Raw genomic sequence first — 72,089 nt, 5'->3', positions numbered from 1 at the left:
TATCCTATCATCCCATCACGGTGCCCCAGGCAAGCCTAGCAGCTACCTGTGTCAGCCTGGTTTCCCTGAACAGCTCCCCAGCAACTGCCTCCCCACTGGAAAGAATCTCTTTTAATCCAGCCAGAGTATCTTTGTTTGTGTCTGTTCCTGGACTTTACCCAAACCAGTTTGCTATCTTTGCAGGATGCTGAGCTAGTCTCCTCGGAGCCAGTGGCTCTGGCCATTATCCTGAACCAACCCTCGAGTGTTTGCAAAGGAGTGGCTCATCTTGAGCTATTTTTCTTCCATTCCTGCTTTTTCTCCTTATAGCCCCCTATATTAAACTAATGCAATCCTACAATAGGCATACCAATAACCAGGTGATAAATAGAGCAGCCCCATGTCCCTCACAAATGTCTCAACTGCAAGCTACATGGACCTCTTCTAGGGTGACAGGGAAGTTCATTCTCCTTGTCCACTCAATCCTTTGTCTTCACTAATGAGATGCCACTTGTATTAATAGCATGAGTGTGTTAAACACTTGCCCTCTAAACCAGTGAACAACCTTCAGGCTATAACAACAAGGGTTGCCGATCCTCCAGGATTGTCCTGGAGTCTCCAGGAGTTGAAGATTAGTCTTTAATTAAAGATTGTCATATGACGAAACCTCCAGGAATACGTCCAACCAAAATTGGCAACCCTAGTAACAACCTGAGTTTGGATCCAAACCAACGACTGAGCAAAAAGCTCAATGTTCCATTATCATTCTCTCCAAGCCATCTAGTTGAGTTAGCACATTCTGCTTCACTGACTGTTGAAGCTGCCTTGGGTACACAACTGCCCTTGCTTCCTCAGCATCTGTAATATGAACAAGTTTAGGAGCATTAGCATCCATTTAATTTTCAGCACTTAGACTTCATAATTCTTCTCATTTTGTCACTCTTAATATTTATAAGACATCTGGCGAGTGATTGATTTTCCTTAGGACCCCTTGGTCATTCACATGTGCTTATCTCCAGCACATAGGGGGCAATCAATGGATTTATAGCAGCCAATAAAAGTTGTTACCAAAAGTACAGTTTCTTTTTTCTGTGCGCTAATTTCTAATAACTCTTATGCATGATAGCAATTACTGACAAAAGTCAGCCTCTGTTAATAGAGTTTATCTCAGTTCATCATATATCCTTTGTCTGTGGAAGCATTTTGACAAGCCTGGGGTTAATTAAAACCAAGAAGACAATAAAATACACCTAATCAAACATTACAGGTACAGAAATCAATTAGCAGATTTATGGCACTTCGGAGCATTCTATAATGTGCAGAATTCAAAGAAACTGTCAGTTCCATCTCCCCAAGACACTGTAATTGAATTTCTAATTGAAACTATTTTTCAATAGGTAACACAATCCAGCAAAGTTTCATTTGCATAAAAGTGGTGTCTGTAGAGGCCAGAGGAGTCTTCAAAAAAAAAACACATGAAGAAATCCCAAACTGGTTCCATTGTTACAGTAAATTATTATTATTATTATTTGCATATTCAAAATGTCCTAAAGTCATTTAGAATCGATAAAATGGCCGGCACTGGGCTGAGATGAAACTGGGATATGGCAGATTCCAGCAGAGAGATTTGAACTAGACTCTTCTAAAATAATCATGGTTTGGATCTCATTGCCCCAACAGGTTTACAGCAGGCCCGGAGGGAATCCTTGTAGCAGGGCTGTCTTGGGGCCCAGAATAGGGTGCTAGAGTTCAGGACTGATGTCTGTTGGCACTGCTGGATAGGGGATTTTTGTCCCATATCTGCATTGACCATGTCAAGATGCTGGTAAATGCTACTAGCCCCTTGGCTTCATAAGCACAGGAGTAAGTTCATTCAAGCTGGAAGGAGAGGTTAACAGTGTGAAGAATGTGATGCATCCACTGTCCAGGACTCAAAGCCTCTATTTGCCTCCTAAAAATCAAAACCACTTCCTGCACTTTCCCAAGTACCCACAGCCTCTCCTATCCATGTCTCCAACTTCCCCCCCAGCATGATCATGACTTCCCAATACAGAAAATGCACAGCATCCTGAAAACTTGGAGACAGGATACAATAAACAAACAGAAATAACTCGAACAACAGTCTACCAACCATGCTTTATTTTCATATTCATGGACTCTGTAGCAGAATTTCCCATTTGCTGCACCAAAGTGCCTAAGAAATCAAGATGTCTAGTGTTAGAGCTAAACAAATATTTAAAAAAAACCCAAACTCTTGTTTAAAAAATGGTCTTTATTTTAAAAAAAAATTGACTGTTTCTGTTCCACAAAATTAATTTTTTCTCTGAAACTTTTCAATAATAGTTTTGATTAAAGTTTCTAATTAAAAATAGGGAAACGTTTTGGGGAAAGGGATCATTCCAAGCTCAGAAAAAAAGGCAACAACTTCAAAAATGTTGAAGTTACTCTCCAGATGATGGCTAAGCCTCTGACTGCCAGATGCTGGGACACAGGATGGATCACTCGATAATTGCCCCATTCTGTTCATTCACCCTGAAGCATCTGGCATTGGCCACTGTCAGAAGACAGGATACTGAGCTAGATGGACCACTGGTCCAAGCCAATATGGTCAATCTTTTACATTTCTTACATTAATTTTTTCAATCAGCACTACCTGTTGAGGTTCATGGATTATTTAAATGTTAGCTTTGAACCCCACAGCTAGTATTTTAGGATTCTGTTCAAGAGTTATAGGCTTAACTCTCAGTACATATGATGTTCAATCCTTCTATCTTTTTGACCTAAATATGCATAAAAATTGCAACTTAAAAAACGAGCTTTGTCCCTCAGCCCTTTTCTTGGATAATTGGATGTTAATGATATCACAACCAAATTTCTCTCAGTTACTTACAAAGGTTCCAGTAGTGATGAGTCAATTCCCCCAAACACAGTAACCAAGAGAAAACAGTAGAAGGGGAAAATCAAAAATGGATGCCCCTTTTAGATCCATTATTGGGTGGTAGATGATCATTCTCAAATTCAGACAAGGGTCATGGATCTTTACTTTTAGTAGGCAGGGTCTGTGGTCAATCAGGGATCCAGTTGGAAAGGCTAGATTGGAGGTGAAGTGCCATTACTGAATGAAGTTCCCACAAGGGCAGGATTTGGTGGAGACAAATAGATTCCAAGGCCAGAAGGGACCATTGTGATCCTCCACTCTGATCTAGCACAGGCCCTGGAACTTCTCCAAAACAATTCCTTCAGCAGATCTTTTAGAAGAAACATCCAATCTGGATTTAAAAATTACAAGTGATGGAGAATCCACCATGACTCTTGTTCCAGATACCATCAGATGACCAGGCACACCGAAACCTGGGACTGGCTAGGGTATCCTGGTAAAATGCATGGCTGTGATTGATAGAAAACTACTAGTCTGGTCAGTTTTCCTGTAGTCTTTTAGCCCAAATGATTTTTACACACACATAATGCATCCCTGGGCAGTCTCAAGATATATCAACAGGAGCATAGGTCTTGGAACCAAGGTCAAACAAGTTTCCCAGCATGTAGGATTGAGAAAAAAACCTAGAAAAAAAAAAGAGAGAGAGAGTCCTCTAACCAAAAGTCTAGAATTCATAGTGCATATTTCAAAGGTCTCCAATCTGTTGCACTCTCTCTCCTAAAGGCAGATCATGTTGCTTAATCTCAATATGCCTTGCAAAAATCATACATAAATAACTGTATGGACTATTGCACTGTGTAGTTATACACAACAACTATATATATAGTTTATCATTTAAGTTGAATACTCGTTATAGATCTATGTTGATTTGCACATTTCTTCTGTTGCATATAAGGTATCAATAGCTAACCATTATCTCTAATTTAAGGGAGGATGAACTGAAATATAAAACAAAAAAGAGCCACAAGAAATGGAAATTCAAGAGCAGTGTAGAACTAGATTTTTGTTTGCAAAACCTGGTATGAATAGAAATGTTATCAGTGTGTTTTAAAGTTGACTGAAAACAGTTTTTAATTAAAACCTTCCTTTGTGGTGCTGGGAACCCAAACTGAACAGCCTTGGGCTACTGCATGAGAAGCAGGAAGTGAAACTGACTAGGAAAGTCAAACAAGCCTAGTTTCCGCCTTTAGAAATGCAAAAAAGGAGATCAATAGTGAAAAGTAAAATGAGATTTTGAAAATTCTTCAAATTTTAGGAAGTAACCAAAGAATTTTTAAAATCAAAATAAAATTCCAGCTCTACTATGTCTACTTGAAAATTATATGGATGTACATTTTAAACTGTATACTTTTTTATAAATATAAACTTTTCAAGTACAAGAATAAAAATTTTATACATACAGATTTAAACTCTTATAGTTTGCACCGAAAAAACTGAGGTTGTGTACGTGGGACAGTTGGATGGAGGGGACGAAAAAGAGTTTTAACGGCTTGTCTACACAGCAAATTACTGCCCAGCAAGACAGGTTGTGAATTTACTGCCCAATACACCAAGTTGCACTCCAGATCTTTCTTTGTGCTATAACAGTGTCCACAAGAGAGGTTACTGTGTGGCAAGTTAGTGCACTGTAAACAAACACCCTGGCTTGCCACACAGTAAGTTATGTAGAAAAGCCCTAAGTTTTAAATACATGAGACACTATTATCTCTGACCTGCTCCTCCGCCCCGTTCTGCAGCTAACCACTCTATCCAGCCCTCAGTCCAATATTAGGAAATTCCCAAACAAAGAACTTTGTGAACTTAGAGTTAAGGTTCTTCACGTGCATTTCTTCAAAATGAAACACTAATAGCCAAGAAATCAGAAGTTAATTTATGCCCAACTCAATGCCAATCTCAAAATATTAGCCTATTATCACAACATTACCACGCTCACACTAATACCTCTTTAAACATTTTCAGTTCTACAATACTATCTTCTTTAGTAAGAGAACGCCCTGCACATACATAGGTTGTTAACAGCATCACTTCCAGTATTATCTCCCTTGTTTGCATCCCTTTCTTATGCAGGATTACTCTTGTTGCTTGTTTTATGAATTTCACTGACAGCTCAGCAATACTGGAAGGCTGGAAGGAATGAGTATACAAAGAGCGTCGAAAGTATCTATGTCAGCTAGATTGCATGAAGAGAGATTACAGAATGCAGTAGAGAAATAGAAACTAGGCAGCTTGACTGCCTGGCAGGCTGGTCAACAAAGGAGAGCCAGATGCTTAGGTAAATTCCATTTGTTTTCTCACCATGATCTCCTCCCTGGGGCAAATTTCCCATTCCTTAGAGAACCAGTTTGTGGGAGATGTGGGTTTATTACCGCAGAACAGGGAACTGTCCATCCAAATACTACCATACTTGAGATGAAATGCTGGTGGAGTCAGGACACTGTCCACAGCGAGAGGGATTAATTCTGTTAGTAGAGCTGTGGTCAGTCACACGTTATTTCTAATATCACTGGGGGAGTGGCCATGACTCCACAGTTCAGAGTGCAATGGTGTTTCACATTAGAGGTGAATGCTCTAATACTTTCATGCATACACTGATGGCCTTAGAAATTGCTGTGCAACATCAGGGCAAGGCCTTAACTCTGCCTCTTGAGAGATCACAGTTCCGTACCCCTCCCTGAGCCTGTCAGCCAGCAGTGAGTAGCCCTCAGAGCAATGGTGCCGGACAGAGCACAATCAGGGTCCATCGGACTGCATGAGCAGGGATGCTGGGCACAGAAAATGCCAGGTTTGGTCAGGGAGAGGTAAAGTATTATTATAGTTTTCATTCCTGCCGCCATCACCACAGGGGAAGAGTAAAGCCGTGTGGGAAGAGTCACCTTTATCCTGCGTTCCCTGGTTTTCCACTGCTTGCATCTAGGGTAGGCGTGTGTGGGCAGCAGCACCATGACTGCATTTCCTGGGTTTGTAAGTCTGCAGGTGCTTTTTTCCCCCAATGCTGGTAACATTATTTAAGGGAACAAACTGGGGTGCAGGGAGGTGGGATCTTAACTCCGATTCTAACGTTTCAGTTTGGGGTTTAAGTGCTACACTCCACCAGGGCCCAGGGAAGGTTTCCTGATAAGTGATCTTTCCTGTTCTGTTGTCCCTAAAGTGACTGAGCCTGTGACTAGATCCCGTGCATAGGATTGAGATACCAATGCAACAGTGCCCCGAAATTTATTAGCCCTGATTACAGGCCTCTCTGTACAACAGTGGAGCTCAAACATTTTCATACTGCGAGCCACTTACAACCCCTCCTCCCCCTGCTGTGATCTCACACTTTCTCTGAGCAATTGTAGTGCTTGGTAGGTCATTGTAGAGTTGTAGGAAACACACAAGAGGGAAGTAAGCTCATTTTGATGTGATGGGTACAGGTGCTTGGTTATGGTCCTTTCCTTCTGCAAACTTTGCTGTTTACATCCCCTCCCTGCAATCTGAACTCACATTGGTGGCTTTGAGATTATTAATCCCACACTTACTATGATGTGATCCAAATCAGAATCTGGCCACCTATATGGGGGGTTTTAAAGTTCTTAGGACTATGCCCCCTTCATTGCCTCCAATCCCTCTCTCCCACCAACCCAATCTCTGTGATCACTTTGCAGCTTGATTTAGGCTTCTTGTGTTTGCATGCCCTCCAATTTTGATGTCACATACACATTTAATCGCAATTCAATTCAGATCCCCTATATGCATAAAAGATATGATGCAGCTACATAGGGGAAAACAGCTGATTGATTTAAAAAATTTGTTTACCAAAAAGCTCCCCAGAGCCCAATAGTTCTGGATAGAGCCAGTTGTGCCATGCTGACAAAATTTCACTAAAATTTCTAATTTTGAAGGAAAAAAACTAGTCAAAATGGTGGACAGAAATTTTTGTGAACTTTTTTTTTTAAACCAGCTCTGGCTCTAGACTGGAACTAGTAGGTTTGAAAACTCATCAGGTTCAGCCTTGCATGGGAAGCAACTGTACAGACTTCTCAGATGTGCTCTGTCAACAGACCACAGTTTGAGGGCTGACTCTTTACAGGACACAGAATTATACAAACCAAATTCTGATCTAAGCACCGAGATGAACTTTTTGCTTGGATTTTGAACAGAACCCACATCAATGCATTTTGCATGTTTAAAAGTGTTTTCTTCACCTTGCTGCTACCTCGTGCCCTGAGTGGAATTGCTGGAATCCTGTGATATGGGCTGTTCTGGCTGGGATCCTGACCCATCCTAAAGAAATAATAGAAATCACAGAAAACCTGCGCTGGTAAGTTTGATAGCCTAATTTTGCAATCACAAGAACGTCAGAAAGTTCAGATAAGCTTAGGATAAGCACTTGAACCTAGTGTCTGAATCTACCAAGATGCGCCCATTGCTAATTACAGATGATCTAATAGGTACATACTTCTCACACTGCCAAGGCCCAGATGTGGGATGTAACATATGACAAAGATCTAAAATGAGGGACATGGAAAAAAAAAATCCATGCAGGAAACTGAAAATAACTTCAGCACTACTCCTTTCAGGGTAAATGGCCTTCTGTAGTCTCAGTTTGTGGCTATGTTTTGTACTTGTTTTTAAATCTTTTCTGTTGGAATTTTTTTTACAGCAATCACAAGGGGAGGAGCCACCAAATTTGTGTGGAACACAGGGAATTTGGGGACTAATGAGTAATGCCTCTCACAATAACTGACACAGGAGGAATGTGTGGGAAATTAACTAGCCGCTGGGTAGAAGCCATCTGTGAATTGTCCCATGTCTAGATGTTTGAGGTACTCATTAGGGGGAACTGATTGTGCCAGAGACAAGGAAGGATTTTCTGGCCACTGAGAGGTGAAGCCAGTCTAGAATCTCAACAGCAGCTGGAATAGGAACCTTCTTCTTCCCCGAGCCAGCACCAAACGCAAATCCAGTTCCTGACCCCGCCCTCATACCAGGAGTTGGCTGGTGTTGAGGCTGAACTATTAAGAGGGGAGGGGTATCAGGGAGCCCAGGCCTGTGGGGTAAATGCCATCCCTGCAGGGATGGCGGGGATCTACCCTACATGCAGCTGAGAGGCCTGTCCCAGCCGTGACTCTCCCTGACTTCCAGACCTATTGACAGTAGGGGCTTTATCCCTGACTCTGCTCCTACCTCCTGGCTCTTGGCTTGGTGGATCACTCCAGGCTACCCCTCCCATACCTTTTCTCATGCAATCAATGGCAGGTACCCAGCCTGAGTGGTGCTGTGCCCCCATGTGCCAGGTTGCAATGCCATTCACTCACATTCAGCCGGGCTGTCTCTCTGTCCTTGTGGGGGTCCTCTCAAACAGGGAGCCCAGAGCACACTGCCCCTTGGTTCCTCCCCCGGGGTGAGTTGGGACCAGGGGATGGATGGAGACAAGGAAGCCATTAGTCCATTACAGGTTGGGGAACAGTGTGATCCAGGGGCAAGAGGGGATCTGGAGTGGGGCCTAGTTTTGTTGATGGAGGAAGCTGGGAAGTGCAGGGCTGGGGTTCTGAAGAAAGACCCCTGCAGTAGTTTAAAGGATTAAACTTACTGGCCTGCATTTTTAAACTTGGATGCCCAGTGGCCCCTAAATCCATGCTAAATCAGTGGCCTGATGCTGAGAGGTGTTGAGCAACCACATCTCCCATTAGCCTGTATTTACCATCTACATAGCATGAAGCACACTCAAAGGAAGGGGCCTCTCGCGACCTCTCCTCCTATCCATCTCCCAGGCTGGCCCATTCCCCTCCCTGGCAGCAGGAGCAGGAAAGGCAATACATTGCCTGACCTGCCATCTCAGCAACTTCATGGCCTCACAAACCCTGAGCCCACACCAACTCCCAATCTCATGAACTTCAGATCAGCAGCTAGGTGCAACACAACCAAAGCACAGGCAGAATGGCAAAGCCTAACACTTTGGGACAATTCCAGGGAACTGGGGTGGAGCCAAGAGCTCCAGACTCTGGCTAGCCAAGCCATCCTCGCTGAGGCAGGGCAGGAAGGCTCATGAGGACTTGGGGGAACTTGCATTCCAGCACATTCACAGCTTCGCTAAAACAGAGTAAGGTGCCCCAAACCCTATGCTATACAAAGGATAACCCCACCCCTCCAGACTATGCCCTCTTGTGGTCATGATGTGCTAACATGCAGTCTAGCTTCTCCCACCGCCTAACAATCATGACAGAGTTCTGTCCAGCTGTTGCAGGGAAAACTCTCCCACAACCTCTTTCTTCAGTAGTGCTCTCATGCAACACATGATAGGAGCTTGCCCTTCGTTCTCTTTTACCAGGGGGACAAAGGGAGCATGGAAGAAAATACAAAAAGCCCAGCTTCAAAAATCAAATCTCTCTCCAATGCTAAAGTGCTTCCTTTTAAAAGTTTGCATCCTTTGACATCTTTTGCAATTTTTTCATGTTCCCATTGCTGTTTCTTGGCAATAGATAAAAAAACTTCCAAACCTTGCTCTGTGCTGGCAATAATGAGATTCAAAAGAAAAGATTTTTTCCTATCTTTCTGCACAAAAAAACCCTATGAATCAGAGCCCAGCAGTTCACAAATATTACTCATGTCATCAGCACTAAGAAAAGGGAAGCTGTGAATAAAAAATGTTAAAAATGAACACAAGGAGCATTGTTTGCATATCAGAAAAATTAATCTACATAGAAAAGTGTAAAAGCCTGCAATTCAGAAAGCAAAGAATTAGGACAGCCCAGCTGAGAATAATTTTCTAGCCAGTTAATTTAATTGCATAAATCATTCCTTTGTTAGCAATAAAGAGATATAATTAAAATGAGATTGCTTCTCATTCCTATTCTCTAGAAACCAAAGGAATTGATTTTGGGGAAAGCATTCTTCCAAATACCAGATCGGCAAATTACATTTACCTTTTTAGAAACGCTAAATTATTTTACACTAATATCATGGAGGGTTTAATTAATTATAGATCTGCCATATGATCTTAAAGAAATAATTTACTTAATGCCCATAGAACAGAAGTTTGCCAGTGTGCGTGTGTGCGCGTATCACTTTAATAGATGGTGTGCAGATTTTTGCAAACAGGTCAGAAGTTGAACAAGTAGCTGTCAGGAGAAATATGAGGAAATATAATAAATGTTTAAGGGTGGGGGAGAGCTGCATTAAGATTGCCTCATTTAAAGGACTGCTGCTTATTTGGTATTATACACTTTGGGGGTTTTTCCTGAATTCATGGCTTTATTCTAAATGATAATTATTTCTGTGTACAAATATTTGAGACCCACTAAACTGACCAGTAATAGAGGAACAATCAGATCAAAAAACAAAGAAAAGTTTTTAAAAACAGGCTGGACAAACACCAGTCAGGGATGGTCTAGGTTTATGTGGTCCTGCCTCAGGATGGGGCTGGACTTGATGACCTCAAGAGGTCCTGTCCAACCTTACGCTTTATGATTCTGTATGAACCACCTATCAGAAAACAGAAGATCGCTTATGCATCTGCTGAACGTGAGAGACATTAGTCAGGTTTACAATCCCCATAGTTTCCCCTAGCATCACTGTAGCACACCCTGCATCTAAAACACAAATTTCTCTCAATTGCACCTTCATCATACCATACCCAGCCTTTCCCCAGGGTTAACCTGGACTGAAACTGAATCAAGGCAGCTTTAACTGTATTATGAGCATGTGGACAGAGGTCACTGCCGTGTGAAAACATTTGAGGCAATTAGTCCTCTTCTCACCACTTGAAGCAGCTCACACCTTCCCCTTTCCAGGACCTTCAGGAGGTTGCCCAAAGCTGATCCAGCCTGTCGTAACTAGGATGCTTTACTCCCTTTGAACTGTCCTATGTATGGCCTTCCCTCAGCCTCCTATGTTGCAAAAATCATCTTCATTATCGGCTACCCAGATTTGTCCAGGCCAAAATAGGACAGTAAAGGAAAGGACAAATTTGTCCAAAGATTGGCCAGCTGAAAGTCAGGGCACAGCTTACCATGGTGGATGTTGCTATCATCATCATGGCAAATTCCAAACTGCTGTAGCCTCCTTGCAGACTAAGTGCCATCTGGATCAATTTCCTGCTAGGTCCTTAAGACCGTCTGGCGGGTTGTTCAGTCTGAGTCCATCATTGGTGAGCTTATTGCACCACTGAAGCTCTTGGTGACCATGTGACCTCTCCTATTGGTTGTGGGCAAATCCTGGAGCTGGAGGATTTGGAATTTGAGAGTTAAACAACAGACACATTTGATCTATTCCTTTGAAATTCCCAGGAAAAGTATTGCGTTGCTATGGAAACTCACCATAATCTGGGTTTTTCATCTTTTTCTTTGCAGGGTCATCATCTTCTACAGTCTCTGACCTCATCTCAGACTGCTCCTGCTCCTCCCAAGGGGGTGGGGGGGCATGGTTCCTGTGAGGAGACTAAAATGAACTTCTCTCCTCTGCTTCTGCCAGTTGCTATATTCTTCCATCTACATTTCTGCCCCTCTCTAACATACCAGTCTCAGCCTGCAAGCTCTAAGGGTTCCTTCTTTGGCAAGTCATCTGGCTTGACTTTTGTTTCCCTCTGCCAGCCTCAGCTGTTACAACTCCTGTGCTTTTTCCTTATGGGAAGAAAAAGAGCTGAAATGTGAATCAAACAGTACACTTGGTCTTCGTTCAGGAAGACACCCACTGCACTCTTCCCCTGTTGGATTACCTTGAGCCTTCCATATCTATCCATTGCCTACCCCGTTGCACTGTTACTCGGATAGTCTTTCTGCTCGTCAGGAGCAATCGCAGTCCAGACAGTTCAGCCTTTCCTTCCCAGGAATTCCACCAGTTCTCCCCTGAAAACATGCATAAAAAAATAAGACCAAACACAGAAGGCAGGATCCGTGAAACAGCTGGCAAGGAGAAGAAACAGATTCAGAATCTGTAACAGGCAAGCGTGTGATTAGAGCAGTTGCATTAAATCATAACAAGGGAGGTGTGAGGAAAGCGGACCCAGTGGTTAAGGCAGAGATTTAGGAGACCTGGGCTTTATTCCCTCAGTGACCTTGGACAAGTCACTTAGGCCTGGATTTTTCAAGGTCATTAGATGTTGTTGTGCCACACCTAAATGATTTGGGAGCCTAAACCTCATGTCCAAAAGTGATTTGGGCACTATGGAGCCAAAATCCCATTGACAGTCACTCAGATTTAGACTGCTAAGTGCCTATAGCACTTTTGAAAATGATATTTAGGGTCCTAAATCAGATAGGTATTACACTGCTGAGTGCAGCAGCCCCCAGCTACCTTTAAAAATCTGGGCCTTTGTCTCTCTGGGCTTCAGTTCCTCATCTGTGCAATGGGAGAATAACCAGGCCCTACCATACAGGAATGTTGTGCAGATAAACGCATTCAGGATTCTGCGATGCTCAGATGCTATGGGTGACCAGAGGGAGAGGGGGCGGATAAGTACCTTACACAGAACATGACATCCCATGAAACCTTGTCTCTTCTCTAGCCCATGCCTTTCTGGTAGCAACATGACCAGCTTGAGAATGGCTAGGTAGGTGGGGAGCTGTGATCACTGCTGTCAGGCTAAGAACTGTGCACATGGTGTTATATTTATTACCCTGCCTCCCACTCAGCAAACCTATTTGCCTCATCCACCTGGTACCTCATATTTTGACTGCAAGATATTTGGGGCAGGGACTGTCACACGCTATGTTTGCACAGCACCTAGTGCAGCCTGATTGTGGCCATTAGGCATTACTGCCATATTAATGATAAATATGGACTAATACTGAATGAGCCTAGAGCCAAGCCCACCATGGACAGTTCTTGCACCAGACTGAAGACACTTTCTTGTGTTATATGTGAACACCAGCACAGCTTCTGGGAGCTGTCACTGGATCCTATCATTTTGGTGGGTCTGCCCTAAGTGCTCCTACCAGTGAGAATACCAGAGCACAAAGAAAGAGCCAGGAGAGAGACGGAACCTTTCATGGAAAGCCACTGGCAGAGGAGAACAAAAGATACATACAGGACAATTCAGAGATCATACACTCATGCATCCACCTGTATGTGAATATTCTTCCAAATACTGGTAGTAGACTCCACAATTGGTGCCTCGTAAATACCCATAGAAGTACCCTACAATCACAGAAATTAGAAATGGAGAGGCCCTTGAGAGCCACAGAGGGAATATGCTATCTAAGTGCCATGAAGTGACCTAGTCTGTCCCACCGCCCTGCTACAGTAAAATTCATCTTTCCAGTGCTTTGTGCAGTCTAACTGAGCAATGGGGCTTCCACCACTTCCCGTGGGAAAGTAAGACATTCTGCAGCCTAGTAGATCATCCATGTCCAGCTTAATTTTTCCTTAATTACTTCCCACTATTATGTGTCAGTTTACTATCCTAGTTATAGACCTTGGCCCACCTTCCTGATTTCTGTCTTTTAATCTCTCGCCATGGGTCAGTTCCTCCAGCCCATCAAAACAAACATATGCATGGGTGCATACACAGCACCAGGCATCCCTCACCAATGAAACCAATTGTAGACCTTTGTACCTTCCTCTGCGGCATCTAGTACTGGCCAGAAAGAGGACACTGCACTAGATGGACATTGGGTTTGATCCCGCCTGGCTATTCCTAAGTAAGGTATATTAGTGTAATGCAGGAGACCAGAGATCAGTATCTAAGCTCAGACCCCTCCTGCCCTGGATCCCAAGGGCTGGAAGTATCATGGAGTCATTATGTCAATTAATCCTACATTAAGAAACATACGCATACCGGTGAGTGTCATAAAATCCTGCTTGGCCATAACATGGTAGCCAACTGCAGGTGAGGAGGAAACATGAGGAAAATGAAGAATTATCCTGTGGGTGGGGTCGAACAGAAAATTGAGGGACTTTCCTCCCCAGGGAACCCATTCCTCTGCCTGTGACGTTTCAACATAGACACATGTCTGTCTGTCATAGTCTACGGGCATGAAGTCACAGTGATCAGAATAGCTTCTCCCTCTGAGGAGAAGTCACATCAGGCACAGCCCGAGCTTGGGCAGACACTGCAGAGATGCAATGCAGCACAGCCCATCAGCACGTGCCCAGCCATCCATTCTCACATCTGGCATGATCACTGATGGAAACAGACACCAGGAGACTGACCTATCCCATATTTGCATGAGATTTATGCTTTCCATATAAATCATTACCTCATTCATATAAAGGACCAGATGCTTAGCCGTTGTCATTCAGTGTAGCTTCATTGAAATCAATGGAGCTACACTGATCTATGCTAGCACAAGACCTGGTCCCAAAGCTATATCCCTCTTCCCTTGGCTAGCCACCATCCTCATTGTACCTGGTCCGTACAGAGAGGACTGCAGGTTCCAGGGCTCTCAAGCTAAAGGCAGGTCAGGGCTTAGGCCAAATGAGAAGGAATTTTGATATGTTATCCTGTTGCAATGCAAAGATTTTTCAAGGATCATAAAAGCTAATTTGTGATGTGAAAATTATGTCTCCTCCAAAACATGAAAACTATTCTGTCAAAATAACAATGATCCCAGAAAATCTAGATGCCTTTTCCCAGCCTTTTGGGGTAGTCTGCTCTCACCAGTGCTCAAGGCCTCTCTTATATGGAAGTGCTTTTAATGCACCTGGTAGAACACAAATGTTTTAGATTATATATAATTTTTGTTTTGTGTCAAAATATTTCAAAATTCAAACAATTTTGATCCACTTTCCTAGACAGCCTCTCTTTAGAGAGACATACAAGCCTGAAACTGCAAAGTCTTATTCCAGGGGCTGCAGATTCAGCAGAGATCCTCTATGCATTAGCAGATCGGTGGGTAGAAACAAAGATTAGTTCAGACTGGGATTGTATATTTTCCCTGGGACAACAGTACCACCAAGTGGCCAAATGTATACTTGTATCTTTCCTATGCCACCTTCTCTCTTTCAAGATCAGACATTGGTCCAATAAAAGATATTCCCTCATCCACCTGGTCTCTCATATACCCTGGGACCAACATGGGTACAACACCGCTGCAAACATTCTCCTTTTTCTCTCATAATGTACAGTGAAGATAACTAAAAGTGTCCTACAGTAACTCCTCACTTAACGTCCTCCCACTTAACGTTGTTTCAAAGTTACGTCGCTGTCCATTAGGGAACATACTCATTTAAAGTTGTGCAATGCTCCCTTATAACATTGTTTGGCTGACTTTACAAGGGAGCATTGCACAAGTTCCTTTTCTCCGCCTCCTCCCCCTCCCTTCCTCCTGGCTCTTCCCCTGCCGCCAAACCAGTGCTTAGGACTTTCTGGGAGAGAGGGAGGGAGCAAGCGAGCAGGTGGGGAAGCTGCCTCACCTCCCCAGCAGGCAGGGCCGCCCGGAACGCAGAGGCTTTAGGGGCTGCAGAGCCCTGGGCTAAGAGGGCCCCGGGGCCCTGGCCTGCAGCTCTAAAGGCCCCTTCGGAATGCAGCCCTGCAAGCACTGGCCGGAGGACTCAGGAGGAGCAGCGGCAGCCGCGCAGCCAGTGGCTGGAGAGAAGCAGCACTTTCACCTTCAAAGCCCTGCTTCTCTCCGGCAGCTGGCTGCATGGCTGTCCGTGCTCCTCTGGCCCGTGCTTGCAGAGTTGCATTCTGAAAGGGGCTTTAGAGCTGCAGACCAGGGCCCCCTTAGCCCAGGACCCTGCAGCCCCTAAAGCCCCTGCGTTCCAGGTGGCCCTGCCTGCCAGGTGGGGGAGGACAGCTCCCAGAATCACGGCTCCCATAATTGAAGCCATGGGGGCGGTGCCACGCTGCGCAGAGTCACCTGCACACCCCCTGCACCAAACAGGAGCAGCCCCTGGTAAATGCTCAGCATTTCCTGCCTGACCCAGCCCCAAGCCTCCTCCCACACCCCCACCCTAACTCCCTCCCAGACCCCATACCCCACCCTGAGCGCCCTCCCACACCCTAACTCCCTCCCAGACCCTGCACCCCAAGCCCTGAGCCCAAGGGGTAAGCCGGGGGCACCTCCCCACCACAGAACAGTACTGTACAGTATATGCCTTTTGTCTGCCCCTCGAAAAATTCCTTGGAACCTAACCCCCCGCATTTACATTAAATCTTATGGGAAAATTGGATTACTTTAACATTGTTTCATTTAAAGTTGCATTTTTCAGGAACATAAACTACATTAAGTGAGGAGTTACTGTATTTAGAACAGCTTAAAAATCCCTCTCCTCAAACCCAAGTTAGCCCTTACCATTTTGATTGGACATACCATGTCCCAAATGAGTCTCCTGGAGCTGTGTTTGACAACCACTTTTTGAGCAAGGCATCATTCTAGACAGGTCCAAAGGGGTGCATTCCTTCCTGGAAGGTGAAAATCTGCAAATCCCTCCCTATGGGAAAGTAGTGGAGTGAAGGCAAAGATGGGGGGTGCACAGCCTCTTAATCCTTAGATCATGTTGCTCCTGTTTACACATGCCAAATGGCTGCTCTAAGAGTATATTGCAGGGCACCCATTTTGCACACGGTTGTAGCTTGCCAGGATCCACAAGGCTGTTTCAGTTCTGCATAAAAATGGAGATTGTTGACTCCCTTTAATGTGGAGACAACATATCCCACTGTTCACGGCTGTCTTCCCTTTCAATAGATATTTTAAATTGTATTAATTCAGTGCCAGTGAAAGGTACCACACTGACAGGTCTAGAAATGGGGAATCCCCTCTTACTTAAATAGCATTCCTCATGTGAGTAAAGTTACACAGGTGCCTACATGTTTGCAGGATTGGGGCCTACAATCTTTGGCCCAGCTACTGCCAACACTTAGGCACAAGTTTATGCAATGCATATAAAGTTAAAGTTCCTACAGACATATTTGTAGGATCAGATTTATTAATCCTACCCTGCTGTTTCCTGTTTATTTTAACTATTGCCATTTGCTGTGTCACCCTGGGTTTTCTGTATTGCTTTTCATATTTAAGCCTTGCCTTTTTCTTTGTTTATGTTACTTTAACTCTTACCCTCTTTTATTAGAACCATGGCCATTTTTAATCAGTAAAATAACTTGCTATTTTTAACCTTATTTTATTTCTGGTATTCTTATATGTATTTCTTACTTCATTATTTTACCCTGCGCCTATTTTGACTGGTGAGAAAGCATGTGAACAACCTGCAGCAGCACAGCAATAGTCATTGCTGAAGGTGTCTGGAGGCCTGGGGAAGATGTTGAATTTGGCAGAAATCAAACAATGATCTCAAAAGGACAGAACAGCTGAAATTTGAAGCTGAACCTTCAAGGGAAGCAAGGGCTTCCAAGCCCAGGCCCCCACAGCAGCAGGCAGTAAGGAGGGGCTACTGATGTGATCCAATACCATCACCCAGTTGTTAAATTTTCAAACAGGTACCTTCATGATTTCTCTCAGGCTTGGAGGGAACTTTCTGTAAACACCCACAAAGTTCCTCGTTACCCATTAAAACACTCACCTTTGCCATGATGCCCACAAAAAACATGATGATTAGATCACTGTGTCCTGACACCACAGCTTATCATGCTGACCAATAGCATCTCCTTTCCTTGTACACCCCTCTACCCCCTGCCATCTGTCTGTATCCATCTGTTATCTCATTTTTTTTAAGCGGTAGGGACAGGGACAACCTTTTTGTTCAGTCTTTGTATAGCACCTAGCACAATAGGTTCCTGGGTCCATAACTACAGCACCTAGCTGCTACAGTAATCAAATAAATAATACTAATCTGGTGGAAAAGTTTGCCAGCCTGTCAGGCAGCAGAAACAGTATCTTGGTTACAAGTCACAATCGCACATCATTGGTCAGGAAGTAGTTAAAGTTTGTGAACTCAAGCTGTTCATTGAATAGTGATTTAAATTTGAAAATCAAAGTCTGCTCACGTGATTTGTGAGCAGGAAAACCTGCTAACTGGGGAAAATATAATTTTTAATTAGTACATTGATCAGCTCTGCCAAGTAATTCAAAGATTAACTATCCAAGTATCACTTTTCACACCTACATCACCTTAACACTGTATGAACAGCTTGTTACAAATTGCATGCACTTAGCATTGATGAGTGCAACCACAACACAACTGATTACGCCATTGTGCCTAGGGTATTTATAGCCTTATTCTTCCTGTCAGTCTGAACAGAGTCCTTTTACTTACCAGAAGTGCTCAATACAAAACCATCACAGCTAGCATTTGTGAAAGCCTAATGCTAGAACCCCAATAGCACTTGCCTCCTTGCTAGAGGTACACAGAATACAGCACTAAATATTTTACCACACATCTCAGTGCCTCTCTGAAGTAGGCTTGGCTCCTCTATTAGCTACCTCATTTTGAAACTGGAGTAAACACATCAGTTAGGCAGTACCTAAAACATGAGATTGTTCAGAGCTGCAGGTAGCCTTTTGCAATGCCTAACAATTTTATTGACTCTACAAACCTAGGAACAATGCTACATATCCTTGTGTGCCAGTGGTTGCCTGATTTGTTTATTAGGTATCCTTTAGAGTCTCCAGTTTAAGATACTGTGGTCTGGCAGGATTCAGCTGCCTCTAGATTGACATAGAATTATTAGAATGTAGACTCCAGTGCACATGAGAGAGGTACTCACACTTTTTGAACTGCAATAGTTTTATTAGATCAGCAAAATCAAACTCTACAGCACAGTAGATAGAGTTAATTCAAAATGTCCACCACTTGCATATTCACATAATCCTTTGTGGAGAACTGAAGCTGATAAGATATCAACAGCAAAATAATTGGCTACACACCTTATCTTCATACACAACACACATGCATATGTTGCTTTCATGTAGAGTTCCTGTAACAATCCTGATGTAGAGGGCCTCGAAATTCATTTGTAAATAGTGATTTGTTCCACTTAAACAAACCCTCTCAGGAGCCACATGGACAAGCAAGAGATATTCTGAGGTACTCTGATCAAGTGATCAGGCATACAACTCATCTTGAACAGACTGGTCACATCTTCCAGAGAAGCCAAAAGTTGTCTCACACTATGAGAATCCTTGAGATTGAGAGAAAATCTCCTGTTCATCTCCTTCACCAGGGACTACTTGTGCAGGTCTATTACTAGCTAGCTAATGTGGTCTGATTGCTTACTCCTTCTCCACTAGTGAGTCATGGGTGGAAGTGTTCAATTTTACACCCCAATGTCCTAACACAGGAGTTAAGCTCTTTTTCCCCATTATGATGGGCTTGATAATTAAAAAGGCACTGATCGCAGAATTAAAAGTTAATGGTAATTTAGGTACAAGTGATGATTTGATCACGTTTATGATGTGCAAACACAGAATAAAGTCCAGACTAGTGATCATATACTGGGTGCTTTAAAAGGGCAATTTCACACTTCTGAAAATGATTATGAGCCAAATTAGCTGTGAGGAAGAATTTTACCAGAAAAATCTGACTAATCATTGAGAATTATTTAAAAACACTTTACTAGATGCCAAAAAAGCCACAAATCGAGGAAGGAGATCGTATTGGTTAAAAATCAACCTGGTTTAGAGGCCAAGCAAAGGCAGTTATACATTTTAGTTTTTATAACAATGGAAGAAAGGGGGAGTGGAGAGTAATGAATATAAATCAAAAGCTAGGAATTGTAGAAAATTGATAAGGGAAGCTAAGGGACACAAGGGAACTCTATGGCCAGCAAAGTTAAGGACAATACAAAATGTAAGTACATTAGTAAGAAAAAGAATCTTAATGCTATTGGTCTATTACTAGATGAACATGATAGAGTAATCAATAATGCAGAAAAGGCAGAAGTGTTTAATTATTTCTGTTCTGTATTTAGGAAGAACATGATTAGTCAAATATGACAACTCTTTCCATTCCAGTAGAGTTTCAGCAGAATGTTAAATAGCAATTACTAAAGTTAGATATTAAAATCAGCAGGTTGGAATAACTTGTATCCAAGGGCTTTAAAAGAGCTTACTACATAACTTGCTGGACCGTTAATGCTGATTTTCACTAAGTCTTAGAACAGGAGGAAAGCCCTAGAAGACTGGAAGAAAGCCAATATTATGCCAATATTTAAAAAGGGTAAACCAGAGGAACTCTGTAATTATAGGCCTCACAATATGACATCAATCACAGACGAGATAATGGAGTGGCTGACACAGGAATTGATTCATAAAGAATTAAAGGAAGGTAATATAATTAATGTCAATTAGCATGGGTTTATGGAAGATAGAGCCTATCTAACTTTATATCTTTTTGTGATGAGATTACAAGTCTGGCTGATAAAGGTAACAGAGTTGATGTAATATACTTAGACTTCTGTCAGGCATTTGATTTGGTACCACATGACATTTTGATTAAAAAACTAGAAAGAAAATTAACATGGCACACATTAAATGTATTAAAAGAGCTGGCTAACTGATAGATATCAAAATGTAATTGTAAAGGTGGAATCAAACAGGTGCATTTCTAGTGGGTCCTACAGGGATCAGTTCTTGGCCCTACACTATTTAACATCAATGACCTGGGAGAAAATGAAATCACTGATAAAGTTTGCAGATCACACAAAAACTGTGGGAGAAGTATAATAGAGAACAGGTCACTGATAGAGTGATATGGATCGCTTGGTGAGCTGGGCTCAGGCAAATAATATGCATTTTAAATATGGCCAAATGTAAATGTATACAACTAGGAACAAATAAAGGATGTAACACATACTTACACAATGGGAGATTATCCTGAGATGCTGCAATTCAAAGAGATTTGGGGGTTGTGTTAGATTATCAGAAGAACATGAGCTCCCAGTGCCATGGTGTGGCCAAAAGGGCTAATGAAATCCTTGGATGCATTAATATGGGAAGATATACCTATCTCATAGAACTGGCAGGGACCCTGAAAGGCTATTGAGTCCAGACTCCTGCCTTCACTAGCAGGATCAAGTACTGATTTTGCCCCAAATCCCTAAGTGGCCTCCTCAAAGATTGAACTCAACCCCGGGTTTAGGAGGCCAATGCTCAAACCACTGAGCTATCTCTCCCCCCAACCTCAAGTAGGAGCAGAGCAGTTATTTTATCTCTGTATATAGTACTGGTGTGACTGCTACTGGAATACTATCCCCATTTCTGATGTTCACAATTCAAGAAGGATGTTGATAAATTGGGGAGGATTCAGAGAAGAGCCACAAGAATGATTAAAGGATTAGAAAACATGCCTTATATAGTGATAGACTGAGCTTCTTGAGTATATTTAGCTTAGCCAACAAGGTTAAGGAGGAACTGGAGTACGGTCTGTAACTACGTACATGGGGAGCAAATATTTGATAATGGGCTCTTCAATCCAGCAAAGAAAGATATAGCACAATCCAATTGTTGGAAGCTGAAGCTAGACAAATTCAGGCTGGAAATAAAGGTGTAAATTTTTAACAGTGAGAGTAATTAACAACTGGAACAATTTACTGAGGGTTGTGGTGGATTCTGAATTTTTAAATCAAGGTTTGGATGTTTTACTAAAAGATCTGTTCTAGGAATTATTTGGGGGATGTTTTATGGCCAGTCTTATACAGGAGGTCAGACTAAATGATTACAATGGGCTCTTCTGGCCTTGAATCTATGATGGCTGTGTTGCAGACTGTCTTTAGGACAGCAGCTAACTACCCAAGTAACCTCATCTCCAAAATGTGTCTGTTGAAGATGGCCCTTCAGGTAATTTTTCCATGGACTAATGATTACAGAATCCTGGCAATGAGACTGACCCCTGCAGAGGTACTATTTTTGATCAACTGATCGAAGGGGTATGACAAGGGATATGCAAGCCCACCTGCTCTGCAGACACACCGATATGGCATAAATGAGATCTTAGACAACGGTATAAATGAACAGTGTTCCCTCCTCAGGTATTGGAGATTCACATGCTCAAACACACACACAGTCATATCCTCCAGAGCACTCACTTTCCCCCTAAAAACAGCATAGTTATTCGCCCACCTCCACCACCACCAAAAAGCACCCCAATTTATGTGACCTCTATTGATCTCTGAATCAGTACAGTCCTATACACAGCTCTCCCTTCCCTGGTATTCTGAGCATATGAAATAAAACAGCTTCCCTCCTTTGCCTAGTGGTACTGGATCAGGGTCACCTGTCAGGGATTATAACCTTACATTTGTGTTATTTTACTTCTTTGGGGACAACATAATTCTGCCTATGTTTTGTTTACATGCATTTTAGACAACTACATTGATTTGTTAGCTGTAGCACATGCATATTAAACCTATATAATCAAGACATATGCCTTGGAACAACATAACCCCAAAATGTTGCTCAATGTACTACAGGTTGCTGAGGCATTAAGTCAATTGGTAATAACTGTTAATGAGAGGCAGTGTGATCTTGTGCATTGAGCATAGAACTAGAAGCAGACTCCAGAATTCTAATTGTCTATGTAGCAAGTGTAAGTATGAGACAAGTCACTTAATTGGCATCTCCGTCTCTACATTCGAGAAATGGGACTGTACTAATATACATGCCTACCTCATAGTGGCACTTGTATATTGCAACATGTGAATAAATAAGAAGTGCCATGAGGACCATGTTTCAATTACACCATTGGTAGTATTAAAATCTTTAATGGTCTCAGAACTTAATGAAGATGTGGAACATGTAACAATTATTGGATTGAAAATTATAATAAGTTCTATTCACTCACTTGAAAAATGATTGATGTTTAGATCATTAGTCCTCAAATATCCATCTGTGAGAGTTAGAGAGTATATTTAGGAGATATGCAAAGTATTATTCCTATAACTTTGTTCTACATAAAGATGGGTGATTTAACAATTAAATACTAGAAGTTGATTTTTTTTTCTTTTTTATCATCTAATATATGGGGGGCCCTACGATTTTGTCACGGACCTCCAAGACTTCAGCCCCAATGGCTGGGAGCTGCAGAGTCACACCACCTCCCACAGCAACAGGGAAATGTGAGGTACCCCCACCACCTGAGGTAGCAGGCCCCCAAGCTCCTAGCTGCAGTGGCGGTGGCAGGGAGACCCATGCAGCTCTCTGGCCGCCGTGGGGAGGGAAAGGGGGACCCCCACAGCTCTTAGCCCCCATGGGCGGTGGGGGCCCAGCTATCCCACAGCTGTCCAGCCCCTTCCCATTTTAGAATGGATATTTTTAGTAAAAGTCACAAACAGGTCACAGGTAATAAAGAAAAATTCACAGAAGCCTATAACCTGGCCAATTTTTACTAAAAATATCCATGACAAAAATCTTAGCCTTAATAGTAAGTGACAATGGTTTTCAGAGGTTGTTGAGCATATACACTACTCCTAGTGACATCATTGGGAGCTATGCATTGTCAGCACCTCTGGAAGTCACTTTAAAAACATAATTGAAAGATTTTTTTGGCCAGAGTTTGAAAGGATATTGCATATGCAGGTCTAAAACTACTATAAAATTACTGACATTTCTCCTGTACCTTTTTAGTTATATCCATTCTTATGAATATACTGAAACCAATGAGTAAATCAAAATTAATTTTATTTATATGGTACACAGACAGGCTAAAATAAATCTAAATCAGAAATTGTATCAACAAAAAATGTTCCAACTGTTCAACTAATGGAAGATTTGAGATTAAGGGTAACGTTTTCAAAAATTATCAAATCCTCTTTTCAAGAGCATCCAAGGTATTTAAGTGCTTTTGAAAATTTTACCCATGGTGTTAGAGCAAAAGGAATTTGTTAACTATTTGCTTATGGCAATCCTCTGCTTATCATCCCAGTTAATCTTTGCAAGTATGTAACCCTTCTTAAATGCACATAGGCAAAATACCTAGGAGAAAGATGTTAAACAGATCCAACTTATCTGTAAAAGGAATTCAAGAAACGTATGGGCTAGCAGAATTTCTGCACATAAGGTTGTTTGTAACCTAGTATATAAAGGCTGTTCTGCGCCAACGAGATGTGTCTTCTTCCTTTAGCACTAGCCAAGGAAAAAGCACCCATTCAGCTGACCGAGAATAAAAGTTTGGTACCCGTCTTCTTGTCTTCCGTGCCTCCTTGGGGTAATTGAGTAGCTCCAGGGGGAAAACGACCCCTTTTGGCTAACAATGGTGAATTTAGAAAGTCTCAACGATCAAGAAAAAAAGACATTGGGTGAAAAAAGCAGATCCAAATGCAAAAAAAGAGGCAACAAATAGACAAACTAATATTTAAAGTTTCAGTCCTGAAGAATTACAAGAACAGAGCCCAGGAGAAATAGAAAATCTAACCAAAGCAACAGGAAAAACAAAATGAGATCTGAAAAGAAGCTGTGAGTAACTCAAAAGCTTGTATTTAACAACAGAAGTTAGTCGAAAAAAAAAAAAAAAAAAAAAGATTACCTCACACACCTTGTCTCAGGGTAAACATAGGTCAGATAGAAAACTCAAAAAACTAAAAGACTTATACCAAGAAGACAATGAAAAAACAATTAGGCTATCCAAATCTTTACAGCAGCTACTTAAAAGTTGATTTTTATGTTCCAAGGCAGTCTGGCCAAACATTTTTAGAAGAGCAGTTTCAATAGAAATGTACAATGAATATCAATCCATGCCATTTTATTTTTAATTCAGTTATCTGCCCAAACATGGACTTATCTTGTACAAACACAATGGGTGTTCAGTACACACCAAGCAAAAACCATGGATTCAAGCTTCCAGAAAGAGACACAGCAACACCAACTGAATTTATGTAGTTCCCCAAATAGGACTCTTTCCTCTGAGGGCTTCTTTATCGCTGGACATCACAGGTAGAGCAAGTCAGAGTTTATATAAGAATCCACTTTCCCATCATGATGATCTCAGTAAGACTTGTCTCAAAATCAGATGGAACTTAAAATAATTCAGACCGTGTTCAATATACCTGGAAAATACTACAACCAAGATCTAAGAAGATACCTCCATTCAAACCAAAGCTACCCCAATCCAACGTCCTCAGTGTAGTTTCTGCTAAAACTGTAGTTACACTAAAAACCAAAATTAACCCTCAAACCATTTCATATAAACAAGATAAATTGGTATACTTACCACTAAAAGAATCAGAGCTGAGAAAGATAATGCAGACAGGATGTTGAAGCCCATATTTACTAAGGCTAATCAGTTGACAGCACCAGGGCCTTGTCTACAATACTAAATGTGTTCTGAGGTCATATTTAGAAGAAGCTTCCCACATAAAATGCAATATTTTAAACCCAGACATGAGGATAAATACAATAAGCAGAGTCCAAGTGAAAACCAGTATAACAGCTAGTTCAGGAAGTCTGAACTCAAAGCATTCTCCTCTTTAGTTCAGCAGTTTTTTCATCTCGTGAGGCTGCATAGCTCTCTGCTATCTTTGCCAGAGCTTCATGGTATTTCTCCAAGCCAGCCCTCAGGTTAAGATAGATCTCCTAAGGTGAGAAAGTTAGTCAGTCAATGAGGTTCTCCCATCAGCAGTGTTAATGCTGATGCCTTACAGAGGATTTAAAAGACAGCAGGGCAGATTTTGGGTGAATCAGAGCTGCGCTCAGTGTTGCTCAGGAGTATCCATGGAACAGGAGGGGAAAGGCAGAGCAGATGAGCACAGGGACAGGAGAGTGATGGGAACTGCCATCTAAAATTCAGAGGAATCAGGCTATCCTACACTTACCTTTCAGCTTTGCCTGGCTCCCCGACCACAAGCCCTGCACACCGCCGAAGGGCCACAGGAGGGGAATTCCCCTCTGCAACAATGCAGTTCTCTCCCCTTCCCAAGTCCACTGATCCTTGTAAGGTTCAGAGGAGAACACTGATTCAGCAGACTGCCTATTATCCACACAATTGGGGCTCTCATGCAGTATTACGAAGTCCAAATGTGTTGCTTCATAGCCCCAAAGTGTTCCCTTCTCCTCCATCCTGCAGACTAAGGGTCACCTGAGAAGAGCCTAGCTCACACGGACTTTAGCTGGCATACAGCAGGACATCAAGTCTGCTGTGGGAAGAGTGCATGTGTTGGGAGGAAGCGGTAGGCACAAGAGCTGGCTAGTTATATCAGAGCTACTTAAATTAGTTCAGGTTGAACCAAATCCAAAACTGAAAATATTTAAACGAATCAAAAAAATCCATTTTAGGTTGAACAAAACAAGTCATTCAACCCAAAACATTTGATTACAGGCATTTTTAAAGGGCTGGAGGAAGAGGTGGTCAGGCCCGCCTTAAAACTTTTGTCATCACTATGAATTGCCACTATACATGTCCATTTATAGTCATTGGGCCAAGGAAAGAGTAAGAATGACTATGGCCTGGTGGTTAATGGTACTTCCCAAGGATTTGGTATAACCACGTTCAGGTTCTTGCTCCTATGACAATTTATAAGAAGTGGAACAGATTCAACAGGAGAGAGACAGACAGACGTTCACACCAGAATATTCCATAGCCTAATGGCAAGGGTCACTCCTACAATGTGGGTGACCCAAATACAAATCCCTTTTCCACATCAGGCAGCAAAGGGAATTCAGCCTAGGTCTTCCACAGCTCAGGTGAGTGCCCTAAGTACTGAGCTGAAGTTCTGAAAGAACCATCACCTCCTCACCCCAGTTTGTGAATAGTGCCTAAGTGCCAAAGGGGTTTTGGAGGGGGAAGGAGGAGGTTTGGGGGAGGTGAAACTATTTGGCAAATTTATGTCAAATTCACAAAGTTTTTGGTCAGCTGAAACTGCATTTTTTGGCAAATAAAGGGTTTTGCCCAGCTCTCCTCCCCAGTACTTAGAGGAGAATTCCTGCTTACCTGTGCTTTCATTTTTTCCTTTTCAGTGTTCTCGTTCAGCTGCTGGATTTTTAATCTGACTTGCTGGATTTCCTTGTGAATCGCCGTCACCTTCTCATAGACAGCCCCTCTCTTCTCCTGAACTCGGTTACAATACCTAAAGCAAGAAGGTATGAAATAGTTTGTGCTGAACCAATCACCTCACCCCAAATTAAATATAAACACCAAGATAGATTTCACACTGGATATGAGTGTCAAGGAAAGTGATTTTCTAAGTTACAATTAGAACAATTATTTGCAAAGGAAAAGTTGCATTTGTGGGATAAGTAACATTTATCCATCTAGGTGTACAGTTTATCTCCATCACATTGACATCAGAAAAGTTGACTCATTCTTAAATCCTAGAGCTATATAGCATCAAGAAACAAAACTCAAAGGAGTTAACATAAAACTTGTCAAACAGAAATTGCCCAATTGACTTCAATGGAGCTACACTAATTTAAACCCGCTGAGGATCTTGCCTTAAGTGTTTTTCTACTGTTGAGTGATGCATTCATCATACTCTAGAGCAGTGGTTCTCAAACTTACTTAATCCTGCCCCCATTCTTTGTGTCTGTAGTCATTTGCAAACACACACAGCCCCACTCATGCCACCAAAGTACATATATTTGTGCCCAGCTCTGAAGGCAGAATGGAAAGCAGTGGCTGCTGGCCAGATGCCCAGCTCTGAAGGCTGCCCCATGGTGAGCAGCAGTGCAGAAGTAAAGGTGGCATGAGATGGCATTGCCACCATTACTTCTCCACTGCTGCTGGCGGCATTGCTGCCTTCAGAACTGGGCACCAGACAGCAGCCACCACCTCCCAAAGCTTCTCATGATCCTGCAGAATACATTTTGTGTCCCCTGGTTTGAGAACCTCTGCTCTAGAGGCAGCATGGTGTAGTGGGACTGGAATCTTGAGTTCAAAGGCCAGCTCAGCCACAGAATTCCTACATGATCTCAACTTTTACTGTGTCTCAGTCTCTCCATCTTTAAAATGGGGTTAATACTGATCCATATCATGAAGATGTGAGAATTAGCTAGTATTATACTTTAAACTGTTTTGGAAGATTAGCTGTCTGACAATGCAGGGTCTGAAAAAGGATTTGGATAGTTTATGTTTCCATAAAATACTTCAGGACAGAATGTAGCTCGGTTTTGCATCAAAGTTGCACCATCACTAATTGAAAGTGTTACTATGTCTAGACCTGTGTGTTTTGTACCATTCTCTACCTGTGGACCTGGCCATAGAATTTAACAAATCACAAAGTTGTGCTGCACAAAATAAGTTTTAAAGTATTAAGTCTCTAGCTCTTGGAGATGCACTGGGGGGAGTAGGAGGGGAAGTAAAATGGGCCCAGCCAGTGCCAGCCCTCCCCAGCATCCCCCAGGACCCAGAACTGTGCAGGGAAGACCAACCCCACTGTGGGGGCACTAAGCAGTGGCTTGCTGTCAGATGGGACAAGCATTCAAACTTAAATAGTTTTGTCATTTCTGCTCCTACCTACAAGGAAAAGAAAAGATGCATTTTCCCACTCACCACCAAAAGTCCTTCCACTCTTCTAGTTGCCAAAACCCAAAGCCACCTCCCTTCCCTTCTTCGCTGCTAAAGCCCATAATTGTCAAAACACAGGAAACATCTACAAGGCAATTATGTGTTAATGCAAAAATCTACAGCTACACTAAAAATTTAGAAGAGCATTTAATATCATAGACTAAGGTCACAAGGGACCATTATGATCATCTAGTCTGACCTCCTGCATAATGCAGGCCATAGAATCTCACCCACCCACTCCTGTATCAAACCTGTGTCTGAGCCACTGAAGTCCTCAAATCATGGTTTAAAGACTTCAAGATGCAGAGAATCTTCCAGCAAATGACCTGTGCTCCACACTGCAGAGGAAGGCAAAAAAACCCCGGGGCTTCTGCCAATCTGCCCTGGAGGAAAATTCCTTCCCAACCCCAAATACAGCGATCAGCTAAACACTGAGCATGTGGGCAAGACTCACCAGCCAAACACTCAGGAAAGAATTCTCTGTAGTAACTCAGATCCCACCCCATCTAACATCCCATCACAAGCCATTGGGCATATTTACCGCTAGTAGTCAAAGACGAATTAATTGCCAAAATTAGGCTATCCCATTATACCATCCCCTCCATAAAACTTATCAAGTTTTGTCTTATCAAAAGCAAACAATTCTATATTGTGCTGCCTTCATTTTTGATTTAATTAAAAATTTCAATTTACTTTAAGTTACTTCAAAATTTAATAGAGGAGTGATAGAAATCAGGGGGATCTGCCATAAATTCTAGGCCCAGCATTCTGCAGAGAGCAGAAGCCCTTAAGTAGGACCAGAGGACTCAGTTAACTTTCCCCATCTAAATGAAGATGCTTCCTAAACACTCCGTTCACTTGGCCAGTAATGTTCTGTATCCCCTTTGACACTATTGAAGACTGGTGTTTAAAATACTATCACAGGCCAGCTGCTCCTAGGTCTTACAGTAGCCCTGTGTTTACAATATCACAGTCTGCCATCATGAAAAGGCTTGTGATGTTCCAAGCACAGTCTTACAATGGGCCTGCAGCATCACGTAGGAGGGAAGATGAACTGGGAAGCTTTGATCAAATGACACTTTTCCCTTTTGTTTTAGACATGTCACATCAGGATAATACCCCCCTGAGATACAAGACCCCATTTCCCTGTGGGTCTTGAATGGCTTTGATAATGAGCAAAAGTGGCAAGGGAAATTATGAAAAAGTCATAAAAGGCAAATGGGGCTTTGTTGAAGTCTGATGAGTTGGAAAATTATCCCAGTGTGACATTTTCTTTAAAAAGAAAAAACAAAGCTAAGCATTATAAATTGAATTAGTAATCCACTGAAAGAGTTGCTGTCAACTCACATTGCAATTATTGATCCGAGTCCCCAAGTGCTTGCCTACAGCATTACTGGTCTTCACAGAACTATCCCCCATCACTACCATTTCCATCTATGCTACTTGTTACATGATTGTATCAGGGATGTGAATTTTTGTAAGTGTATATCTGATAAAGTAGCGCCAGGCACAAATGCCAACTCATCCGTACTCAAATACTGTGCGCTTGTACTGCTCAACGTCCTCATGTTTCTTTTTTATCCTTATTTCAGCCGTAGACAGCTTCTCACGCTTAGCGTTGACCAGTCTCTTTAAGGACATTTCATCTGTTGCGGCATTCTTCAACTCTAACTGGCCATTCTCAATCTGGTCCTCGAGATTTCTGACCTACAGTATTTTGAAAGAAAGACTGAAAAGCAATTCTATAAAAATCAAAGAAATGCAATGTCTCTCTATTGGATATTTGCCAAAATAGAACTTTGCTCTCTCTCATTTTGATAGTCTAAAAACCCAGTTAGTTCTTCCTAGAAATTCAACAGTTAAACACACTTTGTAAATATTTAACAGGTCAGGCTTGGTGGATCACATCACGTAGACTGCCAGTAATTACTGCAATATACTACAGTAAATGACATAGGACAAATATTCAAAACTTTACTATGTTTTGCCAAAAGAAGTGATAGTAAGGTAGCTATTTTTATTTTTACTTACTGAAATACTCTGTCATTCTCCAGAACTGTTAGCCCTAATTAGAAAGGTACCATATGTCATGACAAAAAAAATTTGTCCAATAAAAAATTGGTTTGCAATACTGATAAAATTAAGGTGCTTGTTAAAATGATCATTGTGGGTACAATGATATTTCCTCCTTTTGGCTTCCGCTCTTCCCATACGAAGAACAGTTTAAAATTCAAACTTCCCTCCTCCAAATAAATAACCCTCTAGAAAAAGACGATGATACATGCTATTTTGGCTTATGTTTCTACGGTAATACATTCTTCCACTACTAAAGATGGCAACAAATTTACAGATTCTTGTGACCTTAAAATCAAAATGTTCCCTCCTACCTACAGATGTGCTATGGGAAGTTACTGTACTCAACCCCAACAGTAGCTGCATTTTGATAGTGCTGCTTATAAATAGTTTTGAAGTAGCTTCGGGTCTTTTCGGATAACAGGAACTATGGAAATCGAAGATGATAAAGAAAATAGGTACTGGCTGTTATGTCTAGGTGCTGGAAGACAGCATGCTTTGCTTTGAAATAGATTCCATTTTAGCAAATATTACTTATACTGTTGCATAGTGGTTTCTTTTTTCAGATTCATATCCTAAGCAAAAAATAAGAGCAACAGGCAGAAGCACTTGCATGAAATTAAAACCCAGTACTTAACAGAGCAATTTATTTCTTACATGCAGTTAGAGGGGGCACACAAGTACATAATACAAACCTCTGATGAGATATTGGCCATTCTCTCCACATTTGCTCCTTGGCTTTGCATTTTCTTTTGGTATAATTGCACCTCCAGTTGACATGATGGCAGAATCTCAACTAGGTCTCGATAACCTTCATACTTCTCAATAACCTCTTGCTTTACAAAAGAAAGAAGAAAAAGCTATTTACTTAAAGAAATGAGTGAAATGTGATTTCTCTTATGTTCTGCAGTAATGCATATTTGCTCTTGTACCTAATCCTTCAATGTCTGGTTGTAAACTGGAATTAAAGAAATCAAGTAACTTCAAAATTGTTGCTGAAAGCAAGTAAATTTTGAATTTGCCAACAAGATTATGCATCGGAGGAAAAAGCCACTGGCTTGGAAAGGCAGAGATGACACCTAGGTGCTGTACTCAACCAAACCTTCAGATACAAGGAAGTAAATTTATCTATTCAACATGCTACAAGGCCTTTTGGGGAAGAGAATAGAATTTTTCATTGTATAACTTGCATGTCAGTAGAAGTGCAATTATCTTAATAGTCTGAACTAACATTACACAGGGATGTTTGATTCATCTATGCTTCAGTGAAGCTCACAACTTTCTCTTTAGATTTCTCTCCCTGTTTATACAGTTTGAGGTGTGAAGTTATTACCATCTGACTCTAATCAGCCTGCTCACGAGACACACAAACAAACAAACTTTGTGGCTGTAAGATTTGTACTTAAATATACAGTAACGCCTCACTTAAAGTTGTCCCGCTTAACACTGTTTCGTTGCTGATCAATTAGGGAGCACACTCATTTAAAGTTGTGTAATGCTCCGCTCTTACGTTGTTTGGCTGCCTGCTTTCTCCACAGCTGGCAGCCTCCCTATGGCCCCCTCCCCCTAGCGCCTCTCACCCACCAGAAGACTCTGCGTATCAGCGCTTTCCCCCCTCCTCCCCGTGGCAGTCAGCTGGCTTGCAGAGTTTTTTTTAGGCGGAGGGAGGGGGAACCTGCGCACTGAGTCCTCGCTCCTCCCCCCTCCCTCCAAAATGCCACAAGCCAGCTGATTGCCGCCAGCAGGAGGCAGGGAAGGGAGTGGAAGTGTGTTGAGTCCTCGCTCCTCCTGCCTCTCTCCTGTCCGGAGCAATCAGCTAGCTTGCCACATTCAGAAGGCAGGGGGAGCCTGCACACCGAGTCCTTGCTCCTTCCCCCTCCCGTCTGCTTCCAAAATGCCACAAGTCAGCTGATTGCCCTTGGCAGGAGAAGCAAGGATTCAGCGCGCCTCCACTCCCTTCCCTGCCAGCGGCAATCAGCTGGCTTGCAGTGTTTTGGAGGCAGGGGGAGGTGCAAGAACTTGAATGCGACAAGCCAGCTGACTGCCCCAGGCAGAAGCGGGGGGGAGAAGCGAGGACTCGGCGCACCTCCCCTCTCCTTCCCCTATACAGCAATCAGCTGGCTTGGCATTTAGAAGGGAGGGGACGGAGAGAGGAGGAACCAGGATGCAGCAAGCAAAGTAAAGGGGAAGAAGAGACAAGTCAAGGGTGGGGGCTTGGGGGAAGAAGTGGAGTGGGCAGGCTGAAGGTTGAACCCCCCTGCCTCTGGTCCTTGCAGAGTAGGGGAAGCTGCCTTGGAACCTAACCACCACCCCCAACCCCATTTATATTAATTCTTATGGGGAAATTAGATTCACTTAACATTGTTTCACTTAAAGTCGCATTTTTCAGGAACATAACCACAACATCAAGTGAGGAATTACTGTATACAGTCTAAAACTTCTCTGCCTACTATTTTTACAGGTAACTGAAAAGATAGGTAAACAATTGAAGAAGTTAGAGGAATGTGTTCCTGTATTTTCCTCCTATTTAGTTTGCACATTTCACAGATTATATATTGGGGGGAGGGGCAGATTCCAATGTTGCCCCTGAATTGCCATTTAGTTTCCTCCTGTTTGTCATGAGTCTTCACACATCAAGAGTGGAACATTAAGAATACAAAAGAAACAACAGAAAACCAAAAATTGGAAAGGGGACTCAGGGATGCTTAGTTCCTGAAGCTACTATTGCTTTTTTGCAGCTTACTAAGATTTCAAGTTGATTGTGTACTTAAATTATCTGCTTCCTTTTGATTAACTTCCTCTATTTTAACTGGAGTGAACCTATGTCAGACAATTTTGGAATTAGATTGTTGTTTAGGGATAAAGTGTTTCCAGAGAGAGGAAACCAACCCTCCAGATTCAAAACTACTGAGTGAGAACAGAGGTAACCCTGGAGCACCTGGTCAAGAGGCCAAGGCCTGGGAAGAGGTGTTAAAACAGTGTCAGGATGGTGGATGCAGTCAGCTGGACAGGTTCAAGGGACCCAACATTTCAAAGTTTAGTATTACAGATGGAACAATCAATAGCACTACTTGTGATCCCATGCTCAAAGGAGGTGTTCTCCAAATTTCAGAAGTTTATTTTCTTTCATCTGAAACTAAATTCTTAAACTCCCTGCTAATCACCTATTGCTGATCTTTTTTAAAAATGATGCACAAGCAGCTCTCGATATTATGCCAGAAGACAGACTCATATCATTACTCGTGTCTTGCCTATCAGAGGGAATTTAATAGACTGAAATAAGTACAAAGCTGCCATAATACAGTGACCAAGACTTACCTTGGTTTTCTTGAGTTTCTGGACAGTCTCCTTCATATGTTCTTTGTAATTCTTCAGTTCCTCTGGAGACTCTACAATTTTTGATTTCAGTTGCTCTTGTTCTTCTTTCAAAGTAGCCATTGTCACTTTTAGCTGATTCTAATTAGCAAGACAATTAAAATGTGTGGCTGATATCTCAATTTTACTCGGTTTTAATAATGCTGTAAGTGATTACTTGTCTTCTGATGCTTTAAGTAGAAGTGAGAAGAGCCGTTCAGTGAGGCAGGGTTCTGCATTGACCATCTTGTGCAGAACAGCATTTTACTGCTATCTAGCAAGTTGTTCTACATCAGAACATTTTTGTTGTAGTATTTTTCTTTTAAAAACCAAAATTCTATTACATTATCTTAAGAATGTTACAGTTGCCAAGCAAAGCACTCAGGTCAGCAAATGCCAAAGTTAAGGCTGCCTTAATTCTGCTTCCTTTTGTACGCGCATTGTGGTACAATTTTGAGTTACATGACTGCATGTTATTTTTGCTGCACTCATGCTTGCTGCAAACATTCTTGCCAATGAAATTCACTACCCAAATATTAATGAATAAGAGGTCACAAATACCAGTAGAGCTAAACAGCCAGCTGTATGCACAAGAATATTCATAATTTTTTTCCTCCATTTGCCCAGTTCTAGTCCTGGCCAATATTCTCCCTCTCTGTAAAATAGGAAATGTCTAAGGAAGTAAGGGCTACTGCCAAGAATTTAGGGGATGCCCCATTTCCCGCACTCATTCTAGAGTGTTTTCACATTCTTTGAAGACTTAAAGGTGATATAGCTATTCCATTAAGAATTAACTACTTTAAAAGGATGTCAGTTCTATAGTTAGACATTCAAATCAGGAATTTCCAAAGGTAGCATATTCAGCCTTAACTCTATGCGTTTATTTGCATGAAACAATAGTCTTTAGTTATGGGATCATTTCTTTCTTTAATACAGTGCAATATAAAGCTGTTCTACAACTTTAGATACTAGCAATATTTCCACCTTGCATACTTACACAACTTTAAGTGTTATAATGGTCCATTATCTTTTCCGATTTAGGACCAGATGTACTTAACATCTACATATTTTTCTTTCCAAAGAAGAAAGATGGAGGCAAGGCATAACAGGAATAATATATCCCAAGCACCTTACAGGATCAGTAAGAAGGAACTCAGCTTCATTTGATGTGCATCATACGAAATGGGCATCATATCAACTGCACTATGCATACATAAAGTGAAATTTTCAAAGACTCATAATTTGATCAAGTTAAAACCCAATTTTCAAATGTTTAAAGGGACTTTTCCATGAGGGCTTCTTCTGTGCCAAATTTCAACTTTACATCTCCAGCTCTGTCAGCATTATTACAGCAGTTCACGAAGTTGTAAGATTGGTTTTTTATAGCCTCCTCCCCTGCTCTGCACTCTTCACACTCAAACGTCCAAAATCTTTCAACTCAGCTTGCCCAAAGTATCACTTATGGGCAGAGACCAAGTCTAGAAAATTTCAGCCTGAAAGGTGAAGATAGAGGTTTGGAACAGAAGTGTTTAGGCCTTGGCTACAAACAAAAGTTGTACAGCTTTTACTATACTAGTACAGTTGAAATGTTACAAAAGCTCTTGTGAGAGCAAGTATCAGAGGAGTACCCGTGTTAGGGCTTGGCTACACTGCAGAGATACAGCACTGGTGCTGGCTTTACAGCGCTGTAACTTACTGCCCGTCCACAATGGCAAGGCACACACAGCACTGTATCTCCCTGGCTACAGTGCTGGCTTACTCCACCTTGGCCTGGGGAATAACGACTATAGCACTGCTCTTGTAGCGAGGTGCCAGTGTAAACAGTGATTAATCTTACTATGCTGTAACTGACCTCCGGAACATTCCCATAATGCTTTTTAAATAAAGATAACGCTCTTTGTTTTGTCGTGATGCCTCTTTGTTTTGTTGTGAACTCAGGGCTCCCGGAGCTGCTTATCTAAAAAACAAACACAGCTACTGTTTGCTCGAGCAGAGGCAGACAGGGGGATTCCTTTGGAATGTCCACAGCTAGTGTTTGCTTGAGGAGAGAAGCAGCCCGGAGGGTGGGAGTGGGGAGTCCATTTTGGAGCAGCTGCTTATCTGGTCTGAAGGCTATTTGCATTTAGTGAACGAGAGAGGGGTGGGGGAAGGGGTCGAAATTTTAAAAATGATTGAAGGTTGGTGCTGTGTATCTTCAAGTCCTTAGAACTTGCAAGGCAGGGTGCTGACACAGTGTCAGCTCCAAAAATCCACTCTCTCTGTCTCCCCCACACTCCCTGTCACACTCCATCCCACCCCCCCCTTTTGAAAAGCACGTTGCAGCCACTTGAATGCTGGGATAGCTGCCCATAATGCACCATTCTCAACACCACTGCAAATGCTGCAAATGTGGCCACACTGCAGAGCTAGTAGCTGTCAGTGTGGCCACACTGCAGCTCTTTCTCTACACAGCGGTACGAAGACAGCTTTAACTCCCAGTGCTGTACAGCTGCAAGTGTAGCCAAACCCTTAGTTTGGATTTGTAAAAAGCAAAAAAGATTCCTGTAGCACCTTATAGACTAACAGATGTATTGGAGCATAAGCTTTCATGGGTGAATACCACTTTGCCAGAAGCATGTGGGGGGCAAAGTTATACCAGTATAAAGATATTTATACCAATATAGCTATTGCTGTAAAAGAAAGGGAATAAGCTATATTGATATTAGCACCATTATTCCAATATGACTGCATCCACATTATGGTCTGTACTGGGGTAATTATTTGGTATATAAAAGTCTCATCCTTAACTGAAATAGCCATACTAATGCAAAAATTGTGTTTCACCTGGAGTTAGAAACCTTAATTATGAGAGCTGGAGTCTCAGATATATCAAAACCAAATTCTATTCTTATCATGCAAGTTTCCATGAAATACAAATATAGAAGTGGTTTTTAAAATGCAATCAAGTTTCATTATCTGAACCATTCACACTGCACATAGCTAGCAGAAGTTAGGCAGAAAAATCTGATGCTATATTAAAGACAAGCTCCATCACTTACTGCAGGCTACTGTTCAAATCCCATTTAAATTGAAGTTATACTTACCAGACTTCGGGTTCTCTCTGCAACTTCTGCTTTCTTTTGGGAAGTCACTTCTTGCAAGGCTGTCTAATGAAGAGAATAATTGTTTGCCAGTTAAAAGAGGAGAATTATTAGTATGGCTTCTGGTTTTATGTTTGAACTTTTACTACAGAGAAGAGACTACTGAAAAAAGCAGTTACCAGCTACCTGCACAGCTATCCCTTCTCAGGGTCTCAGCACATGCACCCCACAGGTGTCAGGCTTTGGGTGCAATTCCACAATTCACCTCTCTTAGACGAGGACCTGTGTTACAGCCCCCTAGGTACCAACCACGACTACTTCAGCAAGTGCAACTGGGGTTTGGACCTTGCCATTGAGGCATCTAGGAGTGGTTACCATTGACTTATGCACAGAGGCCACACAGCCTTCTCAAACAGTATTGCTGAATATTAACAAAACAGCTTTCAGAAACATGATGGGTTACAAACAAAAAGGGAGATCTAACCACATGGATCTTGCCTTTTAACTACTCCTGGCCTAGATGCTTAGGCCCCGCTTAGAGAGAACATGCCTGCCTGTAGTTCCTGTTTCTTCCCCCCACCACCCATGTGGGCATGCTGACCACTTTCCCCCTCCCTTTCTATTAGGGGCATCTTTTAACCAGTCAGGGTCTTTTGATCTTTAGCATGTTCCAGTGATAGCCCCAAGGTACTCTTAGCTGATTTGAAGGTGTGTACCTGCTGCTGTCTCATCTGAGGGTGTCTACACTGCAATTGAAGCAGTAATTGCAGCTTGGGTAAACACACCTGCGCTAGCATTGCTAAAAAAAGCAGTGCAGATGTGGCAGCACAGGTTTGAACAGGTAACAAAGGCCCTTGGTGTGCTTGTACAGCCCTTGCCGCCATAGCTACGCTGCTATTTTTAGCCATGCTAACACAGATAAAACTAGTACGGGTATATCTACCTGAGCTGCCATCACACCTCAGGCTCCATTGCAGACATACCCTTGAGTCCCTATTCCCTGCCCAGGCCAATCCCCAGCTCTGGGTTGACTTAACCCTTTCAGTTCAAGTAGGCAGCAACACAAAATTAAATGGGGAAACAGTTTTACAATATTCATTATAATGCAGCAGATCTCAGTTCCTCACACATGCAATTTGTTTCTGTAATGAAAAACAGACTATTTCACACACTGCTTCTGATCCCTATGGACCCAGCTATTAGCTTCGTTCCCTCATAGGTACCAGCACAAGTTAATGCTAGAGAGTACCATAGGACTCAAGACCAGAATAGATGTAAATGCCTTAAATATTTTGACTTTGCTTTTAGTTTTAATCAAATCTCCCCTCAAGTTTTCATAGGATAAATCCAAAGAAATAATAAATGCCCACAATCAGAAGTCATAGTAGCTGTACTTTGTGACAACTTCAGAAATGCATATAAATAAGGCATACCGTTTTTTGACGATAGTCCTGGTTTAGTACTTGCTGCAGTTCTTGAATATCATCAGACAGCTGCCTGAACTCTGCTTTCTGCTCTACTGGTATTGTACTAAACACAAAGATATGATGTTTGATCTTGTTAGTGCACACCAAGTGTCAGCGAGCTCAGGGCTGTGTAGTACAGACAGAAAGACACTTTTCCTGCCTCAGAGGGTCTTAGGATCAGCTACAGACAGTGACCTGGATGACCAGTTGAAGACCTAATCTCACATAATTTTCTTTTTAATATTGCTTTAGGGGGTTATTGTTGAAAGATTTCATAGCTACAATATGATTTAAGGAGTGGATTTAAATAAAGAGGGAGCACAAGGAGTGAGAGCTGTAAGTGTAAGAGGAAACACGGAAGAAAATGCAAAAACAAGAGTAAGAAAATGATATTGATCTATCTAGATATTTGAATTATAAAAAATGTAATATTTTTGCAGCAATATAGCTTAAAGTTGTAGACTTAAGCACAGGACTAACATCAGACAGGAGACTCTCCTAGTGTATACTGACAGCAATTCTTGAGTACTGGAAAACTCCTTAGTTTTCAAATTGGTCTTGGAAATTAGAAAAGAACAAGAAGTGGCTATGGATAAGGGAGGAAAAAAAAAAAAAAAGACAGCAGCACACAGAGGTGGGGAGCTGGACTGATGAGAACGGGTTGGAAAACATGAGTAAAGGAGGCAGCTAACCCCATGGAGGGAGTCAGAAGTAGTCATGTAATTGTAACTAAGACTTGAGAAATATTAGTCTGAGGCATATTTAAAATAGGATCTTCCATCTTTAACATACCTTTAGTTAGAACAACCTGAATTTGGAACTGGTGACTGGTAATAGAGCAAGTCACTGGTGGGACATCCCACAGAGAGAAAACACTGACCTACAGTCCCTAATGGTGACAACCGACAGCGATGATAAACTTGAGTACTCTGCCAAAGGAATGGGCATGAGGGAGCCCCATGTGACGGGGTGAAAGCTAATGGAAGGCTGGAGGAGAGAGAAAGTCCATGGAACAGGAGTGCAGACTCACTTAAATATACAAAGGAAGTAAGACAAGGGAGCAAAAAGAATGAGAAATCAAGAGCAGAGAAGTAACACTAGACAAAGAAGTAAAGCTTGACAAAGTCTTAAAGATACAGAACAGAACACTGAAAACTTGATGCAGGACAACTATTTAGCTTTTCTATGATGCTTTGCAAATAGTAGTCTAATTAACCCTCAACATCTCCTGTGAGGTAGGCAGTAGTATAGTTCCCTTCAAGGTGCGCAGCTGCATATACTGCTAGCTGGTCCCACAGTGCTTGCTCCTCCAGTAGTGTTCACCATGAGCTACCAGACAGTGCAGCTGCACAGCAGGTGGTTTGATGTGGCTCCCCTTCCTCTGAATGCTGCAGTTTGAGAGAAAAGCTGACCCTGGCTGAGATAATACAAGCAGCACATACTAATGTATACAGTAGATAGAACTATTAGTACAGAAGGTAAATGGAGGCAGGACTGACAACTTTACACACTACTATAAAAGCTGCCATACTGGGTCAGACCATGGTCCATTTTGCCCAGTATCTTGTCTCCAACAGTGGCAGAGCTTCCGGGGGAGTGTACAGAACAGGGCAATTGTGGAAGTATCCACCCATCTTCCTCTGCTGGCTTCAGGTAGTCAAAGGGTTAGGGTGACCCCGAGCATGGGACTGCATCCCCCTGACCATCTTGTCTAATAGTCATTAATGGAACTATGCTCCAAGAACTTATCCAGTTCTTTTTTGAACCCAGTTATACTTTTGGTAATCAGAAGATCACATGGCAATGAGTTCCACAGCTTAGTTGTGCACTGTGTGAAAAAGTACTTCCTCTTGCTGTGTTAACCCTGCTGCCTATTACTTTCATCAGGTGACCCTTGGTTTGTGTGTCGTATGAAAGGGTAAACACTTCTTACTCACTTTTTCCTCACCATTCAAGATTTTATAGACCTCTATAATAATTCCCTTAGCTATTTCTTTTCTAAGATGATCAGATCCAATATTTTTAGTCTCTCGTCATATGGAAGCTGTTCCATACCTGTGACAATCTTTGTTGCCATTCTCTGAATCTTTTCCAGTTCCACTATATCTTTTCAGATGGGGCAACCAGAACTGGACACAATATTTAAGGTGTGGACACACCAGGAATTATATAGTGGCATTATGCTACTTGTCTTATTTTCTATCCATTTTCTAACACAGTGAGCCTTTTTGGCCACTGCTGTGCAGGTAGCTGTCATTTTCACTGTGACTAAGATCTTTCTTATGTGGTAACAGCTACTTTAGAACCCATCACAGTAGATATAAAGTTAGGATTTTTTTCCAGTATACATTACTTCGCATTTAATGTTGAATTTCATCAGCCTTACTGTTTCCCCAGTCACCAGTTTTATGAGAACCCTCTAACTCCCGGCAGTCTGCTTTGAACTTAGCCTCTTGAATAGTTTTGAGCCATCTGCAAACTTTGCCACTTCAACATATTAATCAATCTGGAAAAGGGGGTGAACAGCGAACAGGTTGGAGTACAGATCCTTGAGGGGACTCCACTGGCCACCTCTCTACATTGTAAAAAAATGGACCATTTTACTCCTATCCTTTGTCTCCTATCTTTCAAACAGCTACTTGTTATACTACATTTTGGTTTTCATTTTTATTAATAGATTCACAGATTTAACACCAGAAAGGACCACTGTGATCACCTAATCTGGCCTTCTGAAAACACATGGGCCACAGAATTACACCCTGTAATTCCTGTAGCAAGTCTGTAGCTTGTGGTTGAGCTAGAGCATCTGTATAGTTATTTAAAAACTTCAAGTGATTTAGAATCCACCATGCATCCAACTTAGTTACTTGGCCCAATGGTTAATTGCCCTCACTACTAGAAATGTGCACCTTATTTCTAGTATAAATTTATCTGGTTTCAGGTTCGAACTACTGATCTCGTCAAGCAGGCAAAGACATAATTAAAGAGCCCGCTATTAGCCATCTTCTCCCCATCCAGATACCTTTAGACCATGATGAAATCACCTCTTTACCTTCTCTTAATTAAGCTAAATACAGTGACAGACATAAGCTCAGTCTAAGGCATATTTTCTAGACCTTGAATCATTCTGATAGCTCTTTTCTGAATCTTTTCCACATCCCATTTTGAAGGGGGGACATGAGAAATGGACACTGGTGTAGTAATGGTCTCATTAAAGCAAAGGTTATACACAGAATGCCACTTCCTAGTCAATATTCCTCTGCTTATATATCCAACAGTCATACTGGCCATCAGCCAATAGAAGGTCACATTTAGTTGGCTATCCACCATGAACCCTAAGTTCTGAAAAGGACTTTAAAGTACTTTAAACTATATCCACCGTATATATGCTCTTGAACACAGCATTCTTTCATTCTAATAAAATGGTACTATGTTTCTAAAGTCACTATCTCCCACAATCAGTTCTAAAAAGATGCTCAGAATATCAGATCTGTTAACTCTGAACATGACCCACAAAGGCACTGAAAGTAACCCCCACAACCTCTTAGGGAAACCCCTCAAAGAAACTACTCAAACACCAGCAAACAGAGAAAGATGCCATGGGAAAAGTTGTGTGTGCCTGAATTATAGTTATGGGCTAACTAATCAAACGCCCATAGGATTGGCACTAGGTACAAGAGAATCCCACCGTCTATCCACAGCTACGAAACATTTGACCAACAGAAGAAGGTTGATTAGCTCAGGAGACAGAACTTTCACAGGAGCTGGACTAACTATGGAAAGAAGAAAAACTGATCACCTGTCTCATCAGTTTAAGAATTAAATGCAAACTCATCTTTTAAAATTTCCCCTCAATTGCTTTACCCAGAAAAATAAGTCCATTTAAAAGCAACTTAACCAAGCTATTTCGCCTACAGCCTACAAGGAAGAAAGACTGTTACTTCTATCTTTAAAATAGATGGCAGATTCTCAGACACTGATGAGGCCATATAATGCCTCAGTTGATTTAGAAAAGTCAGTCAACAGCAACATTGCTTCTGTTCTAAGACAACAGCTTAATATTCCCAGTTAGATGGCACGTGAATGTGTGTTATAACTGCAAAATGCACAGAGGTCAATTACTAGACCCCGTACTCACTCAAGTTTCTCTAGCTTCACTGCTGCCTCCTGATTTGCTGTCTGCAGTTGCTGTATTTTTTCCAGAGTTGATTTCTGAAAATTAAGTTTAAGGTATTTTAAGTGATTAGTTTACATTATATGGGAGAACAAGCAGATTTATAATCAACCTACAACATGTTCCTCACACAGCCAGGTTGGTCCTATAATCCATGTGCATAATTTGTTTGTACTGCTAACCTGCCCAGCTGAGATAATTAGTGGTAGTTCTTGGTCTGTACTTGGTAGTTACTGGTCTGTAGTTCTAGCTTCAGAGTTTTCTGCTTAGTGACTCTTACCTCTCACACTCTCCTCAAAGTGGAAGTTTTCCAAGTGTCCAAGTCTTTACTCCCTGTACTTGAATATTTCACGAGATACTAGAGGGGGCCCCAGCTGCTAGGCCTAAAAATTGACTTGACAATTATCCTGTACTGAAGCCCATATTTTAAAGATTCCAGTATGCATGTTTATTTCCAGAAATATCCAGATACTAAATTTAATGTGCAACAGGAAAGACAACGAGCACGTTGATAGACAAGTGGTCTAATTCATACCAAGTTACAAGGATGGATATATCCAAATACTGATTATAACAAACTGCAGTTATGTGGCAACTGGTGTTCTGTAAGATACTGTAACAGAATGGGCTCCTATGCCTACAGAGATCCCCATTCTGCCCAGTAAGAAATGTGACTTTTAAAGTTACTGTTTCACATATTTAGCAAGGGTCCATCACCAATATTCCTTCTATCTGTGCCTTTCAAGAGCCAAAGACTCTGTAGGTAAGTGATGAAATCCTGGATGTATATCAGAATCAGCAGAAAAGCTATACACAGCTCATGTACTTTAGCTTAGCTCCCAAGACAGCAAGCATATTAGAAATAACCAAGTCTTGAGCAGAAAGGTGCTTCCCCTTTCATTTCTACACCATGGTTTTTTGGAAGCCATTATTAGGGAAAGGCTTTATTGAAAAGATAGGTCTCAGTTTTTTATCTGAATGTGTTTAAGTTTGGGCTTAATCTGTGCTTCTCTGGCATTAAGTTACATACCCAAGTTCCATCAGCTGAAAGCATCATGCCTTAACTGCCCAAGTCTTATCCTGGGTATCACCAGCTGTTTCATCCCTGTAGAGTGCAACTGTCAAAATATTGCCGACAAAGCAGTCTCTATAACAGATGGGCTCTAACCAATTGTGGCTTCATAGGTTAGCACTCCCACTTGCAATTCAAATTGGAAATGAAAGAGAAACCAGACGAGTTCGTTGAGCACTAGCCAGGTTTTGTTGGCTAGGATGCAGAAAACTGTGTGCTTTACCAGCTGAATTTCCCATGTACTGGTTAGATTCAACGCCAGGTATAGCAGGTAGAGTATTCTACCTGGAGGTGATCAAAGTGTACATCATCCAAACCAGATCATCCAACAGGAAACAGTGTAATAGCCTTCCATCACAATATGTGTCTAAAACGTTGATTCAGTGGTGAGGTAAGAGAATAGAAAAATTCCTAACTTCCCCTTTCCACCACTGTCTTTCCTAGACTGACCGACACAGCTTGTCTTTTATACAGCTGTTTATTTCTTCCAAACACTGAGGCATGCTTAAATGGGCCGAAGTTAGATGAAAATAAGAATTGACATGTTTCCTCAGCATATCACACCGAAGTGTTTCTGAAACTATTTACCAGTGCCTCGTGTTTGATCAGAGCCCATAGCTCAATGGCACAATAAGACTTGCCTGTATTCAGCTGGTACCTGTAGGTGCTTTCCAACAGCTGGAAAAAATTAAGATTCCTTCCTACCCCGTAAACACTTAAATGTTTTCCCTAATGCATAGGCAGGAGTTTTCCTCTCTTCAAGATCTGTCTTACAGAAAGACAAAGTTGTTACAGCCCCTTTGAAAAAAAGTTGTAACACATGGCAGGCTAGTGTAATTTCCCAAATAGTACTTCAGTTTCTAAACTTCCAGATATAAATAAATAATTATATTTTTGATGGTCTTACTTGAGCTGTTTCTTACAAACTACACATATCTTACATATGCCCACTGGAATTCCATGTAGATCTCACGACGTGACTCTTGGAAGTGAATAAAGTTAAGAATGCCACTCAAGAAACGAGCTGTCCGCTTTGCTTCTAAAAGAGAGGAATAGCAAAGAGTGGGTGTTTTGGTCTCTATATGGCCCATAATTGGAAAACTTGAGCACAGCAAAACTCAAACAGCTAAATAGAGGCAAAGGCTGAATGAAGAAAAGTACCATGTTAAAGATGCTCTGGATATTTTAGTATTACAAATGTACTATACTCCAAGGAAAGTTAGGAGGTCAATTCACCCATATTGGCTTAGAAGAGAATTTCTTACAGAACTTCAGTGCCAGTTTGGTGGTTGGGGGGGTGTATTTTGAGAGATATCAAGTATGTTTTAGAAAGGAACAAATCTTCCACAGTCATGAAATGTACTTAAATTGATATGATTAAGTTATGTCAATTTCTGAAAAAATTAAGCAAACCCAAGTCTTATAGCTATTCCCTTGCCAGTATTTGGAAAAAAGATTTAATTTGATTGTACAATCAACTGCACCAAGCCATGAATTTATGATGCACCCAGATGCATTGTCAAGGACTTTATACAATCTAAAAATAAATTACAAACTGGCATAACGTCTCAGAAAAACAGCCATTCCCCTGAAAACACTTAGCACTGACTAATGTCGGTACAAAAAAAGACAAAAAAAGAAAGAAGGGAAGCCAAAAAAAAAAAAAAAAAGTCAGCAACCCGAACAGGAAAACCTTGCACTAAACCCTGAAGACAGCTACACAGGGACTTCAGCAGACATATTCAAAGAGAATCCACAGCTAGGTCCCTGAACTGAGAAGGCTCTTCTTGTCCCAGCTCAATTCAAATTGAATTTTGGAATAGAGAACAAGGACACTCCTGGCCAACCTCAAATGCTTTGGCAGGAAAACAGGAAGATGCAGAAATCAACTTAAAGAAATTTCTTTAGCAAATTTAACAAAGTCTTTCCTGAATGGCCTGTGCCACACCAGAATTGCAACAGTGTGTTGGCAAGAGAGTGGAAGAAAGGAAGAAATACAAGTGTTTCCTATAGAAATATTTCCCCCCAGGAAATCCACATTATCGAGTTCCAGTCCTGTCACCTATCTCATAACCCTTTCTACTTTTTAAGAGTAATTACAAACAACCATATATTGCAAAACTACTGAAAAACCATAAGATTACTATCTAACCTAGTAGCAAGACAGAATTGTAATATTTTGTAAGAGAGCTGAGATTTATTAGCTAATTAGTATAGCTGGATTGGCTAAAGCAGTCCAAGAACTATTTAATGAACTGATCTTCTCTGGAGACCATACCACGAGGTTCAAAAGTAGCCAGCTGCTGGCTCCACTACACCACAATTGTCTACCGCAGTGTAGAAAGTAAAACCCAAGAGTCTTCAAAGATATTTCATAGAAATGGCCCAGGCACCACATGTTTTGTTAAACATGGATGGGTTAACAAAAGCTTGCTTACTTGGGTTTATGACATCAGCAATCTGAAAGTCATTAATACGGCAGACTGGAAGAAAACGCTCCCTGTGGGAAGAAAAAAAAAAAAAAAAAAGATACTGAATATTAGTTCTGTGAATAAGCCTACTTCAAATGGCCACTACATTACTTTTGCCCTATATAATCTAGAGTACATGGGTGTACTCCCACAACAGTAGAGTCTGAATGTATCCTGGTACTGCACACAATGGTGATCAGACACGGCAGAATAAACCCACAAATAGCATTTTAACAGAATTGCATTCACAAACTAATATTATAGATCCTAAGTTGTTACAGTGCCTTGCATACAGATTTTTTTTAAGTTACTTTTCACAGGACACCTAAATTTAGAGCATTTTAGTGGACACTAAACAGAAACAGAAAAAGAAATAGAAGTGGTCTAATATGTATAAACTTATACGTCAATCTGCCCAATGTCAATTATTCCACCACACATTGAATAGAGCAGTGTCTGTCAGAGCAGTGCCTCTAACAATGGCAGACATAACTGGGGTCATACTTCAGGCTTATGTAACAGCTACTCGAAGATCCTCCTCCATATCTAAATGATTAGCCTCTGTCATGGGCCTTGGTGAACTGCTTCAAGCTATTCCCCATTCAATTGCATGCTCACGAACTTGCCATCATTTATTGTTGATCTAAACCTCAGTCTCACAATCCTAAAGCATGAAATCTATCTCACACATTTGGATAAAAAGCAGCTGGCAGCAAAGATTCTTAGTCTACTAAATTGTTAGCTGCTTTAAGCTGTCTCTTGTTAGTCTGCTAAATTTTATTTCACACAAGCTCAACAAGTTTAAGGGCCACCACAATTGCAGAGCCCAATCACATAAAATGAATTAAACTACAATCAAATAATGAATGAACTGTATGAAAAAATGTGTTTGTTGTACTCACATATTAATATACAAGTTACAAATAGGTAGGAAGCCTTCAACAATCTGTGGATACATTATGTCAGCATTGACCGGCATCTAAACACAAGAGTCAATAAATAAGACGATTACAAGGAATATTCATATGGGGCAAATACTAGTTTTGGGGTTTTTTTAATGGGAAAGCCACTCAGAGGTGATGAACATGGGTGGGAAACTATCACTAAACTTCAAGGCAAAGGCAAGTTAGTGATTCCCAAACTGAAGCCTGTGGATCCCTGTCCTGGTGGCTCTCAGAATAATGTTTTGAGAACCTAGTAGTTAAAGACTGGGCAGAGTGGGAAGGTTGGTGTTTCCAGGAGGGGGTTTCTCAAACAGATGCTAAGTGAAAACATAGGAAGAGAAACACTGCCTAGTCAATATCACCTGGAAACAAGAATGGTTTGCTCATACAATATAAAAATACAGCATCCTAACTAAAAAAAATAATTGCCTGACCCACTGAATCCTTTAGATGGAATCAAAGAAATACAGTTAACTAAGGCTATGGTGAAGTAACATTACAGGCATGAATGTTCAAGTACAATCATAGAATCTCAAGGACGGAAGGGACCTCAGGAGGTCATCTAGTCCAACCCCCTGCTCAAAGCATGGACCAATCCCCAAATGGCCCCCTCAAAGATTGAACTCACAACCCTAGGTTTAGCAGGCCAACACTCAAACCACTGAGCTATCCCTCCCCCCAGTAATGGATTTACGATACACTGCCACATTTCAGACTAGAATTGAGCCTTAGATATTAGCACAAGCTGATAATTAGAAAGGAAATTGTTGGTTTACCCCTCAAAACAATGTGACTCTGGATTCCTGTGCTGCCATGTAATGTTATAGTATTCTTTTACACACCAGCATTATATTTTAATGCACTCATTCAAGTATATTATAGCATACCACCAACTCCACTATAATTAAAGGCTGAATGTTGCTTTCTGTTTGAAGGTAGACTATTCTAAGTGCTCTAAAATCCACATGCTGACTCAGATTGTTTTGAAATTTGCAATGCCTCATGGGCGTGCTGAGTAAAGTCCATGAGCCAAGTTGGTATCATTTGAGCATGTGGTTCCCAAGAAACAGACCTAACCCCAAAAAAACATTTCATTCCTCTTACTTTTTTTCCCACATATCTGGGGCTAAGACTACAGCTCTGATCCTCCCCAAACTGATCTCAGCTAAAGCATGGCACCCACTGCCCCGGTGGGAAGGAAGGACATTATACTGGAGAAGTTATTAGGTGTTAGTTAAGAACTCCAGATCAGCACATGCCAAACGAACGTGCCTAAAAGAGTAGGCAGCAAGTCTAGGGCTCTGCTGAAGCAAGGTTTCCACGCAGTCTTGTCACAGTATCTGGGTGACTCAAGGTGACATTCTGTGGTCACTGAAACATGTATTGTGCACATTCTGCAGAGGCTTGTTTTCAGAGTTTTGCCCTGAAACCAAAGTTTCTGGAAGCTAGGAATCCTTACATTATTCACGGCTCTGACAGACTTCCCTTGACCTTGGCAAGTTACAACTTTTGTATCTCAGTTTGCCCATGTGAGAGATATGACTAGTACTTATTTATCCACAGAGCGGTTAGGGATTAGTTATTACTGTAACACTTTGAAGACAGACATCAATACACATTGTTAAATTAATGAGGAATCAGTTTTTAGTTTGCCGCAGCTGCCCGTTTCATTGACTGGTTTGTCCTCAATTCTATTTGTAGTGGCATTTTTAAAGTACTTTTTATATTTACTTTGTTTTGTGAAAGAAATGTTAAATCCAAAATACAGCAGACTGGGGAAACAATAGAAATACTGGATACTAACTGTATTATACCTGAAGTTATCTGTTAACTAAATGCTGTGGATTAAATGAATAATACTACAGGACTTTCAACATCACATTCAGCTACATAAAGTGCTAAAAGGATCAGCTAATGTAAAAATTCAAAAAACCCAGTGCTTTAATAATTGTTAATTTTCATAATTCTGGAAATTGAGTTTCACCCCCCCACACACACACTTAATTGTGCACCACTGTATACACACCATGTAGAAGTGCTCCAGACGGATTCCATACACATTCTGCAAGGTTCTCATGAAGATCATGTGCAATACCTCAGGCTACAAGAGAGAGAGAAAACATTTATTGCAGTAATTACGAGTCACTTGGTATTAGTGTACTCTTATTGATGAGCTTCCTCTCTGTAAATTACTATTTAGTCTTCCTTGTTATTTATATCACACAGAATATATCACAAACAAGTAGTACTCTCCCTTTAACAAATGAAGATCCATTTCATTTTTTCCACAAAGACGACAAATTACATTGCAATACTCTCATGTTGCATTGTGGAGAAGTTGTAATGCAACATCTTGTGATGCAGCTTTAACAGGCAATAACCAGACTGGCCAATTGTAACTTTAATCAGTGTATTTACACTGATAATTGTTGATTACCAAATAGGTAATTAAAAACTATGATTATATCAGCTTCACTTGGAGAATTTTCAAACTTGAGTGACACCAAAAATCTTGAAAAGTCTATCACACAAAGGCAGTGATTTTAAATAAAAATGTAACAGCAAACTCCTATAGTGAATGGGGGAATAATTAAGAAAGCATAAAATATTGAGTTTTTCCATTTAGACTAGAAATTAAGACTTAATCTTATGCCATTAATAAACTCCCAAACAATTGCAGAGGAGAATCTATGTAAATTAAGTACATTTAAAACAAAAAAGATTTGGCTACAGATTAAACAGGAAGACCATTCAGGTCTTCAAGTAATCGCTTAAGACATCAACTCATGTGCAGCAAAATTCCCTGAGATATCCCAATGGATGGTCTATTGTCCCCAGTTAAGAAGAGTTAAAGTCTAAGCCTTAATGAATTAAACCACAATATGTAAATATACAGAAATTCAGATATTCAGTGCATTCCATTATTTGGATTCTGCAACTTCTGTACTGTAATACCAGAGCTTCAAATTTCACATCTACTGAATATTTGGCTAAGCACCTTCACCCTGGCTAAATGCATGGTCTTTAAGGCAGAACTGTTGCTAACAGCAATTAAATTAACAGACAATGGCACTCACTATCATTAGGCTAAGTCTGTTATCCAGAGGATGGCCTAGTAAAGCAGATTTCCCAATTTCGTAAAACCAAGTTATGGGTTCCAGTGTCCTAATCATGAAATTGCTTGCAGATGCAGGGGGCTGTCTGCTCACATGCACCTGTAAGATGGCAGAGCACATCTGTAATATTTCCTCATGTGAATATTTTTACCGCAGCCAGTGGGACTACTTTTGCAAACAAGTATTATACTAGTGTATTCAGGATTTGACCCCATATCTACATTGTCCTCCAGCAGCTAGCTACTCTGTTTCCAGAGCATTCTTACCTTGGGATTTGGAAACAAGTCATTTTTGGAGAGGTTTTTAGCTTCAGAACCTGTTAGGATCTGATTGCGGATGTGAATTATGATGTCATTGGGATTATATCTGGGAAACGTTAAGAGATCCATTTTGCAGGCCTGCAAAGAAAAATAGCAGCACAAAGAATGCACCTTTAGAGCCTCACAATTGTCACAGCACAGGCTGAGGAGACTATGCAGAGCACAGGTCACTGGCTGACCCCCCCAGGGCCTTTGCATGACACCAAGCAGCCTCTCAGCAGAGATCCCTATGGAACTGGAATAGAAGTAGATCTATGGGCTCCAGCTCTGTCCCCACACAGACCCAGCACCACCACAGAAAAATCCCTTCTCCTTGCGTAGAATTGTCACCCATTCCCAGTGCCCTGTGACTGTTCCCAGTATAGCCCGATACCCCTTCCCAGGCACTGACAGCCCCTTGCCCCACTCCAGGGCCCTCCACAGACCTGCCCCAGCCACCAGGAGCCCTGGATCATCTAGTGCCCCCACCAAGCACTGACAGCCCCCCACTGCATCAAGTCCTCCCATGGACCCATCCGACCTTAACCCTAGTCACTGGGACCCCAGGTGCACTGCCACCACCCCCCATCACCAGGCACTCTCTCACACACACGGGACACACATCTCTGCCCAAGGCACAGGGACCTCAGATGCCCCAAATGCCCCATCACCCCTCCCGCAGGCACTGACAGCCCATCCTGCTCCAGAGTGATGGAATTTCATCTACTATTTTGTTGTCCAATATTGATAAATGCAAAGTAATGCACATTGAAAAAACAATCCCAACTATACATACAAAATGATGGGGCCTAAATTAGCTATTACTACCCAAGAAAAATCTTGGAGTCATTGTTCTCTGACAACACTTATTCGATGTGCAGCAGTCATCAAAAAAAGCTAACAATGTTAGGAATCATTAGGAAAGGGATAGATAGTACAAAAAATATAAGTCCATGGTAACGCCCACATCTTGAATACTGTGTGCAGTTCTGGTCAGCCCGTCTCAAAAAAAATATATTAGAATTGGAGAACATATAGAAAAGGACAACAAAAATTATTAGACAAAGGAAATGCAGTAGATCTAATCTACCTAGATTTCACTAAGGCACGTGATACAGTTTCACATGGGAAATCATCAGTTAAATTGGAGAAGATGGGGATTAATACAAGAATTGAAAGGCAGGCAAGAAACTAGTTAAAGGTGACACTACAATGTGTCATACTGAAAGGTGACCTGTCAGGCTGGAGAGGGGTTTCATCAATGACCTTGGCACAAAAAGTGGGAGTGTGCTAATAAAATTTGCAGGTGACACAAAATTGGAAGGTGTTCCCAATACAGGAGGAGGATCAGAATATCACAGATGAAGATCTACATGACCTTGAAAACTGGAGAAATAGAACTGGGATGAAATGTAATAGTGCAGACTGCAAGGTCATGCACATAGGAATTAATAACAAAGAATTTTTGCTATAAGTTGGGGACATATCAGTTGGAAGTGACAAAGGAGGAGAATGACCTGGATGTATTGATCAATCACAGGATAACTATGAGCCACCAATGTGATGCAGCCATGAAAATGGCTAGTGCAATACTAGAATGCATCAGTAGAGCCTGAAAATCCATGGATATCCACTTAATATCTGTGGACCATTTTTGCAGATAGTGGATTGGATGCAGATGCAACTGTGCAGGGCTCTACTCACCGGCGGCGCCTAGCCCCAGGGGACGCAGCATGCTTGGGGCCGGCAGTCAGCAGCTGGGAGGCAAGACAGAGTCACGGATATCAAGCACTCATTCACCGCACCGCTTCCTGTCCAGCAGCTCAGGCCCCTCAGATGGGCAGCTCTGGCCACACTCCCCCCCCGCTGGTTCCTGGGCAGCAGGGCCCACCCGCAGCCACAGGGATTGGAGCGGGCAGAGCCCTGGCATACCACCCCACTGCCCTGCTCTGATGCAACACACCCTGCTACTGCCGTTGCTCACAAACCCCTGGGGGGGCATGTGATGCTCCTTCCCCCAATCCCTGTGCCACCCCTTCTCCTCAAGACCCCGCCACTGTGCTGTGCCTTACCCCCAGTCCCTACCCACATACCACCGCTTTGCTGCAAGACCCTGCTTGCTCATCTCCACTCCCACTCCGTCGCTAGCCCTAGCTCTTGAGACACAACTTGGTGCTGCAGGTGCAGATACACATAAAAGAAAGCCAGCGGATGGCAAGATCGGATGCACATGGATAATGGCGCATGCGGATCCACATTTTTGTATCCTCACTGGGCTCTATGCATCAAACAAGGTATTTCCATGAGAAATAGGGAAATGTTATTACCATTATACAAGGCACTAGTATGACCTCATCTGGAATACTGTGTTCAGTTCTGGTCTCCCATATTTAAGATGAAATAAAACTGGAACAGGTGCAGAGAAAGGCTAGTAGGATGGTCAAAAGAATAGAAAATCTGCTTAAGCCAAGCTCTTTGAGTCTCCTCTCATGTTTAGCTTAGCCAAGTGAAGGGTCAGGGGAGATATGATTGCTCTCTATAAAAAACAGATGGTTAGAGGGATAAATGCCAGGAAGAGAGGGGAGTTATTTAAGCTAAAGGCCAACACTGGCACAAGAACAAAAGCATATAAACTGGTCATCAACAAGTTTAGGCTTGAAATTAGATGAAGGTTTCTAACCATCAGAGGAGTGAAGTTCTGGAGAACTCCAAGGAGAGCAGTGGGGGCAAAAAACCTACCTGGCTTCAAACTCAGCTTGATAAGTTGATGAAGGAGGTGGCATGCAAGATTGCTTACAATGAATGTGGCCATCTGCAGTTCCTAGTAACAAATATCTCCAATAGCCAAAGATGGAACAGGCTCTGAGTTACTACAGTGAATTCTTTCCCAGCTGCGTGGTTGGTAGGTCTCAGACATGGTGAGGATCTAACTAATCATCAAATTTGGGGTCATGAAGCTTTCCCCCAGGTCACATCAGCAGAGACCCTGGGGGGGGGGGGTCACCTTCCTGTACAGGATATGGGGCAGGTCACTTGCTGTTTTGAACTAGAGTAAATGGTGAATACTCTGTAACTTGAAACTTTTCAATCATGATATGAGAACTTCTGTAACTCAAACAGAAGTTGGGAGTCTATTACAGGAATGGGTGGGCAAGGTTCTGTGGCCTGTAATGATGGTCCCTTTCTGGCCTTAAGGTAGATGAATCAGGGTATGGAACAACTTGCATATGAGGAAAAATTAAGAAGACTGGGGCTGTTCAGCTTAGAAAACAGACTCTGGCGGATATGATAGAGCACTATAAAGTCATAATGGTGTAGAGAAAGTAAATAAAGCACTGCTATTTACTCCTCATAACACAAGAGCAAGAGCTCACCCAGTGAAATTAATAGGTAGCAGGTTTAAAACAAATAAAAGGAAGTATTTCTTTATACAACAATCAACCTGCAGAACGCTTTGCCTGAGGATATCATGAAGGCCACGACCTTAACAGGGTTCAAAACAGAACCAGATAAGTTCATGGAGAATAGGTCCATCAACAGCTGTTAGCCAAGATGGTCAGGCGTGCAACCTGATGCTCTGGTTGTCCCAAAACCTTCAACTGTCAGAAGCTGGGAGTGGGCAACAGGGGCTGGATCACTGGATAATTGCCCTGCTCTGTTCATTCCCTCTGAAGCACCTGGCGTTGGCTGCTGTCAGCAGACAGGATACTGGTCTGACTCAGTCTGGCCCCATGCACTGGCACTGACACCCCCTCCCACTCCCGGGCCCAGCAGTGACACCCGCACCCCTCCGCGAGGCACTGACACTCCAGTGCTCAGCACTGGCAGTCCCCGCGCGCGCTTTGCCGGGGCCGGCCAGCCGGGGGCTCGCAGCGCAGGGTGTGGGGGAGGGGTGAATGCCGGCGGGCGCGCGCGCAACTCACCTGACCCGAGAGAAGTGGAGTTCACACAGCAAGACCCACACACCTGACCGCTGCGTCACTCGTCACGTCGCCTTTTCAAATCTGGCGGGTGCTCCGCCCTGTAAAACGTCACTTCCGGTGCGACTACGTCCCCACCCGCAAGCCGGGGCCGCATCAGCTAGAGGCGGGGTTAAGGGCGGTGCCGAAACGCTCCGGGCCCGCCCCCAGCGAGGGAGCTGCACGGGGTTGGCTCTTCTCGCGCATACGTCGCCCGGCGCATACCCTGTGCGCCGCGAAGCTTGGCGAGGCTTTTGGTGGGACTCACGCGCCCCCTACTGCAGGCTGCTGTGCAGGCTGGCCCCGTGCGCGCTCGTGGGTCGGTGTTGTCCGGTTCATGGCGCGTGGCGCACTGCAGAGTGAACCGAGGGCCGGAAGGTTGTGGGTGTGTGCGGTTGTCCCAGGGAGTGACAGGGAGCTCACAGCTGTGCCCTTCCAGCGATTATTTGTAAAGAGCTTTGAGTGTAGGTGGAGAAAATGCTGGTAGAAAAGTGTGGCTGGCAGGTGTGAAACATGAGGAACCTGACCTGATGGAAATGCTTCCATTGACCTCGATGGGCTTTGGTCAGACCTAAGAGCAAAATCCAGACGGTCAGATTCCATTGTTAATTTACAGTCATGCAGGCGGGCCATTGACAACAATGGGTTTGCCAGGCAAACATTATCCTTCTCCAGTACTGGGTTTACCATGAGGCTGGGCCCAGAGTCAGAAGGAGCCCCGGCCAGCCCGATCCCCCAGCCGGCTGAGCTGGCCAGGAAAGCTGCCCCCGTCCCTGCCCTGCCTCTTCCCCAAAACCCCCACCCCTGTTCTGCCCCCGCCTCACCTCTTTCCGCCCTTGCTTTGCCCCAATCCTGCCCCCATTCCACCCCTTCCCTTCAGCAACATCCCTGGGTACTGCAGCAGGGGTCCGGCACGCCCTGAACTCACAGGGTCGCGGGAAGTGGAGCAACCTGGCCCCAGCCTGCCTCCCGTGACAGCTGTGGAGTGGTTCCCCCCTGCCCCCCAGTCCCAAGGCTGGGAGCCAGGGAAGCAAAGCAGAGCGGGCTGGGGCTGGGGCTGGGGCTGGGTCGCTCCACTTCCCACCACCCTGTGAGTGCGGGGTCAGGCCCGCCCTGCAATCACTGGGCAGCAGGAAGTGGAGAGACCCAGCCCCAACCCGCTCTACCCCCAAAGCCTGGGGAGGAGGTGGAGTGGTGGGGAAGGGGCATGGGATGGAGAACGGGATGGGGAAAGCAGGGGGAAAAAGGCAGTGGGGAAGGAAGGGGGTGGGATGTGGAGGAGATGGAGCAGTGGGGAAGGGGCATGGGATGGAGAACGGGATGGGGAAAGCAGGGGGAAAAAGGCAGTGGGGAAGGAAGGGGGTGGGATGTGGAGGAGATGGAGCAGTGGGGAAGGGGCATGGGATGGAGAACGGGATGGGGAAAGCAGGGGGAAAAAGGCAGTGGGGAAGGAAGGGGGTGGGATGTGGAGGAGATGGAGCAGTGGGGAAGGGGCATGGGATGGAGAACGGGATGGGGAAAGCAGGGGGAAAAAGGCAGTGGGGAAGGAAGGGGGTGGGATGTGGAGGAGATGGAGCAGTGGGGAAGGGGCATGGGATGGAGAACGGGATGGGGAAAGCAGGGGGAAAAAGGCAGTGGGGAAGGAAGGGGGTGGGATGTGGAGGAGATGGAGCAGTGGGGAAGGGGCATGGGATGGAGAACGGGATGGGGAAAGCAGGGGGAAAAAGGCAGTGGGGAAGGAAGGGGGTGGGATGTGGAGGAGATGGAGCAGTGGGGAAGGGGCATGGGATGGAGAACGGGATGGGGAAAGCAGGGGGAAAAAGGCAGTGGGGAAGGAAGGGGGTGGGATGTGGAGGAGATGGAGCAGTGGGGAAGGGGCATGGGATGGAGAACGGGATGGGGAAAGCAGGGGGAAAAAGGCAGTGGGGAAGGAAGGGGGTGGGATGTGGAGGAGATGGAGCAGTGGGGAAGGGGCATGGGATGGAGAACGGGATGGGGAAAGCAGGGGGAAAAAGGCAGTGGGGAAGGAAGGGGGTGGGATGTGGAGGAGATGGAGCAGTGGGGAAGGGGCATGGGATGGAGAACGGGATGGGGAAAGCAGGGGGAAAAAGGCAGTGGGGAAGGAAGGGGGTGGGATGTGGAGGAGATGGAGCAGTGGGGAAGGGGCATGGGATGGAGAACGGGATGGGGAAAGCAGGGGGAAAAAGGCAGTGGGGAAGGAAGGGGGTGGGATGTGGAGGAGATGGAGCAGTGGGGAAGGGGCATGGGATGGAGAACGGGATGGGGAAAGCAGGGGGAAAAAGGCAGTGGGGAAGGAAGGGGGTGGGATGTGGAGGAGATGGAGCAGTGGGGAAGGGGCATGGGATGGAGAACGGGATGGGGAAAGCAGGGGGAAAAAGGCAGTGGGGAAGGAAGGGGGTGGGATGTGGAGGAGATGGAGCAGTGGGGAAGGGGCATGGGATGGAGAACGGGATGGGGAAAGCAGGGGGAAAAAGGCAGTGGGGAAGGAAGGGGGTGGGATGTGGAGGAGATGGAGCAGTGGGGAAGGGGCATGGGATGGAGAACGGGATGGGGAAAGCAGGGGGAAAAAGGCAGTGGGGAAGGAAGGGGGTGGGATGTGGAGGAGATGGAGCAGTGGGGAAGGGGCATGGGATGGAGAACGGGATGGGGAAAGCAGGGGGAAAAAGGCAGTGGGGAAGGAAGGGGGTGGGATGTGGAGGAGATGGAGCAGTGGGGAAGGGGCATGGGATGGAGAACGGGATGGGGAAAGCAGGGGGAAAAAGGCAGTGGGGAAGGAAGGGGGTGGGATGTGGAGGAGATGGAGCAGTGGGGAAGGGGCATGGGATGGAGAACGGGATGGGGAAAGCAGGGGGAAAAAGGCAGTGGGGAAGGAAGGGGGTGGGATGTGGAGGAGATGGAGCAGTGGGGAAGGGGCATGGGATGGAGAACGGGATGGGGAAAGCAGGGGGAAAAAGGCAGTGGGGAAGGAAGGGGGTGGGATGTGGAGGAGATGGAGCAGTGGGGAAGGGGCATGGGATGGAGAACGGGATGGGGAAAGCAGGGGGAAAAAGGCAGTGGGGAAGGAAGGGGGTGGGATGTGGAGGAGATGGAGCAGTGGGGAAGGGGCATGGGATGGAGAACGGGATGGGGAAAGCAGGGGGAAAAAGGCAGTGGGGAAGGAAGGGGGTGGGATGTGGAGGAGATGGAGCAGTGGGGAAGGGGCATGGGATGGGGAAGCAGGGGCCCAGCATGCGGATCCCCTAGGCAACAGCTGGGGCTCCCCCGTTAAGCAGGCCCACTAAACCCTCAGCCTGAGAAGCCGCACTTCCCCTGCATCTGTACCACTCCGATGAGCCCCCCCAACACCCTCCCCACCCTCCCTCCCTGGCCTGCACCCAGACTGCCCCACACAGAACCCTCTTACCCCCATCTGGATCCCCCCTCCACGGAGTCCCTCTGCGCTTGGATCCTGCTGCCAGGGTGAGCCTCCCTGCCCACATCTGTAAAAGCAGCAAAGAATCCTGTGGCACCTTATAAACTAACAGATGTTTTGGAGCATGAGCTTTCGTGAGTGAATACCCACTTCGTCGGATGCATGAAGTGGAAATTTCCAGGAGCAGGTATATATATGCAAGCAAGCTAGAGATAACAAGGTTAATTCAATCAGGGAGGATGAGGCCCTGTTCTAGCAGTTGAGGTGTGAAAACCAACGAAATGACAGTCTGGACCTATACATTGAATGCTTCCGCCGATGTGCACAGGCAGAAATTGTGGAACAACAACATCGCTTGCCTCATAACCTAAGTCGTGCAGAACACAATGCCATCCACAGCCTCAGAAACCACCCTGACATTATCATCAAAGAGGCTGATAAAGGAGGTGCTGTTGTTATCATGAACAGGTCTGACTGCCAAAAGGAGACCGCCAGATAACTCTCCAATACCACAGGTCTGACTACCAAAAAGGAGAGCCGCCAGACAACTCTCCAATACAGAAACTGCACCATCTACTCAGGACACTCCCTACACTAACACTGGAACAAATCAACATACCCTTAGAGCCCCGACCAGGGTTATTCTATCTACTACCCAAGATCCACAAACCCGGAGAAATCCTGGACGCCCCATCATCTCGGGCATTGGCACTCTCACTGAAGGACTGTCTGGATATGTGTGGACTCTCTACTCAGACCCTATGCCACCAGCACTCCCAGCTATCTCTGTGACACCACTGATTTCCTGAGGAAACTACAATGCATTGGTGACCTTCCAGAAAACACCATCCTAGCCACCATGGATGTAGAGGCTCTCTACACAAACATCCCACACACAGATGGAATACAAGCTGTCAGGAACAGTATCCCTGATGATGCCACAGCACAACTGGCTGCTGAGCTCTGTGCCTTTATCCTCACACACAACTATTTCAAATTTGATGACAATATATATCTCCAGATCAGTGGCACCGCTATGGGCACCCGCATGCCCCACAATATGCCAATATTTTTATGGCCGACCTGGAACAACGCTTCCTCAGCTCTCGTCCACTCACGCCCCTTCTCTACCTACGCTACATTGATGACATCTTCATCATCTGGACCCATGGGAAGGAGACTCTGGAAAAATTCCACCACGATTTCAACAGCTTCCACCCCACCATCAACCTCAGCCTGGACCAATCTACACGGGAGGTCCACTTCCTAGACACACACGGTGCAAATAAGTGATGGTCACATTAACACCACCCTATACCGAAAACCTACCGACCGCTATGCCTACCTTCATGCCTCCAGCTTCCATCCCGGGCACATCACACGATCCATTGTCTACAGCAAGCACTGAGGTACAACCGCATCTGCTCTAACCCTCAGACAGAGACCAACACCTACAAAATCTCCACCAAGCATTCTCAAAACTACAATACCCGCACGAGGAAATAAGGAAACAGATCAACAGAGCCAGACGTGTACCCAGAAGCCTCCTACTGCAAGACAAACCCAAGAAAGAAACCAACAGGACTCCACTGGCCATCACATACAGTCCCCAGCTAAAACCCCTCCAACGCATCATCAGGGATCTACAACCCATCCTGGACAATGATCCCACACTTTCACAGGCCTTGGGTGGCAGGCCAGTCCTCGCCCACAGACAACCTGCCAACCTGAAACATATTCTCACCAGTAACTGCACAGCTATCTACAGGCCACTTCGTCGATCCCACTGAGGAAGTACCTAGAAACGTGCACGGGATCTATCAGGACACTCCACGACTAACCGACATCACATCCCTTTAGAGCCCGACCAGGGTTATTCTATTACTACCCAGATGCACAGGCAGAAATCTGGAGCGCCCAATGATCTCAGGATTGCATTCACGATCAGGACTGTTGGGATGTGTGGTGATTCGCTTGTCTACTCAGACCTATGGCACCAGCACTCCCAGCTATCTCTGTACACCACTGATTTCCTGAGAAACTACAATGCATTGGTGACCTCCAGAAAACACGCATCCTAGCCCATGAATGGTGAGAGGCCGCTCACACAAGACATTCCGCCACATTGGACAATCAAGCTGTTCCATGCACAGATATCGCCTTCTTGCTGGAAATTTCCACTACATGCATCCGACGAAGTAGGTATTCACCCACGAAAGCTCATGCTCCAAAACGTCTGTTAGTCTATAAGGTGCCACAGGATTTTTTGCTGCTTTTACAGATCCAGACTAACACGGCTACCCCTCTGATACTTGCCCACATCTGGTGTGCCTGGCGCAAAAGGAGCAGGGCCCCAGGGTCTTTCTGTGGCAGGCATGGCCCTTGTGCTGTGTCAGGGTCAGATTCAGCCTCACTGCCAAGTCCCTGTCCCAGGGGCAGGGAAGGCTGCAGGGTATTCTCCCACCTCCATGCAGCCAGTGGCCTGTGCTCCCCACTGCCATGTTGGAGTTTCCACATTTATTTATTGTAAAAACAAGTATTGCAGAATTTAAAATATTATGCACAGAATTTGATGCAGGATTCCCTCAGGAATATGGGGTACTGTACAGCTGTGATGGTGGGACTGTGAAGGGGGTGCTGGACAGTAGTGGTGTGCAGGGCGTTGTGCAATTGTGGTGGGAGGTCAGCAGGAGGAGTCTCTGGGCGGGGGGTGCTGGGCATAGAGTGACCAGAGGAGAGGGAGAAAATATCAGGACACATGGTGGGGCGGGTCCGCCAGCAGAGCAAAACCGAAGCCAAGTGCTGCTGGCGGAGCAGCGAGAGAGAAAGGAATAAAAAAAAAAAGCCGAGTGCTGCCAGCAGAGCAGTGAGAGAAGAAAAAAAAAAAAGCCGAGTGCTACCCACGGAGCAGAAAATAAATACATAAATAAATAAAAAAGGCGAATGCTGCCGGTGGAACGAAATATCAGGACAAATTGCGTCCCGACCAAAGATCGGTTGGCACACGGGACAAACACCTCAATATCCGGACGGTCCCGATATTATCGGGACATCTGGTCACCCTAGCTGGGCATAGCGGGTCTGGGGGCACTGGGCATATGGATCTGAGGAGGAGGTCTCTGGGCAAGGGGGCGCTGGACATAGGAATCTATGGGGGAAGTCTCTGAGTGAGGGGGTGCTGGGTATAAGGGCGGGGCACTGGGCAGGGGGGCAGTGTGGAAGGGGTACACTGACAGTGCAGGGCTGGGCAGGCCAGTGTGCATCTAGAGTTGTGGGTTTGTAAATAGTGCCCTTGTGCTGGACTGAGTGGGGCTACTCCTGCTGCGCTGCACCTCATTGCCCTCAACCGGCCCCTCGTTCTGCAGACCACCCCCATCACATGCCGTATTTCCCCAGTGGGGGCCCACAAATGTGTTTGGTGCCGGGCCCACAAAAAGTTAATCTGGCCCTGCCCTCCTCTGTAAGGTGGAGATCCTAAAGCCATATTTAGGCTGACACTCCCAAATGTGTAACCACCTACTCTGCTTCCAGAATGTGCATATTCCAGAATGGGTGTGGTCCCATAGCACATGTATAAGCAGGGTGGCCTCTACAAACATTACCTTGGGACTGGCATTTTCCAGACGTTGTTAAATAAACATGTAGAAGATCAAAGATATATATAGATCAGTGGTTTTCACCTTTTCCATACAGGGCCTGCTCATTTAGCAATATGGGAAGGGCAAGATGGTCCCTGATACCTGGTCACATGCCCCAAGCTGAGACTCCTGATATAGATAATATGTAGTCTCTGAAAGTTAATTCAAGAGAGTATCAAAAGGACTCCATAGTTTTCTCAAACTTCTGTGGTATTCTCATCAGTAAATACTGAAATGGGTTTTGACCCCAGTATATTGCCACTGTTCCCCATCCCCCGCAAGAGAAATTGGCTCCCACTGGAATTCTCAGCTCAGAGGGGATGGAAGGTGGGCTCTTGGGTGTTATTTCAAGGGCATTTTTTGTTTGATTAGTAATACTAATCCTGCACAGAGGGAATAAGGCAGAAACCATAATGGCAGAATTAGCTACTAAAGTGAACTACTGGGTATTCTCAGTATGAAATACATTTATATTCCATAGATAGGATAACCAGAAGATGGCACTGCTGTCCTACCAAAATCCCTGTGTCAATTCAGCATACAATAACACAGTGGTTCTCAAACAGGGGTCTGGGGGGCCCGTTGGCAGGTTTCAGGGGGTCCACTAAGCATGGCCAGTGTTAGACTTGCTGGGTGCAGGCAGAAAGCTAAAGCCTCGCTGCACAGGACTGCAGCATGGGGCCCTGAGCTCCACCACCTGGGGCTGAAGGCGAAGCCTGAGCAATTTAGCTTCACAGTGCCCCCTATGGCATGGGGCTCTGGGCAATTGCCCTGCTTGTTACCCCTTAGCGCCAGACCTGGCTTTTATATGCAGTTTTGTTGGACAAATGGGCTGTGGAGTTTTTATAGCATTTTGTGGGGGCTCAGAGAATGGTTAAGAACCTCTGCGCTAACATATTGACTCATGACACAGAAACTCCTGCCCATGCACAGTTTTTTGACCACCTTTTGTGGGAACATTTTTGACCATTTTGCAGCTAGTTTGGGACACTTTTTAAGAACACATTTTGAACCATTTTGAAGTTTTTTTAAAAAAACAGCTAGTTTGTATCACTTTGGGCATTAGGGGGGCAGTTTTGATCATTTCTATGCATTTTTTGTCCTCTTTTGGGGAATTTGGAAGCATTTTTAAACATTTTTGAGGGGAAGTTGTTTTCACAGCTTTTTGGCAGTTTGGAGGAAAGTTTTATTTTTCTTACCATTTTTTTGGTACATTTAGCATCTAAAACTTGTACAACTCTGGCACCACAAATGCTCAATTGAAATCAAGGGGCTCATTAAGGTGCATGAAGTTAAGCACATCCTTAAATGTTTTCAGGCTGAGGGCCAAAGAGAGGAGGGAGAGAGAGTGGAATTTTTTGCAGTTGTGGTGACTGATGTGCAGGGTTATTATTACATGGTTATTTACCTTTGAGTGTCCTTGCTTGATAGTCTGCACTTAAACTCCTCAGGAGTTAGAGGATGCCGTGTTGGAGAGTTTGTATATCACCTGTGTCAGAACAGAGTTGAATGCACACTGTCCAGTATCCATTCCTCACATTAAAATGTTTTCTCCCTCCTAGTGTGCAGACACAGATTTCTATGAGACTCCAGATTTTCATAACTTTGATAAACTTTTTTTTTATTCTGCTGTTTTTCAATACTTTCATAGGTTTTGGAACTTCAAATTTCAAGGACAATTTTTCCACCAACTCTATTTCTTAGTACACCACAAACAAGAAATTTTGAATGCATGCCCTCGGCTTCTCATCTACCATGTCTGTTTCCTTTCAAAAGTTAAGATGGAGGCAGCAGCCTAGCTGAAGCAAAGTTGAAGGCCACGTGGATTAGCACCCTCATACACAGGATCTCTCCTACTGAAAGGCATCACACAACAGACTTCATGCCTTTTAATAAAATACAGAAACTAGTCATGAACAGCACCAGCTAGGGATGCCTAAAATATCTGTGGTAGGTATGACGTTATTGACATAAACTGTGACCGTACAGATCATTGTTGCAACCAAGGTCCTATAAGTTACACCAAATCTTGTACAAAGGAGGTCAAGTAAGGTGTCTATGAAAAGGTTATGATTTGCTGGTTGTGATTATGCTATCTGGATGCATGTATAATTTTTGTATTTAAAGTTATAAGTAGTGGCTCTATACTGTTTGTATTTCAAACTTGTGATATGCTTCTGGGTGACACTCCAGACAATTTGGCATCAGCACTGCCTAGCCTGCTTGATGGCCCATTAAGGACCATCAGCTATACAACTGACCCACTGAGAGAAGGCAGATACACCTTATGACTCAGCAAGGCATGTAGGGACATGCCTATGGAGGGAACTCTAAGGGTATGGCTACACTTACAGCTGTACAGCGCTGGGAGTTACAGCTATCTTAGTATAGCTGTGTAGGGACAGCACTGCAGTGTGGCCACACTGACAGCTACCAGCGCTGCAGTGTGGCCACATTTGCAGCGCTGTTGGGAGTGGTGCATTATGGGCAGCTATCCCAGTGTTCAAGTGGCTGCAACGTGCTTTTCAAAAGGGGGGGGGGGGGATATGACAGGGAGGCATGGGGGCCAGGCTTGCTTGCAAGTTCAAGGACTGGATGCACTACAGCACCTACCTTCAATCATTTAAAAGTTTCGACCCTCCCCCACCACTCTTATTCACTAATGCAAATTATGGCACTCCTAAAAGCCTTCAGACCACATAAGCAGCTGCTCATCACGGACTCCCCCTTCGCCCTCGCCGGTGGCCCTTCCTAAGCAAACAGGCTGTGAATATCAAAGAATTCCCCTGCCTCCGCTCGCTTGAGCAACAGGAGCTGTGTTTGTTTTTTAGATAAGCAGCTCCGGGGAGCCCGGTCTTCTGGTTTGTTGTGAACAGGCATTCTGGGATACCACCTAATACCTCGGAGGCCAATTACAGCACTTTTGGTAGCCACACTTGTGGAGCAGCGCTGCATCACCAGCGCTGCAATCATTATACCCCAAGCAGACCAGGTGTACAGCCAGCGCTGCAGCCAGGGAGTTGTAGTGCTGGATGTACCTTGCAGGTGTCGACAGCTACTAAGTTGCAGTGCTGTAAACCCACCACCAGCGCTGCAACTCTCCAGTGTAGCCATGGCCTAAGGCTTCCAAGCCATGTGCTGGGCAGCTTGTGTTTGAAACAAAGGAAGCCCAGGTCACATGCGAAAAGACTATAAAAGGCAGCTGCATCTTCTCCATTTTGTCTTCAATCCTGCTTTTGACCTCCGGAGGAATTTTGCTACAAACTGAAGCTCTGCACAATGGACTGAATGACACATCCAAGCTGTGGATGTACTCCAGAGATTTAACTTAAGCCAGCAGTTTATTCCATCACTGCTACAAGCCTGAACCAAGAACTTTGCCGTTTGCTGTATATTAAATTGATTCCTTTAACCAATTTTAGCTCTCATCTATATTTCTTTCTTTTTATGAATAAACCTTTAGATCGGGGTAGGCAAACTATGGCACGCGTGCCAAAGGCGGCACATGAGCTGATTTTCAGTGGCACTCACACTGCCTGGGTCCTGGCCATCGGTCCGGGAGGCTCTGCATTTTAATTTAATTTTAAATGAAGTTTCTTAAACATTTTGAAATCTTATTTACTTTACATACAACAATAGTTTAGTTATATATTGTAGACTTATAGAAAGAAACCTTCTAAATACATTAAAATGTAGTACCGGCACACGAAATCTTAAATTAGAGTGAATAAATGAAGACTCGGCACACCACTTCTGAAAGGTTGCCAACCCCTGCTTTAGATTTTAGATTGTAAAGGATTGGCAACAGTGTGATTTATGGGTAAGATCTAATTGGTATATTGACCTGGGTCTGGGGCTTGGTCCTTGGGATTGGGAGAACCTTTTTTCCTTTTACTGAGGTATTGGTTTTCGTAACCATTTGTCCCCATAAGGAGTGGTGCTAGTGGTGATACTGGGAAACTGGAGTGTCTGAGGGAATTGCTTAACGACTTCTGGTTAGCCAGTGGACTGAAACCAAAGGCTTCTCTGTTTGGCTGGTTTGGTGTGCCTTAATAGTGAAGGAACCCCAGCCTTGGGCTGTGACTGCCCCACTCTAAGCAATTTGTCCTGAACTGATACTCTCAGTAGTGTCGCATAGGTCGCATCATTACAGTGGGTGGAGAATTGTAGTGCCTTTGTTGAAGAAAGTGCATTTTAGTTGTGAATGTTTAAAAAATATTAAATTAGACTTTCCTTTTTGGGAATAGCACTAGGCTCTGTTCCAGGTTATAAAGGAATACATTACTATAATGAAGAGCTACTGCAGAGTTTAATTAACAGTAAGGAAAAAATGGTCTAAGCAAGCCACAGTGAGACATTAGAACCTACATTTACCAAAGGAAAAGTGAGCAAATTTAGAGGATTTTGCAGAGAGCAGGTGTTGTACCATAGGAATATCATAAATGCTTACAAATTTGGGCAGTGTCGGTTACAAAGTGCTCCAGTTGGGCAGAACTACATGCAGCTCAGACATCGGGGATCTCAGGTTCTGGGAAAGGATTGTTAATATCCAATGCTGGCACCCGCAGCAAGTACTTGGTTTTATGGATCTCTGGAAAGTCTCTCTCTGTCATTCCTATTTTCCACTTGGGAAAATCTGGTGCGACCTTCAGCCATAAGTCTTCCATGGGGCCTTTTGCAGTGAACCACCACTCCTAGGGAAAACAAAAGGGAAATGAGAGGCCAGAATGAGACTGGATCTTCAGAGACAGCATTTCCAAGATGGTCAGGAAGGGGAGAAATCTGACAAGAGCCCTCTATTCTTGCTATCGATTGCTATCTATCCCACACTGCCCCACCAGCAAATCAGGGAACAAACAGGTTACACAAGTTGCAATTTGACCCTTGGTTCTCAGCTGGCTTTGGGGAAGGAGGTAATCTGCATCATTCATGCCTAAACCAGGCACAGCTCTCTTCCCCTTCCATGCTGGCTCAGCACTGCTGCTCCCCATGCTGTGACCCATGATACAGATAGCCCACACAGGGATGTTGAGGCCCCTTAAGCCCCTTTACTTACGCCCTTTTAGGATGTAAGTGAATGGTTTTCATTTGATGATTTACTCATGCTTCACGCTACAGAGACGCTATACTGGAAGTATAAATATTGTAGTGACTTATCTTTCTACAAAATACTTTATTGCAATAAAGCAGGCCAGCTGCCTTTACAATGATGACACCAGAACAGAACCATCAAACCACAGAACTGTCCTCAAAGATGATAAAAATGCATCTTGCAAGGGGAATTGTTCTCTCAGTTTGCCACCAGGGTGGAATTTCTCAGGCTAGGCTGGCAGAGCCTGTGGTTGGAAAGGCCGATTCCAAACTCAAGTCTTCCACATTTTGTATGGCAGAGTACTGTAAACAAGGAGCCAGAGAAGGATCTTACTCAAGTGGTTAGAACTCTACCTGTGTCCATCTGGTCTGGAAAAAGTTCTCAGACATCCATATTTCAAATTTCCCCTCTTCCTGGGGCATGTCCTTCTGATGAAGGTAGTTGGCCATGGTTTGTATGTCATCCTAGCTGTAAATTTCCCATACTTTTTTTTCCTCTTCTCCTCCAACTGTGATCGGACCAAGCATATTTCTGGCCAATGTCTTTCTAAAAGGCCAATCGCAGGTGCTTCCTGGACCCAAAGCTGTCAGCCTATTAGTATTATTATTTTTATTTGTATTGCCTCATTGTGCTAAGTGCTGGACAAACAGAACAAAAAGCCACCCCTGCCCCAAGGAGCTAACAATCTAAGACAAGAGTCAACAGGTGGATACAGACAGACAGGGGAGCACAAGGAAACAGTGAGACAATATTGGTCAACATGGTAGACTATGGTCTCAAAGCACTTGGCATCATGGCAAAGGAGAGTTTTAACTTCAGTACCCACACTGGCCTTTGTTGTCTTGGTCCAAAACAGAACTGTGCAGTTGGGGCCATGGTAGAAGCTCCTGTTAAGACAAACCAACTAGTTTTGAGTTTGTGTCCATAGTAAGCCATCATACCTTTCTTAGCCTAATTCTTTCAAGGGATGAGACAAATGTATCCATTTTGCTTCACTTCTAAATTCCAAACTATACACCCCAGCCATTTGCTCCAGTCAGCTCCCTGGGCAGGAGAAGAAAATAGGCTCTGTCAAGAAACGCAAGAGCTACGTTAGAGCACTGGCTTTGAGATATTTTCTGACACTACCTCACAAAAGGGTGTTAAAATTAGGTCAGGAACTAACACCCACCCCCCCCAATGTGGGGAGGGGTAGCTCAGTGGTTTGAGCATTGGCCTGCTAAACCCAGGGTTGTGAGTTCAATCCTTGAGGGGTCCACTTAAGGATCTGGGGCAAAAATTGGTCCTGCTAGTGAAGGCAGGGGGCTGGATTCAATGACCTTTCAAGGTCCCTTCCAGTTCTAGGAGATTGGTATATCTCCTATTGTTATTATTAAAACTCTTCCAGCGAGAATGCTTGTTGCTGTTATACATCCATTGCTCCTGTGGTTGCCTTCACTTGTTCCATGTCCTGTCTACATGAGGAGTGTACCGTGATTTTCATGCAACGCAAGTATGCTACCATCTGGCAGTGTCTTCCAACTATACCAGCTTCTTTGAAGGTGCTTCAGGGCACATGGCCCAGCAGATACGTAGTTACGTAGGTGTCTTGGCCAGACTGCACTAGATCTTTAGTAATGCTCCTGTTTTTAAGTCTTTCTGCATTGCTGCTTGTGAGCCTTTTACAGTTTTCTCTGCTTGTCTGACATCTGACAACAGCCAGCTGCTGTTCATCAGAGACTGGGCGTTTCTGTCCCTATTGGGAACAGTAGGCCAGGCAATCAGAAGGTGTGGGGTCAAGAAAAGGAAATTTGGGGTGGAGACTGGGTGTGCTGGGACCTACTGACCATGCAATGGGGGTGTAGGAAGGAAGGAGGAAAAGAGGGGAAGGGTGGCTTGTGCAGGGCTCTTACCAACACACACTCAAGAGAATCTGGGAATGCATTCCCTTCCCAACCCAAATCAGACCCCATCGGTACATTTTCACAACTATAAAGTAGCTTACCAGATCTGAATGGCATTTCTCCTGCTCTCCAGGGTTGAACCTGCAGCTGTCTCAGGAAGCACTGCATCAGATTCCTCTTACTCCTGGCACTCAGAGGCCTTCTCCTCTATCGCTCTCATAATGCAGTCTCCAGTACAGGGAATGTCCATCTCTGCCAGATGCTGGGAAATGCCATCATACATACACCTTCCCTAATTGCTTTGATCATGTGGTACCACAGGCTCTGGCCCTGTCCATAAGGCAATGAGTATCCTGATGTCGGTGCTGGCAAGCCGGCAGCCTGGTTGAATGATCCAATGAGGCATTGAAGAGATCAGATTGCAAATCAATCACCGGAAGAAGCCTGCCACTGTAGAAGCACTGTGCAGCTAGGGGCCACTCATGTGTGCTGCACTGTTTGTACAAGTAGGTGGGTCCTGGCCAGGCTGACTCCTGAAATGCAGACAAGTGACCAGTCAGGCCACCTCTGCAGTATGGGATTTAACTGGGAGGCCCATTTGCAGTCTTTGGGCTAACACAACGTTGCCCTCTGCTCACCATGACACTGAAAACGACTGAGGCTTGATCAAGGTGGACCTCAGAAAACACAGGTGGCTCAGCACAGTCTAAAGCATAATAGAAACCCAAGTGTGTGTGTAGATGTGGAGCATGTTACAGCCATTCTAGGGAGAACATGCTATGTTAACCATGACAAGTTTGACCAAGCCATGATGGGCAGGCAGGTGTAGACAGACGCATGGACAATATGAAAAGGAGATTTAATTTTGCAAATATAAAGTTTGCACTAGAGAGAAAACTACTAGACCCCTAAAAATGATGCTCCTGTAGATCTTCCATCAAAATTTACTCCAAAGCACAAGTTCCAGGAGGAACAGACCAGGAAGCAATGTTATTTTGGAATGGTTGGATGTGTACTAGAAATGGTCCTAAACCTGTTAGATGTTTTGAATGGGATTATATGCTTCTTAAACCATAGCCCTGAGAATCAGTCCAGTGACGTCAAGGTAAGTACTGTGCACACAATACTGGGTAAGACACTTGGGTTGAAATCTCAGGCTGCATCTCACTCCCCAGCTTAGCAGATGTGGGCTTGTCTACACTTACCGGGGGATCGACGCACAGTGATCAATGCATCAGCGGTCAATTTTGCAGGTCAAGACCCACTAAATCGACCACAGATCACTCTCCCGTTGATTCCTATACGCCACCAGATCAAGTAAGGGGAGTCGATGGGAGAGCATCCCCTGTTGACATTGCATAGCGTGGACTTCGTGGTAAATAGATCTAAGCTACATCGATTTGAGTTATGCTATTCATGTAACTTAAACTGCATAGCTTAGATCGACTTTTCCCTGTAGCACAGACAAGGAGTACTGCAGAGTAACCCTGGCAAGAGCTGGAAGCCTATTTGCTGGATTTTGTAAATAGTCACCACTGCAGGGTAAGCAGTAGCATAGTTAATAAGAGTCCTTGAGAGATTCTGTTCCATTCTATTGGAGGAGAGTCCTGATGATGTGGGTGGGTGTGGACATACACAACAGGGTGAAGGACCAGGTGTTGTGCATGCCTCTCCCCAAGCCTGGTCCCCAAATGTCATGCCAACCCCAGGTTATCTGAGAATATACCACAAATGTTAGTGGAAGTTAGCAGTCGGGTGGGCTTGGGGTGTATGTCACAGTGGTGGGGCAGTTCCCCGCCCCTGTCAGGAAGGAGTTAAAGAGCTCCTCTGGCACAACCAGCCTCAAGCCAGTGCAGTTGTAAGGCTTGTCCAGCCTAGGTATGAAGGAGCAGGACTGCAGTGCAGCGGTCCCTGACTCCCAGAAGCAAGGGTTGCTGACTGGGGAAACAGCTGGAGAGCCTTGCCCACCCACACCCTTGCAGAAAGGAGAAGAGCTGATACTTTTGCCCTTTTTTTGCTCTCTTTTGCTTTGGCTTCCCAAACTGTTTGTTTCGGCTACTTTAATTCCCCCTACCCCTGGGCAAGGGGATAGAGGCTTTAATCAGCTCTGGACTTTGCGACAGGAACAGTGCCCACCCTCTCCCCCAAGGGGTGCTAGGGAGGTATAGCCTAATGCAAGCACCCAACAGCTCCATCCAGAATTTCAATCATTTGCTTTCACAACCCCTCCCTTGACTTTATCTATATTGCAGCCATTAACCTGTAGCCAGCTCCATTTTCTTCTAGGGAATCCGAAATCCCTTCCCAGAGACCAGTTCATCTGGTGCTCAAAGCAAAGAGCTTTCAGATTACCAGCTCTCAGGACTTACATTGCTGATCTCCAGCCAGGATTTCTCCAGGAGGTTTCCATATATGTCACAGAGTTGGAATGCTTGGGATAGGTAGATTTGGCTCTGTTCCTCATTGCCCAACACCAGGAGGATATAGGCTTTCAGGTGGTAAACCCTAGGGTAATAGATAGGGCTTGTGGAGCATCGAGAGAGAACCTGGTCCAAGTCCTAACAAGAGAACAATTTAGATTCATGTCAGGATGACATCCCAGAGCTTTGAGATCCCTTTGCAGGAATACAGTATGCTTGAGCCAGCTGGAAAGAAACAGGAAACCTGCACAGAGATAGAAAGTAGCAGGGGTGAGATAAAAACCAGAAAGATTCAGACTGTATGAACTTGTCTTGATCATGCACTTAGGCAGCACTCACTAAACTTGGCTTTGCAATAGTCTCTTATCCGACCTACAGGACAATTCGTCTTTGGGAATTGTGCACTCTGTGTGGCTGATTTCTCTCCTACCTCCTGTCCAGAGGCCTAAAGATATGTTTCTTGCAAAGTGAGTGGGATGGGGACGAGGGAACATCTGGCACAGCCTTAATAGCATCTTTTTCCACATCTCACAATGTCCGAATAATCTGTCATGGCCCTCTCACCCCACAAATGTACATCAATTACTGGCCCTGAAAACATATAGTTGAAGGGCTATGATAATGAAATACTGCTGTTTGATCAAGGGTTTCCCCCACTTTCTGAGTCCTTCTACTGGCTTCCTGCCTCTTATTGCATCAAATTCAAGTTTCTCTGTCTTCCCTACAAACTCTACAATGTAGACATAAACCTAGCTGCACGGTGCAAAAATGTCAATGCCTTCTCCCCTCTTCCCTTGCATAGCTGGACACACACAAATATAGAACATCACTTTTGACCAGTTTCCACATTCCACGCCAAAAATAGAAGTGTGTATGTGTGCTTTGGGGGCACTTCATTTTGTCTGGGGATTTCTCCTCCTCTCCATTGTAGTGTATTATGGGGGGAGAAGAGTTTTTGCAATTCTTGCCATCAATTTTTGGATGAATCAACTGGAAAGAAGCAAAATTATGGTCAACCTCTCTCTCCACTTGGAATAGGCTTTGCATTGGTTATTGCTCATGCTGAGCTGTAGTGCAACACTGAAGGGATTTCAAAACCAAACCACCACCTGAACAGCCATTAAAACCATTACAGGGGCCCGAACAGGCAACTCGGTAATTCAAGGGAGGAGACCAAGGTTAGTAGAGCTTAGTAGATACACAGGGCTAGAGTGCTGCAGGTGTCAGGACCCTGGTATTGAATCCAAGTCCATTGGGTCCCCAAACAGTATCCCCAGTGTCCATGCCATGGCAGCATGCTGAACTACTATCCCTGACTGACAGCCTTGGTGCTAGAGGCCTACAGCCCCACAGCAGCTAGGCCCCTGATTGGCTGGACCGACAGCTTTCTCAC

General features: G+C 43.9%; 2 protein-coding genes across 2 annotated transcripts in view; both read right to left on the bottom strand.

Annotated features, from left to right (window-relative positions):
- Positions 1-24,343: 24,343 nt before the first annotated feature.
- On the bottom strand, positions 24,344-54,280 carry NUF2 (NUF2 component of NDC80 kinetochore complex). Its single transcript, XM_032806121.2, has 14 exons — positions 54,195-54,280; positions 50,239-50,370; positions 48,883-48,957; positions 46,815-46,891; positions 45,880-45,941; positions 44,383-44,480; positions 42,334-42,407; positions 38,163-38,259; positions 36,733-36,795; positions 33,614-33,751; positions 30,991-31,131; positions 29,754-29,929; positions 26,651-26,786; positions 24,344-25,296 (listed from the first exon to the last, which is right to left on the bottom strand). The coding sequence occupies exons 2-14, from the start codon at positions 50,359-50,361 to the stop codon at positions 25,174-25,176; spliced, it is 1,383 nt and encodes a 460-aa protein (XP_032662012.1). The 5' UTR covers positions 50,362-50,370; positions 54,195-54,280; the 3' UTR covers positions 24,344-25,173.
- An 11,313-nt stretch (positions 54,281-65,593) lies between these two features.
- ADCY10 (adenylate cyclase 10) overlaps positions 65,594-72,089 on the bottom strand; it is an 86,252-nt gene continuing 79,756 nt past the window's right edge. The window contains exons 34-35 of the mRNA XM_032806111.2: positions 70,646-70,834; positions 65,594-65,995 (exon numbers count right to left, since the gene is read on the bottom strand). Of these exons, the coding sequence (XP_032662002.1) occupies positions 65,807-65,995; positions 70,646-70,834 (378 nt within the window). The 3' untranslated portion in view covers positions 65,594-65,806. The remainder of the gene's footprint in view (positions 65,996-70,645; positions 70,835-72,089) is intronic.

This window comes from Chelonoidis abingdonii, chromosome 7 (assembly GCF_003597395.2).
Source record: "Chelonoidis abingdonii isolate Lonesome George chromosome 7, CheloAbing_2.0, whole genome shotgun sequence".
Classification (NCBI taxonomy): Eukaryota; Metazoa; Chordata; order Testudines; family Testudinidae; genus Chelonoidis; species Chelonoidis abingdonii.
Note: the sequence above shows the minus strand (reverse complement) of the source record. Positions and strands in the feature narration are given on the sequence as shown.

Bases quoted from the DNA above. Each gene is read 5' to 3' on its own strand.
- NUF2 (XM_032806121.2), bottom strand. From the start codon at position 50,361: ATGGATCTCTTAACGTTTCCCAGATATAATCCCAATGACATCATAATT. The intron at 44,481-45,879 runs GTAAGCAAGCTT...CCTCTCTTTTAG, and splicing joins TGCTGATGTCATAAACCCAA to AAGCAAAGCGGACAGCTCGT. The intron at 36,796-38,162 runs GTATGCCTTATT...TCTCTTCATTAG, and splicing joins AGGACTATCGTCAAAAAACG to ACAGCCTTGCAAGAAGTGAC.